Genomic DNA, 72,089 nt, shown 5'->3' with positions numbered 1-72,089 from the left:
CACCCAAACAAGGGTGCTCTCCCGGCCATTCCATCACCGGGGTCTCTGCGGGGTTCCCGGCTGCCTGAGGATGATGGGAGTAGTTTGTAGAGTCCGTCGCGGCTCCGCTTCCTGTTAATCGCTGGGGTTGTGGCTGGCTTCTGGGGAGGAAAGCCGGCTGTGCTCTCCCCCTGGAGCTGCTCGGGATACTGGGGAGGGAGAAAGTAATACTCCATCTTCCCCTGGTTTTACTCAGCTACTGGGGAGCGGGGCAGGCGGCACCCGCTCCCGGGGACCATCGCTCAGATAGGTAGATGCCGTTTGCCTGCTGCCCAGAGGCCTGCACCCCCACTACCATTATGTGTCGGCCCTATAAGGCTGCTAGGGTCCCTAAACAAGGGTGGGCAGAAGCTTCTGGGGCCCTGCAAGGCTGCCAGGGCCCAGCTTAGGTACCAGGAGTGGGCAGGGGCTACCTGCCCTCTGCCCGGAGGCTCTTTCACTTGCAGGTGCCCGTGGTGACCGAAGTCTAATCCACGACACCCTCCGTTTCAATGGTTATCTACCGATGGGGAGAGAGGTTTACCACCTCCTCTCTATGTAGCTCAAACAGCCGCTGGGTAGTGAGACCGGTTGTCTCCACTGCCTGTAACACACTCTTCCGCTGGGGAGTGAGACTGTCTCTTCTCCCTGGACCCCACAGTGCCGCTGGGGAGTGAGACTGGTTGTCTCCACTCCCAAGAACTCGCACTGCCACTGGGGAGGACGGACGACATGCTTCTCTCCCTGGATTGCACACTGCCGCTGGGGAGGAATGACGATACGCTTCTCTCCCTGGACCCCACACTGCCGCTGGGGAGTGGACTGGTTATCCAAGTGGGCACAAAAGGAATCTGATATTTTAACCTTATTATCAAAAAACATTGGGGCATGGTTGGAAAGTACAATGTGTGTGTCAGTCTAAAAGAGTGTGGGATGGGGCACACTTTTTGATTTGACCTCAGCTCTTCACATTCTCTCTCCTTTGAGTTTTACTATTCTTTCCTTTCTACACCCTCCTTGTCCCTGCTTCTCCTTCTCTTTGCAGTAGTATCTCTCCATCAGGCATCTTAGTACTGTCCCATGAAATGTTCGATGCCCTCTGTTTGTTTCACCCGTTTTACTCTGTGACTCTCTTCTGTCTACAAAATCCTGATTATGGATCTCCTCAGCAGAGCTCATCTAGAGGATAAAATAACACTACAAAGAGTCCAGTGTAAACCATCTTACTCGTTGATGATGGACAAGGATCTAGTGGATGAAAAGATATTACATCTAACCCTGGAGATTGTCTGCCTCCTAACTGGAGAGGTGAGGGTTTTGGGGAGAAGTGCTGCAGTATTGTTGACCTTCGTGTTGTCATAAAAGGCTATTTGGCTATATTTAGACCAATAATATTAAACCAATTAACATCAGCACCTATCCAAGGTTATGGTCTTATGAGGTTTTTTAAATTAATCTATAGTCACCTAACCAAACGATTTTACTGCTAACAAGCTCTATAGAACAATAACTAATTTATTACATACCAATGACCCAATCTGTGGATGGACTTTATCCCAAGAGTTTAACATGTTAAAACCTATGAATGTTTTCTTCACCCACTGATATTTATCACAGTCTTTGTCAATATTTAGGATTATATTGTTATAAGAAGGTCTGGTGACCATATCACGAAAAGCCGCAGTACGGTGCCTCCACCTCACTCCCTGATTCATAAGAGAAACAATGACCAGAAGATCCTGGAACTGACCAATAAGATCATTGAGTTGCTGACTGGGGAGGTGAGGTTCCTGGGATTGGGGCATAATACAGTGGGATACCAAGGGATGTGTCTAAATGTTGACTATCATTTTGTGTGTATCAGGTTCCTATAAGGTGTGAGGATGTTATGGTCTATTTCTCTGTGGAGGAGTGGGACTATATAGAAAGGCACAAGGATATCTACAAGGACATGATGATGGTGAACCTCCAGCCCCTCAGCTCAGTGGGTAAGAGGAGATATAACTACCTATACAGAACATGAAAAATGTCCACAGAATATAAATAAAAACGGTATCTTAATCTACACTTCATGACATGCCACCACCAACTCAGAACTCTAGCCGAGAACTTCAATCAATACACATAAAAAATTGCATGAATGAGTCAACAGATGATACAAATCCAAGTCATCTTGATTCAAAACTTAGTGTTTATTTTCAGGTAAAATAAAGAATCTTGTTCAATAACTCAATAAAGTCAATAACAAAAAGCAGCAGAATTAACATAGAGGCAACTTACCAACAGCAAATGTATACATTATGCTTGACGCATTTCGCAACACACAGTATAAGCACCAGGTTTCATTTATTAATATGCTGTCTTGGTTGGTATTTTTTTTGTGAACTCATCCCTGCGATGTGGATGTGTTGAGATACAGCATTGCCATGTTTGTGTATATAGCAGACAAGATCACACGTTTTCTAAGGGCACGTGATCTGTATAGTAAATGCACATGGGTAATCTGTGGGAAGAACATACAATGTAAATACCTGATACAAGTGTATCTTTCACACTGATTGGGATGTGGGAGCAGCATGACATATACTGTATATGTGAGTCAGTATACTCCGTAATGTAGGTCATATTAATTCTCAAGTTAAATAAAATAAATTGCCAGTGAAGTATCCACAACCCATTACACAAAAATATTCATGATTACTTGTTAAACACCAGTCAGTATGATAAAGAAATTAGGGTCACTCAGCAGGTACTTTAAGGAACATTCCAGGCACTATGATAACTTCATGTCAATGGGTGCCATCTTATCTTAGGGGGGGGGGGGGGGGTTAAACCGATAATGAACACTTTATCCACTCTGCCCACATTCTTCCATCAGGAAGCCTTGTATTGGGTGCTTCTGAAGCGTCAGCTTCTGCCCTCAGCCTTTTACTAGCTCATCATTCATAAAACTGTGCGAAGGAAGAACGTTCCTGTTTGCCAACACTATTCCTAACGCAGAGCGATTCTCTCGCTGATGTCACTGCTGACCTCTGCAGATGGTTACACAGTGTGATCTCTGTCTCATGCTTCAGATGTTGATGCTCTCCCGGATGGTTACACACTGGTAGGCTTTACTTTAGTACTTATCTTGGTATGTCAGGCAGCCAAGGTCCACTGCTTTGTCATATGACTGATACCAGATTCATACAGAATTTATTGGCTGTGAGCCATTACTGACACAGTCACACTTTGAAAACTGTTTAATCCTGGAGTTAGGTGGTATGGTTATTACGGTGTGTAGGAGGACATTCATTTTTTGGCTGAAGACTTCACAGACCTGTTTACCGAAGTGTCATGCAGTGGCGGATCCAGAGCCTGATCCATGCATAATAACCACTACAGCTCTGTGGAGTGGTTATGGTACTAGTACCCCCTCCCAGAGTAAGTAGTCAAAGCGACAACTTACCTGGAGTCTGCTGGGATATGGGGCTGTAGTAGGGCATTGAAGCAGTGTTGTGTGTGAGGGGTGCAGTGTGTGTGTGTGTGTGGGGGAGGTGTGTGTGAATGTGTAGGGTATGGGGGGCTGTGTGTGTGTGGAGGGGCTATGTGTGTGTGTGGGGCAATGTGTGTGTGTGGGGCATTGCATGGGGGGCCAGGGCCGCCATCAGGGGGTTGTCACAGGCCCGGCGGACCTGTGGGGCCAGGACTGCTTTGGCAGTCCTGGCCCCACATTCCCTCTCTGCACATATAGATAGCGAATATCGCTATCTATGTATGCAGCCGCGGGCCCCCAGCTCCCTGTACTTGCAGAGGGGGCCCAGCGGACTGCAAGTGTACTTACAAGCTCTTCCCTCTCTGTAACTCCCGCGAGACCCGCGGCCGTCAGAGCGTTACCATGGCAACGCTCCGCATGGCACGCAAGCCGCGGGAGTTACAGAGTACACTTGCAGTTCGCTGGGCCCCCTCTGCAAGTACAGGGGGCCCCCACAATGCCACCAGACCACCAGGGATCATGGAATCTCCCCTCTCCCTGGACCAGGTAAGAACCAGGGAGGGGGGAATAACATTTTTGGAATGCTCCATATACACTACATGCATTCACTACACTAACACACATACACTGCATTCACTACACTAACACACACACTGCATTCACTACACTAACACACACACACACACTGCATTCACTACACTAACACACACACACTCTGCATTCACTACACTAACACACACTCTGCATTCACTACACTAACACACACACTGCATTCACTACACTAACACACACACTGCATTCACTACACTAACACACACTCTGCATTCATTACACTGAAACACACTCTGCATTCATTACACTAACACACACACTGCATTCACTACACTAACACACACACTGCATTCACTACACTGACACACACTCTGCATTCACTACACTGACACACACTGCATTCACTACACTAACACACACTCTGCATTCACTACACTGAAACACACTCTGCATTCATTACACTAACACACACTCTGCATTCACTACACTAACACACACACTGCATTCACTACACTAACACACACACTGCATTCGCTACACTGACACACACTCTGCATTCACTACACTAACACACACTCTGCATTCACTACACTAACACACACTCTGCATTCACTACACTAACACACTCTGCATTCACTACACTGACACACACACTGCATTCACTACACTAACACACACACTGCATTCACTACACTAACACACACTCTGCATTCACTACACTGAAACACACTCTGCATTCATTACACTAACACACACTCTGCATTCACTACACTGACACACACACTGCATTCACTACACTGACACACTCTCTGCATTCACTACACTAACACACACTCTGCATTCACTACACTGACACACACTGCATTCACTACACTGACACACACACTGCATTCAATACACTGACACACACACTGCATTCAATACACTGACACACACTCTGCATTCACTACACTGACACACACACTGCATTCACTACACTAACACACACTCTGCATTCACTACACTGACATACTCTGCATTCACTACACTAACACACACACTGCATTCACTACACTGACACACATTCTGCATTCACTACGCTGACACAAACTCTGCATTCACTACACTGACACACACACTGCATTCACTACACTGACACACACTGCATTCACTACACTGACACACACACTGCATTCACTACACTGACACACACACTGCATTCACTACACTGACACACACACTGCATTCACTACACTGACACACACACTGCATTCACTACACTGACACACACACTGCATTCACTACACTGACACACACACTGCATTCACTACACTAACACACACTCTGCATTCACTACACTGACACACACACTGCATTCACTACACTAACACACTCTGCATTCACTACACTGACACACATTCTGCATTCACTACACTGACACACATTCTGCATTCACTACACTGACACACACTCTGCATTCACTACACTGACACACACTCTGCATTCACTACACTGACACACACTCTGCATTCATTACACTGACACACACTGCATTCACTACACTGACACACACTGCATTCACTACACTGACACACACTGCATTCACTACACTGACACACACTGCATTCACTACACTGACACACACTCTGCATTCACTACACTAACAAACACACTGCATTCATTATGCTAACACACTCTGCATTCACTACACTAACACACACACACTCTGCAAACACTACACTAACACACACACTGCATTCACTACATTAACACACACTCTGCATTCACTACACTAACACACACACTCTGCATACACTACACTAACACACACTCTGCATACACTACACTAACACACACTCTGCCTACACTACACTAACACACACTCTGCATACACTACACTAACACACTCTGCATTCACTACACTAACACACACACACTCTGCATATACTACACTAACACACACTCTGCGTTCACTACACTAACACACACTCTGCGTTCACTACACTAACACACACTCTGCATTCACTACACTAACACACACTCTGCATTCACTGCACAAACAGTATCTAATACACATATTCAGTATCTAATACACACATTGTGCTTTGCCAGTAGCTCCAGGGCTAGAGTTCACTCTCGCAAGATCCGGAGCATTGCCGTGGTAACTGCGGCAATGCTCCGTGCTCGCGAGAGAAGGACCCGGAGGAGCTGCAGGCTAAGCTCCCGGGTCCTCTCTCCCTCCCTTCCCTGCCGGCTGCCAGCATGGTGCCTGCGGACCAAGGAGGGAGATCTCTGATCTCCCCTCCGGTCCGTGAAGGCACATTGCAGGGCTGGCGCTTGGATCCTGAGTGCCATAAAAAACATTGTATTGTTCTGTATTTCGGGTCCTTAGGTGATAGCATTCATTGCTGACATTGTACCACTTCAAAGTGGTTGTTGTTTCCCAAGTACGTAAATCTATAGGTTTATGTTCTTAACACAATGTTTATATTTTTAATAATCAAAAAAGGTTATAATAACAAATTTTGATTGGGTGCTATCTTAAAGAAGCAACCCTGTCATGCCAAAACACCGTACATCTAGAAATATGTTTAAACGGCACATGTTGTCTCATTGGGCCAGGCGTTCAGCACATGGGGTTTAGTGCCCCACCATTTTAAACCTCACCAGCAGCCTCTGCTAATAACTTCAGCGTGTTCCAGTAATTATGGTGCCTATTGTGTCCCAGTAAGGGGTTAATAAGAAAACATCCAGATATATTCTAATCACTACTTATTCTATGTGACACAGCACATTTAAGATGTCTTTACCCATAGTTAGATGATCCATAGTTAGAGAGATACATTATTAAAAGGACACTATAGTCACCAGAACAACTACAGCTTATTGAATTTGTTCTGGTGAGTAGAATCATTACCTTCAGGCTTTTTGCTGTAAACACTGTCTTTTCAGAGAAAAAGCAGTGTTTACATTACAGCCTAGTGATAACTTCACTGGCCACCACTCCTTAGATGGCTGCTAGAGCTGCTTCCTATCTCAGTCTTGCCTAGTTTGAATCACAACATTCAGTATCTCCTCCCTCTGCATGCAGACACTGAACCTTCCTCATAGAGATTCATTTTTCAATTAATCTCTATGAGGAGATGATGATTGGCCAGGGCTGTGTTTGACTTGTGGTGGCTCTGCCCCTGATCTGACTCCTTGACAGTCTCAGCCAATCCTATGGGGAACCATTGTGATTGGCTCAGAACAACACTTCTGATGATGTCAGCAGGCAGCTTGCTGTTCTGAGGCAAACAGGGACAAAACCAGCAGCTTCAGGCTTGAATATAAGTACGGTTTTACTATATTTAGGGAAGCAAGAGGGGATATGGGGGGCTAGATGGTGGTTTTAACAATATAGGGTCAGAAATATATGTTTGTGTTCCTGACCTTATAGTACTCCTTTAATGTTCCCAGTTACTTTACATGTAAGCTTTTTGTATTTCTTTTCAGGTTTATTCAAGATTACACAGAAATCTATTTGTTCATCATATTATCAAAGAAAAGAAATGAATGAATTTGAGAATTATCCTGGAAAACAATTGGCAAACTGTGAACTAAACAATCAATTTTCAAATGAAGCGAACAAAGTGACTTCACATGTCGAAGGAGATTTAACAAACATTAAAATGCAGACTGAAAGCATGCCTGGCCATATTATACAGGACTTTATCACATGTCAAAAAAAAAATCTCACAGCCGTCAACACAGAACATCCACAGACCGAATACTCATCTATTCATATTAAGGAGAAACCAGCCTCATGTGAAGAAAGAAATCTCACCAACATTTATACACCATCAGACCATCTAGAGACCAAATATCCATCTATTCATATTAGGGAGGAACCAGCCTCATGTGAAGAAAGAAATCTCAACGACATGTATACACCATCAGAACATCTACAGACCGAATATCAATCCATTCATATTAAGGAGGAACCAGCCTCATGTGAAGAAAGAAATCTCACCAACATTTATACACCATCACAACATCTACAGACCGAATATCAATCCATTCATATTAAGGAGGAACCAGCCTCATGTGAAGAAAGAAATCTCACCAACATTTATACACCATCAGAACATCTACAGACCGAATATCAGTCTATTCATATTAAAGAGGAACCAGCCTCATGTGATGAAGGAAATCTTACAGACATTTATACACCCACAGACAATCCACAGGCAGAATATTCAGCTACTCATAGTAAGGAGGAGAGATATATAACAAAAGAATTGGAATTTTGTGGAGACTTAAAAATTCTAGAAATCTGTTCACCACCTGAATACTCACAGACAGACCATCCATCTACTGATTGTAAGGATGAATCTGCCTCATTTATAGGGCATCATTCCAGAATGAATGTGTCCACAAAACATACACCTAGAGAATGCATGTTTGCAGACACTGACAAATTATTGTTTGAGGAACGAAATATTACAACCACACACTTTTATACTCCGGAAGAACTTTTTAAACACACAATTCAGAGAAACCAGAAACATGTGTGCCCTGAGTGTGGCAAACAATTCTCCTCTAAATCGAAACTTACAACACATCAAAGGACTCACACTTTAGACAAACCCTTCTGCTGCTCTGAGTGCAAAAAGTGCTTCAAATATAAGTCAAATCTTGGAAAGCATGCTAAAACTCACACAGGTAAAAAACTGTGTGTATGTTCAGAATGTGGAAAAGGTTTCATTCACAATTCTGTTCTTGTTAGACATAAGCTAATCCACAAAGGAGAGAAACCCTATGCTTGTTCCCAGTGTGAGAGGTGCTTTATTTACAAATCTGATCTTGTTCGGCATCAGAAAATTCACACAGGAGAGAAACCATTTCTGTGTTCTGAATGTGGGAAATGTTTTACCCAAAAAACAGAGCTTGTTTCCCATCAGAGAATATACATGGATGAGAATCCATATTGTTGCTTGGACTGTGGGAAATGTTTTATCAACAATTCCCAGCTACTCGTACACCGGAGAACTCACACAGGAGAGAAGCCATATTCTTGTTCTGAATGTGGAAAATGTTTTGCCCATAAAAAAATCCTTCTTTCCCATAAAAGGTTTCACTTAGATTATAAACCACATTTATGTCCTGATTGTGGGAAATGTTTTACCCAGAAATCTGACCTCCTTCTTCATCAAAGAGAACACACAGGAGAGAGACCTTTCTCATGTTCTGAATGTGGGAAATGTTTCAGCAATAATGCACACCTTCTTAGGCATCAGAGAACTCACACAGGAGTGAAGCCATTCTCGTGTTCAGAATGTGGACAATGTTTTATTTGTAAAGCAGGGCTTTATAAACATCAGAAACACCATACAGAAGAGGAACTGTAATGTGGTGGCAAACAAACACATTGTACATGCATGGTTAAAAAATAGACATAATATGAAAATTCTACCTCATGTAGATATACATGTTTAGTCACAATGTGGTGTATTCCTATTTAGATGCCATTTCCTTTCCAGTCGGCAGTCATTCAGTATATAAGCAAGTGGCATTGTTTTAACATACTGTAAAGAAATGATAAAACATGTATTTACGGCTTGTGAAAAACACTAGATTACTTTGCATTACAGGAACTTTCTACGTCAGCAACAATGTTACCAAAAATGTTAATTTCCAGCTCTAGATACAACAATGTGGGTTGGTGGGGAAGAAAGAAACCAGTACATTGTTTTTACATCGATATCCTCCCTGAGAGATATTTTTGGTCCAAGCAAGCTTTAGTAGGTATAATTTACCTCTCGAAATGTTGACAGGTTTTCAGTACAGAGATGGCCAACGTGGAACTGCACCATAATTTTCAAACAATGAGAAGATGTTCACAGCCAATTTCCACCCATTATTGTCTTTTTTATATAGTGCCAGTATATTCTGCAGTGCTTTACCACTTTAATGTGGGGATGTAGCAGCAAATAGGATGCTATTCCAAATGTTCATAAGAGGCTAATAAGGACCATGCTCAAACAAGCTTACAATCTAGAGGAATTTCTGAGTTGAGCAGACTAAGCAACCAGTATTTTGCTGTATAGGGAAGATGAATCACACTGTGCTGAAATGACTTATAATGCAGAATGACCACTGGAAATCTGGGATTACTAAAGCAAAACCTAGAATGTTCACTATGTGTTTTTATATATTGTGTTTTTAAAGATAAGAGATGACAAACATAATATTACGTATGAAAAAAATTGTGAAAAATAAAAACACAAACAGGAATTTTCTTATAATTTAATACCAGGGAAACTAAAGAAAATTATTAAAAATTGTTTCACATACCAGTCCTTATTGTTAAATGCCTCAAATATATGGGATCTAAATTTGCTTTAGGCATTTAGCAATAACTCAAAACCAACCCCCCCCCCTCCCAACCCAATCCTTACACCAATTATAATCGTATACCTACCCAAATCCTGCAACAGTATTAACCTTAACCCAGCATTAAACTAGACCTAGCCATATCCTAAACCTAACCTGCCTTAAACCTAAGGAATACCCTCTGCTAATAAGTGTACTGATATAAACAGATGGATTTTCGAGTTAAAGCGAGCACAAGCACGCTTACTGATAAGCTGGTGTTTGCATCCCACAAAGAGCCTTCATCTTTGGAGAAGCTTGTATTATTTTTTATTTCATTGATTTATTCATAAAATATTTTACCAGGAAAGATACTTTGAGATTTCTCTTGTTTTCAAGTATGTCCTGGGTCCACAAAACATTGCATTGTTACATTAGGGTACAATAAAATACAAAAACAGTATTAATACACAATATTTACAAAAAACTTAACATAGAACAGGTAGGAAATATATAATCAACAATGACACGTGCATTCTGTTTTGAGGTATGTAGAGAGGGATCTCTTAAAGGATTTTAGGCTTAGGGAAGATTTTAAATTGTGCGAGAAGTCGTTCCACAATTGTGGCGCTCTGTAGGAGAAGGAGGATCAGGCTGCTTTCATTTTGTATTGAAGTAGACTAAATAAAGTGTTGGTACTAGATCGGAGGTTATAGGAGGTGGGAACAGCCGAGGAGAACATTTTGTTTAGGTAGGGTGGGAGTTTCCCAGAAAAGCTCTTAAAAACAAGGCTGGAAAGATGAAGGGTGCGTCTGGATTCCAGCGACAGCCAGTTTAGGTCCTGTAATTACATTGTATCACAAATCGGCAGAACGAGTTATACAATGTATTGAGTTTATTAATGTGGGATGCGATGCAGATGCATATACTACATCCCCATAATCAATGATTGGCATCAGCATTTGCTGTACAATCTTTTCCTTTACTGTAGTGCTTAGGCAGGATTTGTTTCTGTACAGGGCACCTAGTTTTGGATAAAGTTTAGATGGATAGAAGTGTTTCTATGTGGAGACCAAAAGATAGATTGGGGTCTAACAACATACCCGAGTATTTAAAAGAGTGGACTGCGGTCAGTGTGCTATTTGAATTTGTTTTGATGGATAGGTGGGAATTGTGTAATTTAGGTACTGTTCCAAAGATCATTGTGACAGTTTTGTTTAGGAAGAGTTTGTTTTTTGCGATCCACTTTTCTACCTCTGTAAACTGTGTCATCTGCGTACATGTGTACATTTGAGGATTTGCAGACATTAGGCAGATCATTTATAAATAATGTGAATAGTAGGGGGCCGAGAATGGAACCTTGGGGAACACCACACGTGACTGGGAGAGGGAGGGATTAGACTAACTAGATAGTTTTTCTCCCTCTAGCCTCTACGACCCATACTTGTATGAGGACGGCACAATCTGATCCATAAAGAGAGATATCTAAGCTCTCCTGGGGGCGATTAAAGTGTGTCAGTCACCCTCTGCCCCAGAAAAATTTGTATTTTATGAAGATATAATCTTTCTGAAATACTCATTTTGATTGTGTTGGGATTTTACTGAAAATCCCAATCAGTCAAGAGATATACTGAGCCAAAGTAAGGACTACTTTATCTGTATATTTCCTCCACCTGACTTTCTTAGATTCTGGGCGAAGTCTAAGTACCAATACCGACAGCCATCACCAGTGACAGCTACAGGGAATTGGCTCTGTCTATGGAGGATCTTGTGGGGTCTTCCGTAGACCTCAATGCTGTACTCTCGCGCATGCATCACAACCATTGAGGGGGATGTGAGTGACTTTACTCAATATCGGCCTACCACCCCGCCTATGTTGTCACCCCTTCAGCAAATCTGTGATATATTGCAAACCCAAATGATAGACTTAGAAGTTGGTAGCCACCGCAGGCATATTAAAATGTGAGGCATCCCTGATACAAAAGGAGGAACAGATCTTCCTACTTATATTAACCGCTTATTTGTCACATTGTTGTCTACTGCTCATGTGCCAACTGGTGGACTTTTCAAAATCTACAGTGCAAAAGAAGGGTTCCTGTGATGTCATAGCCCAAATGTTCCACATTTGTGACAAGCCTACCTCCATGCAGGTGGCTCGCAGCCCTCCTACACTTTTGAGGGCAGGACTTAACATGTTAAAATTATGGTGAGCTCTTAAGTCTTGTCACCAAACTACTCTAGGACAAAGCGATAGCCTACCGATGGGAGAATCCTAGGTCGTCAATAGTTGAACTCAAAGGTGTGGTGCTGAAGATGGTCCATGCAGAGGAGACTCCAGCATTCCTTCAAGAACTGCTATCTACATTTACTCAAGGCAAATCTGGTCATATGTCCTCGGACATTGCTGGGGTTATGCCCTTTGTTCCTGTGGGTAATACGCCTATACCTGATGGGCCAGTTGCTTGAATATGTATCTACAATTTTACTATGTATTATGGTAGGCTTTGATATTGAATGTATTGGGTCCCTCAACAAATTACTAACAACTCTGGAAGATATTTCTTTCTTTTCTGCAACACAGCTAAAATCTGCAGGAATGTTGGAGGCTGTCATATTGGTGCCAACATCTGTCTGCAATTAATAGCAACCGAACACCGTACTTGGCATGAGCTCCATCATTTATATATGTTTTCACACATACCGTCATCCTAATGTAAAAACCACAGCAAAAACATTTATATATCTTGCCCCCTGAAACACTGGACTACCGTGGAGATGGTCCATAGTTCTTATAGTAGTATATGCATAAACTTCACGGTGTAAAGCAATAGATGGTGAGGTTTATTAGATTAAATAAAGACAACAAAATACATTGTTTCATCCTCCAGCCTTAATCACGCATTGAGAGCGTATAACAAAACAAAGTAATAAATACATGAGGTCATTAGAGCAATTCCAGTCCAAACATCTGTCTCAATCTGGTAGTATCACGTCAGAGGGAGTCCAACAACCATCAGCAGCTGGTTGCTAAGGAAACCAGTAAACTCTAGCAATAAGCTATATCACGTAGAAGCGATTAAATAGACTCCTAGCCCCTAGTCAGGGAGAATATCAGCTATGGTCCCAGTGTATAGCTGGCACAGAAAATAGATCATATCCCGGTGTCTTTAAAGCTGTATTGAGTGCGCAAAGCAAAATTGGGTTTCTATTGCAACCAGGGACCACCCCGCCTTCTAAAACAGGTTAAAGGATCACTATAGTGTCAGGAAAACAAAGCGGTTTTCCTGACACTATAGTGCCCCCATCCTCTGTGTCCACCTCCCGTGGCGCTTAAAACCCCTTCAGCAGCTTACCTTTATCCAGCGCCGGGTTCCCTCGGCGCTGGTGACCTCGCAAGTTCCGCGAGCACATTCAAAGAGTCCATAGGAAGGTATTTCTCAATGCTTTCCTATAGGCGCGATGGATGCGAAATTCTCATCCAGCGTCACAGATGCACCTCTAGCGGCTGTCAGGAAGACAGCCACTAGAGGCTGGATTAACCCCAAATGTAAAGATAGCAGTTTCTCTGAAACTGCAATGTTTACATCTGAAGGGTTAAAACCTGAGGGACCTGGCACCCAGACCACTTCATTGAGCTGAAGTGGTCTGGATGACTATAGTGTCCCTTTAACCTAGATCCTAATACAAATAAAGTGAAAAATGGGTGAGAGAACAACAATATATCTACAGTATATAGTGCACATAGTAAGTAAGAACTGACATAGGACTGCAGTCATGTAGTATAGCAAAAACATGTAGTATAGATAAAACATATTATAGCTAAAACATGTATGTGACGAACTGAACCTCGTCATGGGTGCTTGGAGGGGCCTGCTGGCCAGCCTCTTGCCAAAAGACTAGGGGCCAAGTCAATGACGGTAAAAAAACCCATAATTTATTCCCCCTGGTTCGGCACTTTCCATAGAATCGAACGTTAGCTCCCTGGCTGCCGTTCGCATGGACCAAAGCCACGAATAGACTTCAAGGGGACAGCCACGAATGCCCTGGAACTATTTTCAGCATGAAGACTTCGCGATTCCCGGTCGGACCCCCAGCGGCACTTAGCCGCGATTCTATGGAACTATTTTTGGCATGAAGACTTCGCAGTTCCTGGTTGGTCACAAGCAGCACTTAGCCATGATTCTATGGAACCGTTTTGGGCATGGGACTGTCATTATATTTATATCAGCAGACATTTTGTGCTAAGACAGAAATTAATAGTGTATATTGCCAGAGTCCCTCAGAACAGAGCTGACTCCATTTTGGGTATTTTCAGGCAAGAAAGACAGATTTTGTTCTATCTGTAACTCTAGTCATTCAAGTCTGAGCTAAGTAATGCGTTACATAAACAAGGCAATGCGTCTAACAGAGAAGTGGGATGGATACTCTTCTTAGTGTTAATAAAATAGAATAATCTTACAGACAGCTTCACACAAGAACCAGATAACAGTTATAGATAAGACTTAGTAATTAATTTTACTTTCTAAATCTTACAAGGTCCCATTGTAAAAAATAGGGTAAAATTAAGGTTAGGAGGTGTCAATTTTAGAAATACAATAGGAATTGCAGACGCTCTGTCTGGTGTGAGCCGTTGAAATTGACAGCAAATTTGAGTTATACAGTCATAAAATAGATAAGTAAATTATGTCAAAGTCATCATCGTTTTTAATTAACTCTTTCCAGGACATGAAATTTTGGTGATGTAATTGCGCCATCTACTGACCAAAAACTAGATAAAACTAGACACACCTACAGTTTCCTATTCATCTGTTAAACTACTGACGTACAGAGAGTTTGGCCCTTTAAAAAGTAAGAACAAAGGGAAGAGAGGGAGATCCAGGACAGAAATTGAGGACAGATTCAGGGAATACACTCTGGGACTAACACTCAGCTCTCAAACTCTCTTTGACTGTCCTCAATAAACTATCAACTCTCTTAAACTCACCTAATTCTTAATATTTTCTACTGCATACAGTCATCAAGCATACTTGCATTCAAGTTCCTGGGACTATCTATTCATCTGATAAGAGCATCCACAACATAACTGGTAATTATGCTGGTTTTATTTAATTAAAGGGAAACTCCAGTGCCAGGAAAACAATCAGTTTTCCTGGCACTGCAGGTCCCCTCTCCCTCCCACCCCCCAATCTCCGGTTGATGAAGGGGTGAAAACCCCTTCAGTGACTTACCAGAGGCAGCGACATGTCCCACGTCGCTGCTTATCCCTCCGCCGCCGCTACTCCTCTGCATTATGTTGGCCGGTGGGCAAGGCTGATCCCGCCCACCGGCCGTGGAGACCTAATGCAATTGCCGTGCATGCGCATTAGAGCTCCCCATAGGAAAGCATTGAAAATGCTTTTCAATGCTTTCCTATGGGGAATTGAGTGACGCTGGAGGTCCTCACAAAGCGTGAGGACGTCCAGCGACGCTCTAGCACAGGTTTTCTGTGCTATGAAGGAGGAAGTGCTCTCTAGTGGCTGCCGCATGTGCCGCAGGTCTGTCCAAGTGGGCCGGTGAGGGAGATCTTTGATCTCCTCACCGGCCCCGGCCCTTCATTGAAAACAGCGGGGCCGACGCTCGGATAGTGCCGGCCCCGCATAGACCGGCAGGGGAGATCCTGGGACTTCCCCTGCCGGCCTCGGCCCATGGCCACCGCGGCCCACCGGGCATTTGCCCGGTGTGCCCGATGGCCAGTCCGGGCCTGTGTGTAATTCATGCAATATTAATCTTGATATAGAAAAGAGTTTTGTTTTGAGATTAAATCAGTGTATAGAAATATGGCCAGCGATCCATCTGTATCAGACAATGCTGAAGTAATTGAAGACCTAAGAAAAAATGCTCTATGTAGTGGAGAGCTGATTTCCCACAGCTTAACTCCACTGGTATATTAGAAGAATGCAGGAACAAGTAGTAAATCCAAGAGGGTAACCAGCACAATCAGCAATAAAATACAATAGTATCCCATCACCTTTCCCAATCACTGGAGGACACACAGTATCAGGAGTAGAACTGAAGTTTAATGACACAATTCCTGCTTTTATGGGATTCTCCTATGCAAGGGAGGGACTCACCATAATTACTACAGTAACCAATCACATAGACGTTACCTCCCACACATCTCCTCCCCTTAGCTTAACAGTTAACATAATTATAAAGTACATACTTTTCCCCAATTCCTGGATGTACCCCAAATATGGTAGGTACACCTTTAAATGATCTGGATGAAAAACATATTCAAGAATCACCCAGATCAGACCAGGGGTTCGGGAGTTATGAGGAAGCAAAGATTTGACCGACTGCATGGGTAAAGTAGCCGAAAATAGTTCCATGAGATCTGGCCCTGGTCAGTCTTTGTTCGTGCATCAAAAGTCCCGAAAGCCTATGCCATCCATGGTTAAGTTCGCATTCGGATGAATCCCCTAGTTCGTGGGATTCATCCTACCGAACGACGGGCCGTTCGTGCGTTTCAATCAGAACTTTCTGAAGTCCTGGAGGTCTTAGCGATGTTCGGTTAGTCGAGTGTCCGATTTGAGTTCCAGACACTCGACAACCAAACACCGCTGTTCGCGAGTTTAATATGGCCGCCGCCACGTGTTCAGCTGCCGAAATGGCGGCCACCCAGGGAATACAGCAGAGCGTTCGTGTGTTTAAACCAAGGGAATGGAACGAGCATACAGGGAGGTAAATTACAGCCACACTTCACACCAGGGTGGTCCGGTTGTTCGGTACTTTAGTTCGGATGGTGAATTTAGCCATTCCCATGCAGACTTGTACATCTTTTTACCGAACAAAGTATGGCCACATATGGTTGTATTTAATTCTGTATAATCCAGGCACAGGAAAAACACTAAGGTTCCAACAATAAAAGGGAATATATTGGACAGCCAAAGGGGTTCTGCTACACTCTAGTCCATATTCATAAACAAATGAAGATTGGTTGAAGGACATAGAACGGGAAGCTAGAATTTCCATTCTAAGTGATTTCACCCATAATAGAACATCTTAAAGTAATTGTTGGACAAACTAACATAGAGAAAAAAATGGAGTACATAATACACTCTTGGCCTTTCTTTATGACAGGACTTCTCAAGACGTTAAAAGAAAACAGGGAACTGAATACCAGATTGGACACATATAGTGAGAACCTGGGCATTCAAAATGGGAAATACCAAGATTTACTTACTGAGCACAAAACGCGTCAGGCTGATCATGATAAAGAGCTGATAGCTTTGACAGATAAATATACACAGCAAATAAATCAGCTTAAAGAGCAATTGGATAAGTACAAAAAAGGAGAGTCAGAAATCAGACAGTGAGATTAGTAGACATTGTCTGCCAAGAAGTTGCACAAAAATGCAAGAAAGGGCTACCTGTAAATCCCCTCCTTATTATGATTTTCCCACACCAAACCAGGTTTTCCTAAAACAGTCTGAAAGAAAAGATGTGAGTAATTCTGAGTGTGACGAAACCAATCTCGCCACATTGTATTGGAGGAGCCTGGTTGCCCGCCTGCTGCCTCTGGACTATGGACCGGCAGCTAAAGTGTTAATTTTACTGTGCAGAAAGGTTTATTTTTCCCTTTCTGCACAGCCGTTCCATCTACCGAACAATCAGCTTCTTTTCAGCCTCCCCAGAGCCGTGGGAAGCCGGCCGGCGTTATTAAGGGGCCACCCAGAAGCTGGCGTGTGCCTCCTATTGACCTCCCTGAAGCCGCGGTTAACCGCGGCTTAACAAGCGTGTGCCGGCAATTGACCACCCAGTAGCTGCGGTTAACCGCAGTTTAATTGATTGTTACTGGGTGTTCGCGGTTACACCTAGCCGCCACACGATGGCGGTGTTCTGGAGCTCCCCGGGCAGCCAGAGCTTGTCTGCCCGGCTTTCCTGCACTATAAGCGGACACTTTTGCGTGCAGGCACCGCTGAGCCTCCAGCCCCCTGGTTCTTATTCGGGACTTTGAATTTCTATCACAATCTATGTGAACTGTAGTAACCCAGATAGCCTGCCATGGAGCCTGTTCGTATAATTAAAGACTTTGGCTCCATGGCAATTAAAATGTATTTGTGTGATCTGGGTGCCATTCACCTAATAATGTGCACCCAGACCTGAGCTATCTGGGGATATGTAACATGTCTATGTTTTGTGTATAAAATGTGTCTGTATGTATTTTAAAGTGATAGTCTGTTTCTGTGTCACCATGTGCATAATGGAGTCTGGCCTTTGTCCTGGGAGATAATTGAATTACTTCATTAATTATCTCCAGGACAGAGAGGAGGAAACCAGGATGCATTATGGGAAAGTATTGTGGCTGTATGTACTAATCTGATACATGTCTGTCTGCTGTTTCAGTCTTCCATCTGGTCCCCTAGGGGAGTGTCCACCAGGTGGGAGACCTGCATAAATACAGGGGCAGGTAGCCCTGAATAAAGAGACCACTGCTTGACCCTCAACACGGAGCCTTGTCTCGTTCTTGGGGGGATTCACTGTATGCTGCTGGGGATTGATTGCTAGGAGTGTAAGCTGATGTCTGCTTTTCCTGTTCGTCTGCTAGCAGCTATTCGTGAGGTTCCAGTTTGGAGTGCTACCTTATTCCCTGGTATGCAGTTCGGGAGTTTTGGTGCTTTTACAGTAGCTGTGCCTTTTTGTGAAAAGGGGATTATCGCCTAAACGGATTTTTACCCTTTTCTGCTGAAACGGTCCGTTACACTGAGAAAACACCTTTGGAACAGGATTCCTCACCTCATGATATTGCCAAACAATCCTGGCAATCTTGGGCAGAACAGTTTGAAAAGACTGTCTTGGCCAAGCTTGAGAGAGGGAGTCCGGTTCAGGGTGATAGTTGTGAAAACAGACATGGTTCTGTACACTGGCAGAACTCTGATGCTGATCTGAATTGTGACAGTGAACAAGAAGCTCAGAGTGATGGGAGTGAAAGTGATTGCACTGTCCACTCTGAAGGCCATGTTACTGATATGCCATCTGCACTGTTATACGGATCTAATTCCTCTTCAGCAGACAGATCGCATAGACGTTTACCTAACAGGGAAAATAGAAACAGGGATCGTAAATCAACGATGCCTGTCTATGAAACGCCTAAGGTTATTAAATTCCTCAAAGAGACAGTCCCACAATTCTCTAGAAGCTCAGGAAACATATCTGAACATCTGGAAAATTATGAAAGAGCAATGAATTCATTGGGCATGTATGATGACATTCATAAGAAATGGTACATTATACGGACCTTTGATTCAATGTGCCGTGTTCATCTAGAGAGTCTTCAAGCTATACAGCTAATGTCCTGGTCCAAGATGAAATATGAAATAATCATGGAATATTGTAAGTAGAAAACCATTGCTTCTGCAAAGAAGGCGCTTTATAACTTAAAGTGCCGTCCAGATCAAAGCCCCAGAGAATTTTTAATAATTCTTAAAAATGCATACTCCGTGGCCCAAAGAAAACCCAGGTATGAAAGCACAGAATTCAAAGATCTGTATTTTCATGCCATGCCTGTAAACATACAGATGAATCTCGCAAGAGATTATGACTGTAAGTTACCATTAGAATGGCTAGTCAGTCAATGCATGAAATTGTATACCATACACCATGCACATGACGAAAATCAGCCAAAGGTTAAAAAACCTGGTGATAAAATGGTGTCAGAGACTAAAATTCAGTTAGGTTTAGAAACCCAACAGAAAAAGAGGACCTATTCTGAGGTTCTAAAATAACTCCAAAACCTCAGAAACAGGAAAATGCCAGAAGTAATTCTGTAAACTCCTATGTGTCAGGGCTTACCTGGGTGTGGGAGTCCGGCAGGCAGAGAAGTATGCTCACCCTTGCAAGAAAACACAGGCCAAGGTGATCAGGCAAGAATTCACCTGACCTGTGAGTCGGTGCACGGGGGCTGTGCAGGGTAAATCCAAAACGCGGTACAGGAACAATAAACCAGGAGAATAGTCGTGGGAAGCCAAGGGTCAAAGGAAGCCAGAAGTCAGGATAATCGGTGTACCAAGCCAGAGGTCAATAACAAACTGGAGAACAGGAAACAGCAGGATGATCACCAGAGTCAAGGAACTGACACTGCCTTCTGGGAGAGGCAGTGTTATATACCTGGCTAACGAGACATCAGGCTCAGGTGTAACATGAGTGACAGGAGATGTTCCAACAAATGTCCAGCTTCAGTACTAAATACTAGACAGGGCTAGATACAGGAAACAGAAGCGGAGAGATGGCTCAGAGGTAAGCCAAAGCACCAGAGCTGCCAAGGTCCCAGGTTCGAATCCTGACATTACCCCCTCCTCAAAGACGCCTCCAGGCGAGAAAAAAAAAACAAGAAAGGCAAAAACAAGTACGGCCCAGGAGGTCACTTCTTGTTTTTGGTTTTGCCAGCAGGATCGGAGGACATAGCTATAAGGGCCTTCTCAAATGTTTGCAAGTGCTCCTTCCGGACTAGAGTCCCATTAGAGGCATAGGTACAGCCAGGAGGAGGATCGTTCTTCCCCGAACAATTAGCATTTTCAGGTACTACTGGAGAGAGGTTAGGGTTGGCAATGGATATAATGCAAGTGGCAGGTAACTTGATCCCAGGAGTCTTCTTTTCCGAACCTTTTTCCTTCTGTACGTCACCATTACAGACGGTAAGTAACTCCTCTTTAGGTTGACAAGAAGGGATGATATTACCAGCTTTAACAAAAGTTTCTACCGGCGGAGGTTCAGATTTCTCAGGAGCACTGGGTAAGTTATACAGCATAGTTTGCGTACCCTTCTGTGTCACATAACGGGGACATGACTGGCAAAAACCTTGGCAGCGTCTAGACGAAGTTTCTGAGACGACTGGATGGGTACGTAGGGCACTCAATAGAAGGGGTCTTTGCTTGGGTGGACGAATTGGGCAGAAAGAAATGAAATGCCCTCTTTCTCCACAATATAGGCACAAGCCATGGGCTCTCCTACGATCTCTTTCCGTTAGGGTCAACCTAGTCCCGATATATCCAATCTCCATAGGTTCGTCTGGGTCGAGAGGAAGGCAGGATTGCTCTGGGGCCTTCATAGGATCAGGAGCATAATGAGGCAACACGGGGTTGTCGTATAGGTACAGGTTCCCTTTGTTTCTGGGAATCTGGGATCCTCTGGGACGTGGTGGTGGCTTAGGCACAGCGGTCTTGCTAGGAGTCTTGCAGTGTGCTTCCATGGCAGACATGAAAGCATCCCATCCCGCAAGGACAGGATTCTGAGACAGCAACATATCGTGTGCCCATTGTTTCATCTTTCCAGACAGCAGGTTTATAGCTGCTCGGACCTTTATGAAATCATTGGCATAAGTCCGAGGCTTCAGGGAAAACACCAATTCACAATCCACTTTAAAGCATAGGAAGGAAGCTTGGTTGCCATCAAATCTCTCCGGCATAACTGTGAATGGTTCAGGAAAAACAGGTTCCAGGGCTGGGCGTACTGTCCCTTTAAGAAAAAAAAATTCTCGCTGTAGCTCCAAAACAGTCTGGGCCAGGCTAGACACTTGCTGGAGCAGGGGTGAGCACATCTCTGCGGACTCCATAAAGGTCAGTTCCTTATGTCAGGGCTTACCTGGGTGTGGGAGTCCGGCAGGCAGAGAAGTATGCTCACCCTTGCAAGAAAACACAGGCCAAGGTGATCAGGCAAGAATTCACCTGACCTGTGAGTCGGTGCACGGGGGCTGTGCAGGGTAAATCCAAAACGCGGTACAGGAACAATAAACCAGGAGAATAGTCGTGGGAAGCCAAGGGTCAAAGGAAGCCAGAAGTCAGGATAATCGGTGTACCAAGCCAGAGGTCAATAACAAACTGGAGAACAGGAAACAGCAGGATGATCACCAGAGTCAAGGAACTGACACTGCCTTCTGGGAGAGGCAGTGTTATATACCTGGCTAACGAGACATCAGGCTCAGGTGTAACATGAGTGACAGGAGATGTTCCAACAAATGTCCAGCTTCAGTACTAAATACTAGACAGGGCTAGATACAGGAAACAGAAGCGGAGAGATGGCTCAGAGGTAAGCCAAAGCACCAGAGCTGCCAAGGTCCCAGGTTCGAATCCTGACACTATGATAATAACTCTGAAAAATCCAATTCCAATGGGAATAAACGCCCCTGGATTAATAAGAACCAAGGCAATTCCCAATGGAGAAGGAATCCTCAGGGAAATAGGAGATATGGGAACAGAAACAACCAATCTGCTTCCAATAACTCCTAACAGTCTCAGCCATCCCAGCCAAATTCTAATGGGCAAAGACAAAACGGCAATGGGGGAAATAATTTGCGTAATCAGGTTGGTCAATTGACAGACCAGATGGGCAAATTAATGGAAGAAATGACAAGTATTAACCAAGTCTTTGCCAGAAATCCTTTTTTAGGGACAGCTCCAATTGTAGATCCCCCTGTTCAACTGCAGCAGCAACAACAGGTGCCGCAGCAATAATAGCTACAGTGACTAAACAGGCTAGGTTGTCAGTAGATGTAATGCCTAACCCTGTTTCCTTTCCAGATCCTCACAGTCAAACAAACAATAGTTGTGTTAGGATACCTATTGCCAATCCCGTCACTTCACTTCCGGGTGAAGGAGGCGCAACGTGTTCCTCTGTTTTTTCATTTCAGCCAAAGGCTAAAATAGCCCCAACAACCACTAGTTTCCAGGATCCAGCCATGAAAGGGTTAACTGATGAGATGCCGACCACTAGTTCCCGCTTGACAGTTCAAGATATTCCTACAAAGGATGGGCCTGTGGGTAAGACTGAGCATTCCTCAGTACAGGTGGAAACTACTGCTGTGACCGGTAATGTATGGAAAACGAGTAATATGTTGACACATTCTAAATTCTTATGTGAATTAGAAGAACATGAAGGAAGGTACTACATGTCTGTAGAAATACAGGATTCGCTACCCCAGCCTTTCAAAGGGTTAATAGATACTGGTTCACAAGCCACGATCTTATCCAATACCTACTTCCAGCAGGTAATGGACTTAGCAACGGATAAGCCGAAGCTAAGAAATTTCCCCAATGCTCTGTTGAGTGTAGGAGGAAATGCCCTTCATGTTATTGGCAATACCTGGTTAAAGTTTAAAATAGGTAACAAAACCTTTAGACACCCGGTGATAGTGGTAGATCTCCCATATAACCGACTGATTCTGGGTATAGACATACTCAGAAGACTTAACACAATTATTGACTGTGTGAATGGAATTGTATGGTCACAAGCTAAGGTTCCTATAACCTATGAGAAATCACATGTATAATCTGATCGTAACTGCCATGTAATAGAAGAAAGACCTGACTCAATAGAGGTACATTTTAGGAATAGTCAGTCACCTGACGTGACTATCCTGCAGGTGAATGATGCAATCGCACCTGTAGATGAGCATTCCGTAAGAATTGCTCCAGAGAGAATCCAGAATGTCTCTCTGGAAGGTGATGTTTTAACCATTTCTCTCCACAGGGACTATGTTGAATCTGTAGATCTGGCAGGTCATGCTCAATTCCTTGCCAGAATTGAAAGGGTTAATAACAACTTATTCTTTCCTATTCAAATAAATGACTTAGGAAGAAGTAGGAATGCAAAGCTGGACTTAAAGAGTGAGAACAGCTATGAGAGGCCTGCTTGCATGCCTCCTCCCCTGCGACTATGGCCCTGGGGAGATTGTACCCTCTTAAATCAGCATTTGGGCATATTGTATTTTATGATGCTGTTGTGGGGATATTTATGGGATAATAATAGTAAACAGTTGAGAATTGCCCACTATTTCAATTCTCAGATCCCAAAGATCGTTATCGTGTAAGTGAAATGTATTCCATATAAATAAAATACAAATTGTTATAAAAATAGATAGAATTTATTGTGACAATTTAAATAATAATAATATGTAACATGCGTGACAATAATCAATGAATATTTAGTATAACATAGTATGCAATACAATGGAAATACATTACAATGGTTAATGCAGCATCAATTACCAAGACAAGATTTATGACTGTCTTTCACAGAGACAAAGAAAAACTTTCTTTCACGGAGCTTGCAGCATAAGACCATAAAACTTAGCTAACAGTTAGAATAACCCTTTCAATGCTGGCTAGACCTCCTAGGTTATTAAGACCTATTCTCATGTAATTTAAAATAAAATAATATTTAAACCAGCTCATTAGTCATTTCCTGGAACCATCCAATAAGAGTAATCTACCATGTTCTATAAGCAGAATTTTAACTTACCTAAACAGATATTTTATCTTATTTTAGAGCAAATCAATACACCTAGATAAATATCACGATATGCTAACATGTGATATGTCACATTAATACATAATTATTATTTTCCCATCTGCAGATTGGGATGATTATAACCATATACTCTTTAGTAACTAAGATTTCTAAATATTGAAATCTGATCGTGATTTATCCAGCCATATATCATGCTATTAGAAAATTTTAATTAATTTAGATTAATTAAATGAAACCAGTATAATTACCAGTTGAGTAGATATTTTCATCAGATTAGTAGGTAGTCTCAGAAACTTGTTTGGATGTCTCTCTGCATGGAGGTGTGTAATAATTTCTGAGTGCCCTGGAGTGGATATCTGTCATGGATTTCTCTGCATGCCAACTCTTTGACTGCTTAGCCTGCTTCCGACTTTTTGACTTTGCCCCCGACTGCTCACTCCTTTCTTTCTTCTTTGCTTCCTTTGCATCCCTCTCCCTTCCCTTTGTCTTAACTTTTTAAAGGGAAAATTCACTAGGTGAAAGAGCAATAGAAAACTGGAGGTGTGGTTACCTTCCAGATAGCAATTTAAGTATTTGGTCTATAGAGGGCAGTCTCGTCCCACTAAACATACCTATCCAGGAAAGAGTTAACTTTTCCTGGTGGCTATTTTGACTTCATTTAGCTTATCTTTATGGTTATTTATAATTTAAGTTTTCTGTCAGTTCAAAGCTTTTCTTTAGGCTTTCTTCAGACTATGTGTCTGGCAAATTCTGCTATAAATTCTAATATGACAGTTCGTAAACTAAGTTTCACCTTAAATTACAATGGGACCTTATACAATATCGAAAGTAAAATTAAATTATTTCATCTTCTCTGTCACAACTGTCTGGGTTTAGAATTCATTATATTCCATTAGCATTTAAACAGTATGTCTATCCCCCGTTCTCATTTCTTATCAACAGGTTTGTATATACTATGCATTCCTTTAGCTCTGGCAAAGTGGTTAGTTTTACAGAAGGGATAGAAATCTTGTGTCTTTTGTTAGCTTGAAAATAACAAAATGGAGTCTGCTCTGTTCAGAGTGACTGACAATATACATTTTAATTTCTATCATAGCACAAAATGTCTGCCGATATAAATACCCTGACACTGTGTATGGCCCTTTAAGAACCGTCGGTGGGCACATTGGGACTTTGGAGAACAATGCCCCTTTAAGACTATGGCCCCTTGAAGATATTGCCTGTTAAAGACTGTTTTAGCAGATTGGATTTTAAAAGACTCTTGCTGCCCCTTTAAATTGTATTGGAGCAGTTCTGCAGCTTTAAATTGGCACTTCGGATGCAGCTGGAGTGCCGAAGTAGCCATCTTTGTTCATTCAAACGAGGTCAGCGGTATGTGTAGCCAAATCCATGGAACTGAAATCGGCTACACATTTCAACAAACACCGCTGATCCTTACCTTCTCCTACACTCCGTTTTCAACCACAGAGACTAAGTCCCGTTCGTAGTGATGTACCGAACTGTTCGCTGGCGAATAGTTCCCGGCGAACATAGCGTGTTCGCTTTTGCCGCCGCGAGCGAACACATGCGCGGTTCGATCCGCCCCCTATTCGTCATCATTGAGCAAACTTTGACCCTGTGCCTCACGGTCAGCAGACACATTCCAGCCAATCAGCAGCACACCCTCCCTAGCAGACCCTCCCACCTCCCTCCCAGCATCCATTTTAGATTCATTCTGAAGCTGCATGCTTAGTGAGAGGAGGGAAAGGGTAGCTGCTGCTCATTAGATAGGGAAATTGATAGCTAGGCTAGGGTATTCAGTGTCCACTACAATCCTGAAGGACTCATCTGATCTCTGCTGTAAGGACAGCACCCCAAAAAGCCCTTTTTAGGGCTAGAACATCAGTCTGCTTTATTTTTTTTGGGTGTCAGGCCTCCTTCAGCGTGTGCTCTGCAGACCCCTACCTGTGTACTTTGACAGTTGCCACTCATATCTAGTGTCTCTATAGCGTGCTTTTACAAAGAAAAAAGTTTTCCAGTGTAAGCTAATAGCAGTCAGTGTCCTTAAAGCAGGTGTGTCAGGCCTTCAGCGTGTGCTCTGCAGACCCCTGCCTGTGTACTTTGACAGTTGCCACTCATATCTGATGTCTCTATAGCGTGCTTTTACAAAGAAAAAAAGTTTTCCAGTGTAAGCTGCTAATAGCAGTCAGTGTCCTTAAAGCGGGTGTGTCAGGCCTTCAGCGTGTGCTCTGCAGAACTGTGACAGTGCACATTGCCACTCATATCTGGTGTCACAATAGCGTGCATTTAAAACCCAAAAACTTTTTTCACTGTTATAGATTGAATAGCAGTTACTTGTCTTCAAGCGGGTGTGTCAGGCCTACAGCCTGTGCACTGCAGACCTGTGCCAGTGCACATTGCCACTCATATCTGGTGTCTCTATAGCGTGCTTTTACAAAGAAAAAAAGTTTTCCAGTTTAAGCTAATAGCAGTCAGTGTCCTTAAAGCGGGTGTGTCAGGCCTTCAGCGTGTGCTCTGCAGAACTGTGACAGTGCACATTGCCACTCATATCTGGTGTCACAATAGTGTGCATTTAAAACCAAAAAACTTTTTTCACTGTTATAGATTGAATAGCAGTTACTTGTCTTCAAGCGGGTGTGTCAGGCCTACAGCGTGTGCTCTGCAGAACTGTGCCAGTGCACATTGCCACTCATATCTGGTGTCACAATAGCGTGCATTTAAAACCCAAAAACTTTTTTCACTGTTATAGATTGAATAGCAGTTACTTGTCTTCAAGCGGGTGTGTCAGGCCTACAGCGTGTGCCCTGCAGACCTGTGCCAGTGCACATTGCCACTCATATCTGGTGTCACAATAGCGTGCATTTAAAACCCCAAAACTTTTTTCACTGTTATAGATTGAATAGCAGTTACTTGTCTTCAAGCGGGTGTGTCAGGCCTACAGCCTGTGCTCTGCAGACCTGTGCCAGTGCACATTGCCACTCATATCTGGTGTCTCTATAGCGTGCTTTTACAAAGAAAAAAAGTTTTCCAGTGTAAGCTAATAGCAGTCAGTGTCCTTAAAGTGGGTGTGTCAGGCCTTCAGCGTGTGCTCTGCAGAACTGTGACAGTGCACATAGCCACTCATATCTGGTGTCACAATAGCATGCATTTAAAACCCAAAAACTTTTTTCACTGTTATAGATTGAATAGCAGTTACTTGTCTTCAAGCGGGTGTGTCAGGCCTACAGCCTGTGCTCTGCTCTGTTATTATATACTCAGTTATTATATTCAGTTAATATATTCAGTTATTATATACAGTTATTATATACTCAGTTATTACATACTCAGTTATTATACTCAGTTATTATATATTCAGTTATTATATACAGTTATTATATACTCAGTTATTATATATTCAGTTATTATATTCAGTTATTATATTCAGTTATTATATACTCAGTTATTATATACAGTCATTATATACAGTTATTATATACAGTTATTATATATTCAGTTATTATATTCAGTTATTATGTACTCAGTTATTATATACAGTTATTATATACTCAGTTATTATACTCAGTTATTATATATACAGTTATTATATACAGTTATTATATATTCAGTTATTATATATTCAGTTATTATATTCAGTTATTATGTACTCAGTTATTATATACAGTTATTATATACTCAGTTATTATACTCAGTTATTATATATACAGTTATTATATTCAGTTATTATATATTCAGTTATTATACTCAGTTATTATATATTCAGTTATTATATATTCAGTTATTATATACAGTTATTATATACTCAGTTATTACATATTCAGTTATTATATTCAGTTATTATATACTCAGTTATTATATACAGTCATTATATACAGTTATTATATATTCAGTTATTATATTCAGTTATTATATACTCAGTTATTATATATTCAGTTATTATATTCAGTTATTATATATTCAGTTATTATATACAGTTATTATATACTCAGTTATTACATATTCAGTTATTATATTCAGTTATTATATTCAGTTATTATATATTCAGTTATTATATTCAGTTATTATCCTCAGTTATTATATATACAGTTATTATATTCAGTTATTATATTCAGTTATTATGTACTCAGTTATTATATTCAGTTATTATCCTCAGTTATTATATATACAGTTATTATATTCAGTTATTATATTCAGTTATTATATATACAGTTATTATATTCAGTTATTATATATACAGTTATTATATTCAGTTATTATATTCAGTTATTATGTACTCAGTTATTATATTCAGTTATTATCCTCAGTTATTATATATACAGTTATTATATTCAGTTATTATATTCAGTTATTATGTACTCAGTTATTATATTCAGTTATTATCCTCAGTTATTATATATACAGTTATTATATTCAGTTATTATCCTCAGTTATTATATATACAGTTATTATATTCAGTTATTATATTCAGTTATTATATATACAGTTATTATATTCAGTTATTATACTCAGTTATTATATATACAGTTATTATATTCAGTTATTATATATACAGTTATTATATTCAGTTATTATATTCAGTTATTATGTACTCAGTTATTATATTCAGTTATTATCCTCAGTTATTATATATACAGTTATTATATTCAGTTATTATATTCAGTTATTATGTACTCAGTTATTATATTCAGTTATTATCCTCAGTTATTATATATACAGTTATTATATTCAGTTATTATCCTCAGTTATTATATATACAGTTATTATATTCAGTTATTATATATACAGTTATTATATTCAGTTATTATCCTCAGTTATTATATATTCAGTTATTATATATACAGTTATTATATATACAGTTATTATATACAGTTATTATACTCAGTTATTATATTCAGTTATTATATATTCAGTTATTATATATTCAGTTATTATATACAGTTATTATATATTCAGTTATTATATTCAGTTATTATATTCAGTTATTATATTCAGTTATTATGTACTCAGTTATTATATTCAGTTATTATATATACAGTTATTATATATACAGTTATTATATACAGTTATTATACTCAGTTATTATATATACAGTTATTATATTCAGTTATTATATATTCAGTTATTATACTCAGTTATTATATATTCAGTTATTATATATTCAGTTATTATATACAGTTATTATATACTCAGTTATTACATATTCAGTTATTATATTCAGTTATTATATACTCAGTTATTATATACAGCCATTATATACAGTTATTATATATTCAGTTATTATATTCAGTTATTATATACTCAGTTATTATATATTCAGTTATTATATTCAGTTATTATATATTCAGTTATTATATACAGTTATTATATACTCAGTTATTACATATTCAGTTATTATATTCAGTTATTATATACTCAGTTATTATATACAGTCATTATTATGCAGTTATTATATATTCAGTTATTATATTCAGTTATTATATACTCAGTTATTATATATTCAGTTATTATATTCAGTTATTATATTCAGTTATTATATATTCAGTTATTATATTCAGTTATTATCCTCAGTTATTATATATACAGTTATTATATTCAGTTATTATATTCAGTTATTATGTACTCAGTTATTATATTCAGTTATTATCCTCAGTTATTATATATACAGTTATTATATTCAGTTATTATATTCAGTTATTATATATACAGTTATTATATTCAGTTATTATATATACAGTTATTATATTCAGTTATTATATTCAGTTATTATGTACTCAGTTATTATATTCAGTTATTATCCTCAGTTATTATATATACAGTTATTATATTCAGTTATTATATTCAGTTATTATGTACTCAGTTATTATATTCAGTTATTATCCTCAGTTATTATATATACAGTTATTATATTCAGTTATTATCCTCAGTTATTATATATACAGTTATTATATTCAGTTATTATCCTCAGTTATTATATATACAGTTATTATATTCAGTTATTATATTCAGTTATTATATATACAGTTATTATATTCAGTTATTATACTCAGTTATTATATATACAGTTATTATATTCAGTTATTATATATACAGTTATTATATTCAGTTATTATATTCAGTTATTATGTACTCAGTTATTATATTCAGTTATTATCCTCAGTTATTATATATACAGTTATTATATTCAGTTATTATATTCAGTTATTATGTACTCAGTTATTATATTCAGTTATTATCCTCAGTTATTATATATACAGTTATTATATTCAGTTATTATCCTCAGTTATTATATATACAGTTATTATATTCAGTTATTATATTCAGTTATTATATATACAGTTATTATATTCAGTTATTATCCTCAGTTATTATATATTCAGTTATTATATATACAGTTATTATATATACAGTTATTATATACAGTTATTATACTCAGTTATTATATTCAGTTATTATATATTCAGTTATTATATATTCAGTTATTATATACAGTTATTATATATTCAGTTATTATATTCAGTTATTATATTCAGTTATTATATTCAGTTATTATGTACTCAGTTATTATATTCAGTTATTATATATACAGTTATTATATATACAGTTATTATATACAGTTATTATACTCAGTTATTATATTCAGTTATTATATATACAGTTATTATATATACAGTTATTATATACAGTTATTATACTCAGTTATTATATTCAGTTATTATATTCAGTTATTATATATACAGTTATTATACTCAGTTATTATATTCAGTTATTATATATACAGTTATTATATATACAGTTATTATACTCAGTTATTATATTCAGTTATTATATATTCAGTTATTATATACAGTTATTATATATTCAGTTATTATATTCAGTTATTATATTCAGTTATTATATACAGTTATTATACTCAGTTATTATATACTCAGTTATTATATATACAGTTATTATATATTCAGTTATTATATTCAGTTATTATATACAGTTATTATCCTCAGTTATTATATATTCAGTTATTATATATACAGTTATTATATATACAGTTATTATACTCAGTTATTATATACAGTTATTATATATTCAGTTATTATATTCAGTTATTATATTCAGTTATTATCCTCAGTTATTATATATTCAGTTATTATATATACAGTTATTATATATACAGTTATTATATACAGTTATTATACTCAGTTATTATATTCAGTTATTATATATTCAGTTATTATATATTCAGTTATTATATTCAGTTATTATATTCAGTTATTATGTACTCAGTTATTATATTCAGTTATTATATATACAGTTATTATATATACAGTTATTATATTCAGTTATTATATACTCAGTTATTATATATACAGTTATTATATATTCAGTTATTATATATACAGTTATTATATTCAGTTATTATATACAGTTATTATATACAGTCATTATATACAGTCATTATATACAGTTATTATACTCAGTTATTATACTCAGTTATTATATTCAGTTATTATATTCAGTTATTATATACAGTTATTATATACAGTTATTATATACTCAGTTATTATATTCAGTTATTATACTCAGTTATTATATTCAGTTATTATACTCAGTTATTATATACTCAGTTATTATATTCAGTTATTATATACTCAGTTATTATATACAGTTATTATACTCAGTTATTATATTCAGTTATTATATATACAGTTATTATATTCAGTTATTATATACTCAGTTATTATATATACAGTTATTATATTCAGTTATTATATACAGTTATTATATACAGTCATTATATACAGTCATTATATACAGTTATTATACTCAGTTATTATACTCAGTTATTATATTCAGTTATTATATACTCAGTTATTATATTCAGTTATTATACTCAGTTATTATATTCAGTTATTATATTCAGTTATTATATACTCAGTTATTATATTCAGTTATTATATTCAGTTATTATATTCAGTTATTATATATACAGTTATTATATACAGTCATTATATACAGTCATTATATACAGTTATTATACTCAGTTATTATACTCAGTTATTATATTCAGTTATTATATTCAGTTATTATATACTCAGTTATTATATTCAGTTATTATATACTCAGTTATTATATTCAGTTATTATACTCAGTTATTATACTCAGTTATTATATTCAGTTATTATATACTCAGTTATTATATTCAGTTATTATATTCAGTTATTATATACTCAGTTATTATATTCAGTTATTATATTCAGTTATTATATATACAGTTATTATATTCAGTTATTATATACAGTTATTATATACAGTCATTATATACAGTCATTATATACAGTTATTATACTCAGTTATTATACTCAGTTATTATATTCAGTTATTATATACTCAGTTATTATATTCAGTTATTATACTCAGTTATTATATACAGTTATTATATACAGTCATTATATACAGTCATTATATACAGTTATTATACTCAGTTATTATACTCAGTTATTATATATCCAGTTATTATATATTCAGTTATTATATACTCAGTTATTATATTCAGTTATTATATATACAGTTATTATATTCAGTTATTATATATACAGTTATTATATTCAGTTATTATATACAGTTATTATATACAGTCATTATATACAGTCATTATATACAGTTATTATACTCAGTTATTATACTCAGTTATTATATTCAGTTATTATATTCAGTTATTATATACTCAGTTATTATATTCAGTTATTATATACTCAGTTATTATATTAAGTTATTATACTCAGTTATTATATACAGTCATTATATACAGTCATTATATACAGTCATTATATACAGTTATTATACTCAGTTATTATACTCAGTTATTATATATACAGTTATTATATACTCAGTTATTATATTCAGTTATTATATACTCAGTTATTATATTAAGTTATTATACTCAGTTATTATATTCAGTTATTATATACAGTCATTATATACAGTCATTATATACAGTTATTATACTCAGTTATTATACTCAGTTATTATATATACAGTTATTATATACTCAGTTATTATATTCAGTTATTATATACTCAGTTATTATATTAAGTTATTATACTCAGTTATTATATACAGTTATTATATACAGTCATTATATACAGTCATTATATACAGTTATTATACTCAGTTATTATACTCAGTTATTATATACTCAGTTATTATATTCAGTTATTATATACTCAGTTATTATATTCAGTTATTATATTCAGTTATTATATTCAGTTATTATATATTCAGTTATTATATTATTACACACTAAGAGGCCATATTGGATTTTTATTATTATTATTATTATTATTATTGTAGTGAAGGGCCAGTTTATGTATCATTCTGTATTAATATCTCACTCTCTCAGTCTGAGCTGTGTGAGCGGCTAATGGCGGCCTATTGCCCACACTGCTCAATGACATTAATAGGGAGTCTGCCCTCATCCAACATGGCGCCCGGCGGATCGAACGACGTCACTTCCTCCCTGCGATCGGCAATGTAAACGCCCCTCCGCCTTCCTAAATAAGCATGGCTCTCCGTGACGTCATTAATGTGCGCAGAGCATATCTGATCGAGCCATTGGAAGAGGAAGAGGAAGGTGAGAGAGAGAGAGAGAGAGAGAGAGAGAGAGAGAGAGAGAGAGAGAGAGAGAGAGAGAGACAGAGACATAGAGACATAGAGACATAGAGAGAGAGACAGAGAGAGAGAGACATAGAGAGAGAGAGACATAGAGAGAGAGACATAGAGAGAGAGAGACATAGAGAGAGAGAGACATAGAGAGAGAGAGACATAGAGAGAGAGAGAGAGACATAGAAAGAGAGAGAGAGAAACATGGGGATAGAGAGAGAGAGAGAAACATGGGGATAGAGAGAGAGAGAGAAACATGGGGATAGAGAGAGAGAGAGAGAGAGAAACATGGGGATAGAGAGAGAGAGAGAGAGAAAGAAACATGGGGATAGAGAGAGAGAGAAACATGGGGATAGAGAGAGAGAGAGAGAAACATGGGGAGAGAGAGAGAGAAACATGGGGAGAGAGAGAGAGAAACATGGGGAGAGAGAGAAACATGGGGAGAGAGAAACATGGGGAGAGAGAGAGAGAGAAACATGGGGATAGAGAGAGAGAGAGAGAAACATGGGGGATAGAGAGAGAGAGAGAGAAACATGGGGATAGAGAGAGAGAGAGAGAGAAACATGGGGATAGAGAGAGAGAGAGAGAGAGAAACATGGGGGATAGAGAGAGAGAGAGAGAGAGAAACATGGGGGATAGAGAGAGAGAGAGAGAGAAACATGGGGATAGAGAGAGAGAGAGAGAGAAACATGGGGATAGAGAGAGAGAGAGAGAGAAACATGGGGGATAGAGAGAGAGAGAGAGAGAGAGAAACATGGGGGATAGAGAGAGAGAGAGAGAGAGAGAGAGAGAAACATGGGGATAGAGAGAGAGAGAGAGAGAAACATGGGGATAGAGAGAGAGAGAGAGAAACATGGGGAGAGAGAGAGAAACATGGGGAGAGAGAGAGAAACATGGGGAGAGAGAGAGAGAGAAACATGGGGAGAGAGAGAGAGAGAAACATGGGGAGAGAGAGAGAGAGAAACATGGGGAGAGAGAGAGAGAGAGAAACATGGGGAGAGAGAGAGAGAGAGAAACATGGGGAGAGAGAGAGAGAGAAACATGGGGAGAGAGAGAGAGAGAAACATGGGGAGAGAGAGAGAGAGAAACATGGGGAGAGAGAGAGAGAGAAACATGGGGAGAGAGAGAGAGAGAAACATGGGGAGAGAGAGAGAGAGAAACATGGGGAGAGAGAGAGAGAGAAACATGGGGAGAGAGAGAGAGAGAAACATGGGGAGAGAGAGAGAGAGAAACATGGGGAGAGAGAGAGAGAGAAACATGGGGAGAGAGAGAGAGAGAAACATGGGGAGAGAGAGAGAGAGAAACATGGGGAGAGAGAGAGAGAGAAACATGGGGAGAGAGAGAGAGAGAAACATGGGGAGAGAGAGAGAGAGAAACATGGGGAGAGAGAGAGAGAGAAACATGGGGAGAGAGAGAGAGAGAAACATGGGGAGAGAGAGAGAGAGAAACATGGGGAGAGAGAGAGAGAGAGAAACATGGGGAGAGAGAGAGAGAGAGAAACATGGGGAGAGAGAGAGAGAAACATGGGGAGAGAGAGAGAGAGAAACATGGGGAGAGAGAGAGAGTGTAACATGGAGAGAGAGAGAGAGAGAAACATGGAGAGAGAGAGAGAGTGTAACATGGAGAGAGAGAGAGAGTGTAACATGGAGAGAGAGAGAGAGTGTAACATGGAGAGAGAGAGAGAGAGTGTAACATGGAGAGAGAGAGAGAGAGTGTAACATGGAGAGAGAGAGAGAGTGTAACATGGAGAGAGAGAGAGTGTAACATGGAGAGAGAGAGAGTGTAACATGGAGAGAGAGAGAGTGTAACATGGAGGGAGTGAGTGTAACATGGAGGGAGTGAGTGTAACATGGAGGGAGTGAGTGTAACATGGAGGGAGTGAGTGTAACATGGAGGGAGTGAGTGTAACATGGAGGGAGTGAGTGTAACATGGAGGGAGTGAGTGTAACATGGAGGGAGTGAGTGTAACATGGAGAGAGAGAGAAGGAGAGGAGAACATGGGGGGACATGGAAAGAGGAGAGGGGGCATCGTGCAGGGAGAGGGCTCACTTTAAAAAATTTACAGAGCGTGAACAATATCATCTTGTCCATATATTTCATTGCTTTTGTTTAGTTTTTTTGTAATTGTATTTCATATTTCTCCCTATTTTATATAATAGAGATTGTTTAAAGAACTGTGACACACCTAGCAGGTCTGATTCTCCATAGGGACCAAAATCTGTTGTTTGGAGAAAGCAAGTCATCGAGTGACTCCAGGATAATAAATTAGAAGAAGGTGGAGGAGATCGAGAGGTTCTTGTATCAGAGATGGACTACCAACTTACTGGACAGGTACTGGAGATATACAAAGCATAACAAAGTGGTTAATTCTCTAGCCTTCATCATGGTTTGGCCATTGGTAGTCAAGGAATGATAAACACTAACTTTAAGGGGTCATTCACCCACTATTCTCCGGCTCTGTCACCACACCACCAACCCACCCCACTGCAGATGGAGCAGCACCATCTGGGATCTTTACAAAAAATGCAATGATCTCAGAAGATGACATTGCCATAGATGGTGACCATGCAGCTAAAGTGGAAGTTCACACGTCTGCATGATTACTAGCTCATACCATGTTTGAATTAGCTGCTCAGTTTATTCAGAGTGGTTCCATTAATCCTTGGCTCAGAGTGTCAGTCGATAACTCTCGGCCTATGAATGATGTGTAAGACATGTTGTGAAGGTGGATGCTCAACATTGTAAGGTAAGTATCAAACCATTCCTAAACATTTTGGCATATTACTGGTAGACGTTGCCTTGGGACTCCTAGCATCATAGCCGTTAAACTGCTCCAGTGGTTATGGTGCCAGGAGTGTCCCTTTAAAGGGTTAATCTTGGCATCAATACTATTTTGCAAGTTAAATGGTTATTGAGTACCCTGCACTTTATCTCTCATTTCATCTACAGCAATATCCAAATATTAGATCCCAGTGGTAGTCAAATGGCCAAAACAATTTGTTCTTTGCCGGTGTGAGTGCTGTCAGTGCAGTCCACATTTACAGGTTGACTTCTCTTGTTTTTCTCCCTGTAGTGTCTCCGTTTATGTGATTAGCTTGAGTGGAACTGCCCTGAGTGGACAAAATAGTGATCCCATAAACCCCTGGCGGACTTTCAATGACCACTATGAAATACCCTGAGATTGGAGTCTTATTTATGGTTAGGGAGTTGTCTTGTTAATGTCAAAACCACAAGAGTGTATCTGCAGAATCATTGATCGGGAATATGTATATGTGATGGATGGCCTGGCTTGTTTTTGTTACTGTTTTCCATCTACATTGGCATTCAGTGTCTGTATCGTACACGGAGCAGTGTCTCTGTGTGTGTGGCGGGAACTACACCCTGTTCCAAATTATTATGCAAATGATATTTTTCTCATTTACCTATATAATTGATGTAAATAACAGTCAGCATAATTCTCATGTTATCAACTATTAAGAGTACAATTCAAATTTTATTGAACAAACCTCCTAATGATAACAGTATTTTTTTTAAACATAAAAAACGTACAATGCACTGTTCCAAATTATTACGCACAGTAAGTTTCAAAACACTTTATAGGTTGTAAAGAACTGAAAATTGTCATTTGTTGTGTTTGCAGCATATTTACTGAAAGCTATTTCAATCAAACGTATAACATTTTAACTTTTTAAACATTTCAACAGGTCACGTTACATTTTAACATAGGACCCCTTATTTGATAGCAGCTTCACAAGTCTTGCATCCATTGAACTTGTGAGTTTTTGGACAGTTTCTGCTTGAATTTGTTTGCAAGATGTCAGAATAGCCTCCCAGAGCTGCTGTTTGGATGTAAACAGTCTCTCACCCTCATAGATCTTTTGCTTGAGGATGCTCCAAAGGTTCTCAATAGGATTGAGGTCAGGGGAGGATGGAGGCTACACCATGACTTTGTCTCTCCTTTTATCACTATAGCAGCCATTGATTCAGAGGTATTCTTTGCAGCATGAGATGTTGCATTGTCATGCATGAAGATGATTTTATTACGGAAAGCATAGTTTTTCCTTCTGTACCAGGGAAGAAAGTGGTCAGTCAGAAACTCTACATACTTTGCAGAGGTCCTCTTTACCTCTTCGGGGACCCTAAAGGGGCTGACCAGCTCTCTTCCCATGATTCTGGCCCAAAACATGACTCCACCTCGCCTTGCTGACGTCGCAGCCTTGTTGGAACAAGGTGGCCGTCCACCGACCATCCACTACTCCATCCATCTGGACCATCCAGGGTTGCACGGCACTCATCAGTGAACAGGACTGTTTGAAAATGAGTCTTCATGTATTTTTCTGCCCAAAGCAGCCGTTTCTGCTTGTGAGCATTGGTTAGTGGTGGCCGAATAGAAGGTTTATGTGCTCTGAATCAGCCACAAATCTCTTAATAGTGCGATGATCACGAGTTTTCGTGAAATATCTAATGTTTTCATACCTCGTCCAAGGCATTGAACTATTTCACTCTTTTCGGCAGCAGAGAGATCCTTTTTCTTCCCCATATTGCATGAAAATGGTTTGGCGAAAGTGACCACGCCACTGGTTTTTGGAGGGGCCTGTTTGACAGCCTCCTGCCCTGCGACTATGGCCCTGGGATGTATTGCCCTTCTAGGAACTAATTTAGGCATAATGGATTTCTAAAATGCTTTCTGGCCCTTTAATTCCCAGAGAAAGGATTTGTACTTTTAAACTGGCACTTTAGATGCAGTCGAAGTGCCGAAGTTGTCGAAGCCATTATTTTTCAAAAACCGAACACGTGGCGGCGGCCATTTTAACTCATTTGAACGCGGTCAGCGGTGTGTGCAGCCAAATCTATGGAACTGTTTCCGGCTACCCAGTTGCACGAACACCACTGACCTGTACCTTCTACTCCACTTCGACACTGCGGCTGGAGATTCGAACGCTTGTTCAAATGGGACTTAGTCATTTTCTCAGTGTAAAATAGACCGACCGCATAGCCCAAATCCATGGAACTGTTTTGGGCATGAAAATGTGCTTGCGGGGGGGGCGGAGCCTGGCTGTGGAGCTGAACAGACGCGTGCAGCACGAGCTCTCGCCTGAAACTCTACTTACCTCGAAATAATCGCTGCTCCCCAGATACAAAATCGACTAAAAACACAATATTCACGAAGGGGATGCAAGGGAGAACAAAAAGAGACCACTTTTGAAACGCTGAGCCACCGTGAACGCTGACTGCAAAGCTGGGGCCTACCGCAAAAACGACTGGCCTGAACGGAGCTATGGGAAAGGGTGAGGCGGCCGATCACCCAACCCTGGATACCGACATGAACGCTGAGGGGCACCATCCACTAGCCTTCCTCCCTCCCCCCCCGCCGGTGGGGGTTATCCCGGCAACAACAGCATACTCACCGTGGACACTCTCGTCCCAGAGGCTGCACACATCAGGAGTCCCTGACTCCAAAATGGCGGATGCCACGCGCCAGTCGGCAGGCACAGATGCAGGTGGCGACCTAACAAGCAACACGTTGACTAAACTGGACGAAATCCTTGATGCTTTTTGGGCTCGGATTTCGGAGAGGGCGCAGGACACGGATAACGCTGTATGGCCTAACCCTGCGGGCACACCCCTGACAACTGCGGGCTCCGAACACAAGGGTAAAACAAGCTCGGATAGGGCGGCATCCCTACCCTGGACCGGGCAACGAAACCCGGTTCACAAGCACCTAGCCAGATCCAGAGGCCTACCTAAGGGCCCAAAGCTGCACGCACAGCGGCAGAGATGCGGTACTAAACTGCCAAGACGGATCACCCAACGCTTCCAACATTTACTGGAGGCCACTACCGTGGGCCGCCCACAATGCCATCCCAGGTTGAAGGCCGCAGGGAGTCAAACTCCGAAGCACCATCCACACCGCCGGAGGCCTGCCCGCCGCTGGCGGCGGCTGAACACCCAGGCCTCGCATGGCGCCCGACGACGGGTCGACCCGGCCTCTATGAGCAACCGAGTCGGTGGTGCAGGTGCAGGCCGTTGTGAAGACCTGGGGCCGGAAGGCGGCCGTCATCAACCTGCACCACGCTGCAGCCTTGAGAAATTTCCAAGACGAGGGGTCTGTATACCTCACCCTACTGGCCCTACCCAGCAGCGGCATAGGCTAAACCAACCTCTGGGACTGGCAGCACGGTTTATACCGCGCACTACCATTGACTCTCGGGGACCTGACCCTAATGGCAGGCACGAACTCCCCTTACTGTACTTCCACCCGCAGACACACATACCACACGGCTTCATGGTATTGCCCAGAGATCGCATTTAGTCAATATATATGCCATACTTATGTTTAATGCTCTGCATTTAGCGATTACCCTTACAATGTTGTAAACATACTGTGTCTTTATGCCTTACCATTTATATTACGACCTAGAGATGCACACATGGGACCTGACCACCTACCATTTCGTACTGAGTTAACTATGTTCACGGTCACTATATGGTAGCCTGCCCATAACGCCACTTATGCATCCAGGCCCTAAGGTCAGAATCGCACTTAAAACATGACTGTCTAATCGACTACACCCGTAGCCTCGCTACATAAGCACACGCCACAACATACTTATCGACACTATACTGTGCCCTAACCCGCATGCCACGCTAGCCTTACTGACACAAGATATACTTCTCTTCCAGCCTAGATGTGTGCTATTAGCTAGCTCCCACTCGTTATTACCTTGGGTTTACTTTACCCACATAGAGTGGCACACTTATAAACCTCTGTATATGTAGCGTTACTTACCTTATCCGGGGGCCGGCCGCGGTCCTCTCTTCAAGCCGCGAGCGGCTCATCCGACTCGCCCAACAGGAAGACGGGCAGTGACCGCGAGATGCGGTCACGTGTCCCGCCTGCAGCTAAGAGCGCGCCGCGAGTCTCGGGCGCGCTCTTAAAGAGACAGTGGGAGCCTAAATTGCAAAAAGGCTCCCATTGGCTCCTGTCATGCCAATCACCCCATACACTTACCTGTTGGGGGTGTGGAAGTGACAGGAGCCAATCACATTAGTTTGAAGGCTACTTATACTCACCCTTTTCCCTTGGTTCCTTGCCCTATCGTGGTTTCTGCTACAGTTCCCTTTAGTGCTTGTTGTGTTCAGTTGTGTTTCTCCGTATTTGACCTTGGCTTTGTATTCTGACTTCGTTTTCGCTTTATCCTTGTCTGTACTGTTTGCCGGCTTACTGATTCCTGTGTACCAGACCCCGGCTAGTTCTCGTTTACGCTGTCTCTTTGTGCCCTTGACCTCGGATCGTTCCTGACTCTGTACTTCTCCTATTACGTCGAGTCCGGCCACTCTAAGGTCCGGTAGACGTATCTCTCCTCTGTGCTGTCTTCTGTTTGGCTGGATCCTGCGTGTAGGGGTATATACTCGTTACAGTATACAACCCATGACTTCAAATCCCTATGTTTGCTGGACGACAGTCGCAAGCTAGCTCATCGCTTCATTAATATTGTTAAGCATCATTTATTCTTTTTATTCACTACAGTTACCAAGCTTGTATCTTTATGACGTTTTAAAACACAAAAAATATGGCAATCCTTCTTCGGAGGGCACTGCATACCTTCTTGTTATCATTAATCTGTGCTACCCCACAATGCCTCCTTTCTCTATTCTGTACCCCATAACTCATGTGCCATAATAAAAGAGAGATTTACAACAAAAAAAAAAGAAAATGTGCTTGCGGTCGGTCGATAAAGTGACTTATACCTCTCTCCCGAACGGCTGAACTGATTCGAATGATTTTTGGTTATGTTTGTATTTGAAATGTGCTGATTAATAATATGTGACTATATTTAATAATATTGGATGTATAGTTTTAGAGTTATGGAATTTGGGTAAAAAGTATGTTTTAAACTGTACGGCTAATTGTGTTACCTCTCAGGCTGAGGGGAAGGAATCTGTGGGTTGTAACCATTGTTTGATTGGCTAATGTATAATTGGCTATGGGCGTCTCCCTTGCAGGGGAGAATTTCATAAAAGCAGAGTGTGTGTCATTAAACCAGAGTTCTTCTTCGCCCCTCAATCTAGAGTCCTGTCTCTTATTGGGGGAATTGCTATATCACCACAAGGGATTGCTATGCTCTGCATGCTTCCTTGGATAATCACTGCTAAGCTCTTTTAAGAGCTTGTTCCTGTCTTGCTGTCTGAAGGAGTTTATGGTGGTTATGGTGTCGGCTGGAGTGCTTGGAGCCCTCTGTAAGCGCTAGGAGCATCCTTCAACGGAGGTACCCAGTCGGGGTGCCAGGTGACCCGTTACAAATGGTGCTCTGCTTAACCCTTTAAGTCCGGAGGGCGTACATTTACGTCCTTTTTAAAGCGGCTCTAAACGCCGCAGGACGTAAATGTACGCCCTCCGTTTTTTTTTTTTCACTTACCGATCGGCGATCGCGGTTGGGGGGACTCCCAGGGAGCCCCCCGCGGCACCTCCGTCCTCTTCAGCCCCCCCGGGCCATGTGAGAGTGAGGTCCTTGCGAGGACCTCACAATCACATGGCCGGTTTAGCTGGCTCAGGCATTGCCAGCAGGGGGACTAACTGTAATGACAGTCCCCCTGCTGGCTGGAAATAAAATAAAAATAAGTTAAATCAGTGTGTAAAAAAAAAAAAAAAATATATATATATATATATATATATATATATATATATATATATATATGATCTAAGTATACACACACACACATACACTGTCTAGGTGTATTTTAATAATATATATATATATAATTTTTGGCGTTTTTTGCATTTTTCACACACAAACAAATACTAACGCTAACTTTGGCCAGTGTTTGTGACCAAATGGCTACTAAAAAAGACTGGACATACCCCATTTGCAATACCTTGGGTCGTCTACTATTGCAAATGGTATGCCATTATGGTTGTAAATGTATTTCCTGGGCAACTATACAGTCTCAAAGACAACGTAACCAATCTGGCGATTTTCAATTTCAAATGTAACGTGCTATATTTGACCCTGTAACTTCCCAAAACACCATAAAACCTGTACATAGGGGGTACTGTTTTACACGTGAGACTTTGCTGAATACAAATGTGTATTTTATTGCAGTAAAAGCAAACAGTATTATGACATTGACAAAAAAAAATCTTATTTTCTCCCATTTTTTTCATATTAAATTATGTTTCATAGCTAAATATTTGATATTAAATGAAAGCCCTGTTTCCCCTGAATAAAATGATATATAATAAGGGGGGTGCATTTAATATGAAAGAGGTGAATTACGGTTGGACAGACATATAGCGCAAATGCCAGGTTTTGTTTACATTTTGTTTCGTTCACAACTTGTACATTTGGCTGCGGTGTTAAGGGGTTAATAATGTGGAACACCTTCCTTTAGTAGTTTTTCCTTAAATTGGGCTCACCTGGCAATCTGATTTTCAGTGAGCAAAAGAGCCCTGAGACACAATGCCATCCATGAATTAAACTGAAAAACTAAATATTTAATCTTTGTGACACTTAAATAGAATTTGCATAATAATTTGGAACAGGGTGTACTGTAAGAATAATTTTTTAGCTTTGTAGTTATTCTCCTGTGCCGTGTTCTGTATTGCTATTGGTGAAAGTTTTGTGTAATGCTTATTTTACCACATGCTGTGGTCTATGTAAGCTGGGTCTGGATACAATAAACTGAGTCGGAGTCTGAGTTTGTCTCTTCCTTGAGGTCTCCCAAGATATTCATTGTCCTCTATAGAGTAATTACAATAAGAGTATTGCCAGAACACTGGATGGATAGAATATCATAACCAGATAAGTAACCAGATATTTGCTCAGTATATCCTGCATACGCTACCAAAGAGTCCCAGCATTTAGTGGTGCGAGTTATGTAAAAAGAATACCCACGGACGATCTACTAGGCCGTATCGTCACAGTGTATGTATAACACATATTTTTTTTAATAATTTTTTTTAGGAACAGTGCCGGATTAAGGAGGAAGCCAAAGTCTCTAAGGAAGAGGAGTTGGACAGTTTAAAAGAGGAAGTGAGTGAGCTTTACATGGATGTGGTGATGGAGAATTGCCAGATTCTGGGTAAGGAATGATCGTTGTTCTTATAGGAAATGTTAAAGGGACACTATAGTCACCAAAAAGTTTGTCACATCTTACTGGAAAAGCAAATAGAAATCACCAGTACATATTTTTCTGAATTTCCTATTTGAGATAAAATTGAGATCTTCATGCTCCCCATCACACTTGACCATGCAAAATGAGCTTCTCAAAAATTTCACAAAATGGTCTGATGGGGCGAACGTCCAACAGATCCAACTAATGTTAGCTAGAATGAAGACAGAGAAGATTACAGCTACGAACGCCCTGAGCTCTGTGAGCTGAAGCCTAGTGCCCCCTGCCTATTTATTATTAACCTAGGCTGGTATTTACAGGGCATTGTCTATCTTTAGTCTACCAGCGACTCTTTACACACGGCTCTTTTTCTTACTCCATTACTGATATAACATCACATTGATCTCTCCTCAATGTGATTTATGTGAAATGTTATTCCCAATTAGATATTCAATGAGTTATAGCAACATATCTGATAAAAGGTCTCTTTAACCCAGATATAAAAGATGTTCTCAGTTAGCATTAACCCCTTCATGCCACTGGATGTTCTATGCTGTCCTGAAAGAGCCAGGCTTTAACGTCGCAGGCAGTCCACCTGCAGCACCTCTGGCTCTCTCAGGCCCCCCGGGGGCCACATGGCTGCAATAGCGGATAATGGAGATGCCTGCAGGGGGAATACCTGAAAATGGTAAAATAAATAAATTACTGCCATAATATATATTTAAATGGTTATAATATATTTTGTGTTCGGTGCATAATGCCGTAACGAGTCACATTGTACGAATTAGTATACGCGTGACAATCATTAGTGAAAAGTCCGTTGTGGTGTACCAGAACAGATAAAAGATGATGTGATTAGAGAGTGGAGGGAGGGGCATGCGAATCGAGAGACCACTAACAGTATGGGAGACAGGATGGCAGTCCCTTAAAAGGGGACCCAAGCTCTCACACAACTCCAGCCTTTTAATTTGTGTTCGGGGCAGAATGCTGTAACGAGTCACATAATATGAATTGGTATATGCGTGACACATGCATATATCTGAAAGTCAGTGTTGGTGTGTCGGAACCAACGATGCAGTAGGTCTGTAATAGAAGGGGGCAAAAAGGAAGGACACCATACATATAATTTATTCAATCTACAATAATCCTATCATCCGTTACATAGTTATATCGAGAAATGCTTGACATATTTCTTGTACAGGTTGAGGTATGTATCGTGAATAAGCAGAGGACTTCGAACATCCTAGTGTTTTAATAATGTGTACCGGAACATTTTTACTGGAGGCGGTGGATGCTGTCCCTATTCTGAATGAGTGGCCAGTGTATTTGGGGGGTTAAAACTAAGTCTCGTAAGCACAATTTGTGCGTTTAACATGAGCTTGGCTGTGGTAAGTATTGTTCCGTGCAATAATTATAAAGGTTGGGTGGAGTGATCGTTATGGGAGCGTAGATACGTGTCTAATTCTATTACTGGGCACAATTTGTTGCTTGTAGGTTAGTAAGCGATATCGACAGAGTGGCCCATTTTACTTTTTATTTTATTTTTATTTTTTTTTAGTTTTAAAAGGTTTTATTGCAGTTTCCACATGCATTACATGTTGTAAGATGCATAAAACTAAAATTTGACAAGTCATAACATGCGTAAAACAAAGATCTGAAAACTCTGCTAACTTTAGCATCGCGGTACAGAAGTGTATATGATTGGACGATACATAAACAATGTACAAATACAATTGTGGTGTGTTCCATACCGAATAGGTGAGTCATATGAAAAGGCATTAGTTATTACATATTTTACTAAAGTTTATTCCCGCATTGATCCCAAATATTTTTAAGACCCTCCCCCAGTCACTGTCACCCCCTCCCGCCCTCCTTCACGATCATTAGAGATATAATTGTACAGATCACAAGTAGGCTATGATTACATATGTTTTGAAAAAACTTTGTTGGTGGGAATCCCTTGGTGACTATGGGCTGCTATTAAACACCGCAGGATGGTCCTTCGGACCTGAGGGGGGAGGAAATGAGAATACTGTGTGGCACAGTCTCGTGAGTGTACTTGGCAAATTATGGCAGTACATAGACTGCGCCACACAGTCATCCCATGTAAACAGAGAAAGAAGGTTGTAAATAGGCTAATCGAGGAGTAACTGGAACCAAGTTGAAAAATGGGACTGTTTTTTTTGCTTGGGCAACACAGTATCTCACAAAAGTGAGTACACCCCTCAACTTTTTAAAAATATTAATATTTTAGCTTTTCATGTTACAACACTGAAGAAATAACACTCTGCTACAATGTAAAATTGTGATTGTACAGCCGGTATAAAACTGTAAATTTGCTGTCCCCTCAAAATAACTCCACACACAGCCATTCATGTCTAAACCGTTGGCAACAAAAGTGAGAAATATTTAGAAATATCCAAATTGGGTGTCAAGTGTCAATATTTTGTGTGGCCACAATTATTTTCCAGCACTACCTTAACCCTCATGGGCATGGAGTTCAACAGAGCTTCACAGATTGCCACTGGTGTCCTCTTTCACTCCTCCATGATGGCATCACAGAGCTGATGGATGTTTGAGACCTTGCGCTCCCCCACCTTCTGTTTGAGGATTCTCAATAAGCTTTAGGTCTGGAGACATGCATGGCCAGTCCATCACCTTTACCTTCAGCTTCTTAAGCAAGGCAGTGGTCATCTTGGAGGTGTTTGGGGTCGTTATCATGTTGGCCTACTGCCCTGTGGCCCGGTCTCTGAAGGGAGGGGATCAGTACCTGTTGACATTCATGGTTCCCTCAATGAACTGTAACTCCCCAGTGCTGGCAGCACTCATGCAAGCCCAGACCATGACACTCCCACCACCATGTTTGACTGTAGGCAAGGCACACCTGTCTTTCTACTCCTCACCTGGTTGCCGTCACACACGCTTGACACCATCTGAACCAAATAAGTTTATCTTGGTCTCATCGGACCACAGGACATGGTTCCAGTAATCCATGTCCTTCAGCAAAGGCTATGGGCTGGATTGTTCCGAATCGAAACTAAAGCAAGTGACCCCGTTGTAAATGAGGCCTAGCACCTAACAACAAAGAAGATGTGTGCTTGTATCAGAATACGTATGGATTACATATGAACATAATTGTGATAACGTGACTTATCTATTTAACCAACAAGGTACGAGATATGAAAAGTAAATGCTGCTCTGAATGATGAGCACCCCGTAACCTGAAATTGAAATATATATATATATATATATATATATATATTCATTCAGAAAGGGTGATGATCAATGGATCAACATACATCCTACTAAACCAGGACCCACCTCAGTTATGGATTAATCCAATGCACCTCAGAATTCCTGATTATTGAACCTTATGCACAGAAAGTGCATTAATATCTACAGTGATCCTGAAGAAATCAAGTCCAACAGGATTATTACAATACATGTTCTGGAATTAAAATGTGACTCCCCTACATTGACCAGACAAATTAAATTCAGGTCAAAAGACAGAAGGTACATAATCATTCCCACAATGCTTACACATACCAGACCTAAGAAACAAGTAACAGTAATATGAGTGTAATTTAGGACAAATGAGAGAAAATACAATCAATTGTAACCCAGCGTAACGAACTTGTGAAGCATCATGTAACGGCACCCCCAGGCATATAAGGGTTACACCGCCGTTTAGTATATCTTCCCCTTCCAGAGATACAGGCACAGCTACTGCAGAACACCAAACTCCCAAACTGGATACCAAATAGCACTCCAACTCCCGAACTGGAACCTCCCAAATAGCTGCTAGCAGACGAACAGGAAAAGCAGACAATCAGCTTACAATCCTGGCAATCAGTCTCTAACAGCATACAGTAAATCCCCCCACGAACGAGACAAGGCTCCGTGTTGAGGGTCAAGCAGTGGTCTGAGGTGCTCGCACACCAGGCTGTTTTTATTACAGTCTTGCAAATACAGGACCGCCCACAGGGAGGTATAACATATCCGTTACAACCCACAGATCCCCCTCCCCTTATGCTGAGAGGTAACACAATTATAAATACTTTTTAGCACAATGCATCCTGGCTTTCTCTCCTCTGCCCTGGAGATAATTGAGAAGGAATTCAATTATCTCCCAGGACAGAGACAAGACTCAATTATGCACATGGTGAGCACAAAGCATTAAAATACTGTAAAATACAGTTACATTTTATACATAAAACACAGACATGTCACATATCCTCAGATAGCTGGGATCTGAGCGCACAAAACTACCGAATAGCGCTCAGATCCTATTCACACAGTTAAATTGCCATGGAGCCGAAGTCTTTAACTACACGAATGGGCTCCATGGCATAGCTATCTGGATTAACACATTCACATAAAGTCTGGTCCATAGTCCAAAGGCAGCAGGCGGGCAGCCAGGCTTCTCCAATGCAATGTGGCGAGATTGCTCTCGTCACACATCATGCCAGCAATAATTATTGAAACGTGAGCAAATAACCGTGTGAGTGTCACATAATCTATAATTTTAATACAGCCAACTTTATCTGCAAGACGTAATATAAATATTGACCACTATAGAGCCATCTCTGTGTCCAGAATAACTTGTATATGAATTTCATATTCGTTCGTGTAACTTGGCCGTTCATATGAATAGCAGAGAACTGTTACTGAAGACCTAAAGAGAGCATTAGTGTGAAACGCCCCATACTCCATAGAGTGTTCGTGTATATAAAAACTGAAATGATACAATCTACTGAGCATTCGACTGAAAGGTGACAAAAGCTCTGCCACTTTCAATCGGTATTGGCTACACGAATAGGCATTTGTATGTTTAAAAGCCCGATGGGATGAGTATGCATGCGTGCACATAGTCCCGAATGCCCCCATTCGTATGACAATTTTAGGAAATGATGGTTATAGCTGACCATGTGTAACCCGACTGGTTACCTCTGCAAATTCCTTCCTTCAGCCAAGCTGGAACCATTAAAACAAGCAGACATCCATTCCCCAAGTAACCAGATAAAACACAGTTCTGGGAGTCAACTGATTTTATTCAGGCCACACATGGTTTTTATGCACTGACCACTACATGGGGTTTTTAGCACACAAAAACAGGGTTTTCAATCCCAGGATCTTCTGTGCCTGAGAGATAACTGTGTGGGGAAATCAAACAATCTAATTATATCTCGGGTACAGAAAATCCAACAAAATATACAGTACCCCAAAAGTTCCCCCCCCCCATAATCCGGAACCACAAAAAAAGTACATCCCGGATAGCCCAGATCTGAGTGTATAACATATCCAAGAATTACTCAGATCGGTTTGGTGGAACGGGAATGCCATCGAGGTAAAGTTTTGACTGGCCAGACATGAGGGGCTAGCCCAAATCCGTTCCAGGGATATAGGTGTCCTGGCCGGTGGGATTCCTGTGTGAACACCATGCAAGGGAATCTCTGCATTTCGGTATACGAATGCTCCTCCTGTTCGGTAGTTCATATCTCCCAAACGGCATTCTTATAGGAGGTCGGGAAATAGAACAGACAGTGGTTTGTTTTACCGGTGTTTGTGTGATTGCCTAGCCGAAAAGAGTTCCAGGGGCTCAATTACCAAGTACTGCTGCCCCAAGTGTAGCATTCATTAATTACTTCCCTTGTGGTTCCGCACTTAAGTTGCTTGTGTGAACGTTTGTTACGGTTGCCCCAGGCTAGCTGAGGGTTGGACCGTAGAAAGGATGCTCCTAGCTCTCACCAAGGACCATCAGCACCACACCAAACAGTCGCTGCTTGGTTGGGGTCTCGCCGTCTCCTACCCACCCTGGGCCTACGACCAGGCTCCAGTGGGTGAACCTCTCTTCCTTCCAGAGAGCGAAGCAGGAACAGGAAGAAGCTCTTACAAGAGCTCAGTGAAGCTAAGGGAGTATGAAGAGCATAGCAATCCCTGTAGTGATTATAGCTGTCCCCTCCAAACACGAGTCAGGGCTGCGAGTTGAGGGTCAAGTAGACACATGAGCACACATGACTTTCTTTTATACAGATTTTCCCACAAGGTTACCACCCACGTGGACCTTGTGGAACACAGGACACAAAGTTACAACAGCCAATCAACACAATACAGTACAGTCAGACACTCCCAGCTAAGGCACACAAACCCTCTCCTCTGCCTGTGATACAATTACTGAACACAATGGGCTAACTTAATTATCACAGGCAGAAAATATACAGTTTTTACCCAAAACACAAACACCCCAAAACAGCAACATCTCCCCATAAATACATCCCTGGATAGCCCCGATCTTGGTGAACAGCATATCCAAAAATCACCTAGTTCAGAGCAGAGGTTCAAAAGCTTTATGGAAGTCATATTTGACCGACCGCAAGCATGGCTTTCATGCCCAAAACAGTTCCACAGATTTAGGCAGTGCAGCAGATCTTCTTCTCTATCCTGGAGATAATTGGCTTAAAGGGACACTGTACTCACTTTAATCATTTCATCTCTTTGAATTGGTTATGATGCCTGGAGACCACTGGCACTGTCTCTCCATAAAATGTTAAATCATTTTAGAGCAGTTTAACACTAAATAAGGGATCCAGGCCACCCACAGTCTGGCCTCTTCTGGAGATGTGGCCAAGGCAGAGATTATACACTTTCTTGTAGTCCTACCCTTCTTCATACCGTCAGTTGGAGCTCTGAAAGGCTAAAAACAGACAGCTGACACTCTCATCCAATCATAGCTGCCCATTTCTGCTCATGCTAATACTTCCTCATTTGCCAAAGCAAATGAGGGGCAAAATGGTCAAGGGAAAGAGAGCATGTGCCTACCTGCGCCTCAGAGTGCACGCGATCTTGGGTGGTGCGGGCCTGTTGTCTGGTCATTTGCCAAAGGACTCTCATTTAGCATTGAAACATAAAAATATGAAAAACTGTTTAATGCTGAATGAAATTATGGAACTTGGGAACTCCGGACACCATAATCAGTTTACTGCAATGAAGCAGATACAGTGCCTACAGTGTCCCTTTAAGTGGCTGTGGTAAGCCAATTATCTCCAGGTACAGGAAATATCTCTAAGTCCAAAAACTGTTACAAAACGACATAAAAATACATAACTCGTATAATACAATGTTTAACCTATATGTCCAACATATCCCCAGACAGCCTGGATCTGAGCACTCAGTATGTCCGAAAAGCGCTCAAATCTCACAAATACAGTTGGATCGCCATGGGGTTAAACAATAACAAGGGCTGATGAGAGATTGAGGAGGGACAAAGCAGCCAGTTTCAACTGGTCTGGCAGTGTCCCTGGGACAACGCCCTGCTGGAGAACAATAGGACAGGAAAAAGGGAAAGGGGAAGAGGCACATTTTCCCATGAAATTAAAGGGGCAGAAAAAGTGCCTTAAAATCCAATAAGCCCAAATAGACTTTTTAAATGTCAATACACCCCAGGGGCCATAGTCATAAGGCAGGAGGCTGGCAATAGCGCTCCTCCAAAGGGCAGTTTGTCACAACGTTCTAAAGGGGTACAGGGGTGGTCCTCATTCGGCAGAATAATGCACTTTGTTCGTATGAGTGCTGCCGAATGGAAAAAGGTTGAAACAGACGAACTAAGTGGAAAAAATAAAAGGAAAGGTGGCACACAGGTCCTGCCACACAGCTCCCCCTTCACCACACGCTGGCATACACAGTCTGATCATCACTGATCGGCTTGGGGATGTCCAGGGGAGTACTCACAGATAACTTTTCCAGTTCTGTCTGTCGTGATAAGCCTTCGGCATTCCCATTTTTCTTCCTGGTTCAATAATAAATTGTCATAATATATTGTAATGCCAGGTTCCAGCTTAATAGCCTGGCGTTGTCTCCAGCGACCCAATTAAGCCATACCAACCTGTTGTGATCTGTGAGTAGCGTAAACGATTGCCCATAGATCTATGGCTGTAGCTTTTTGAGTGCCTACACCACCGCTAGGCACTCCTTTTCAATGGTGACGTAGCTCACCTGTCTGGGTAGTATTCTGGATCCTACTGCGGGGGAGGGGCCAATTAGCAACTGCCTAAATCTTGGCTGCCCTGGGTCTCAGGTACTGTATTTCTGCCATCCCTATGTGGCATTTGCTGGGTTTTAACGTTAACCCTGCCTCCCTGATCTTATCTAGTACAGCGCCTACATGTACCAGGTGCTCTTCCCAAGTGTCACTGTTTACGGCGATGTCGTCCAGGTATGCGCAAGCATATTCCTGGAGGCCATCTAACACCCGGTCAACCATCCGTTGGAAGGTGGCTGGGGCATTCTTTATTCCAAATGGCATTACCTTAAATTGGTATAAGCCAAATGCAGTGACAAATGCTGACATGGGGGATAGCATCTGCCGCTAACAGAATTTGCCAGTACCCCTTACTCAAATCTATGGTGGTGAGGTACTGACCCTGAGCCATCCTGTCTAGGAGCTTGTCTATACGAGGCATGGGGTAAGCATTCACGACAGTTTTGTCATTGAGCCTCCTGTAGGCCACGCAGAACCGGTGGTTCCGTCGTGCTTCTTGACCAGTACTACTGGGTAAGCCCAAGGACTTGTCGACTGTTTGATTACCCTTAGTTGGAGCATCTTATGGATCTCCTGCCTCGTATTCTCCCGCACTGCCTCTGGTATCCTATATGGGGTTTGCCACAGAGGTTGTTGGTCGGGAGTTTCTATTCTATGGGTAGTTAATGGGGTAAACCCTGGTAAATTATAAAACGTGTCCCTCTTGGCAGACCGCATCTGCTGTGCTTGCCGGTGTTTTTCCCCGGTTAAGCGGTCCCCCTACTTGACCTAATCAATGGATCCTGCCTGGCCTCCACCTTTTAGGACATCAGGCAGGGGAAGATGATCAAAATCTTCTGAGGTTAGAGCACATATAGCGGCTACCTCCTCTGTCTGCTCGTGGTAGGGCTTTAGCATGTAACATGGGTCTAACTCCTTCCCCCGAGCAGGGACCGATAATGTAGGTAGTATCACATTTTTGTTCCACTTCCCGATATTGGCCCTGCCAGGTGGCCTGTAGCCTATCACGTTGGACAGGTATTAAAACTAAAACCTTCTGACCAACGTGAAAGCTACGGCTCCTGGCTCCTCGATCATACCACATGAGCCGGTGTTCCTGAGCTGCCAGGAGGTGGGACAATGGGAGTTCCTTCCTGATTTACGTCCCCTAACCCACTGCCCGAATAATTTGAACGGGGAAAAGCCTGTAGATTCCTGCGGCACCTCCAAATATGCGAACAGGAGGTGAGGCAGGAATTTCTCCTAGTCCTTGCAAGTTGCTGCAAACATACGGAGCATCTGCTTTAACGTACCGTTGAAGCGCTCGCACATGGCCTTTAGTCTGGGGATAGTAGGGGGAGCTTAAGATGGGTTTAATGCTACATAACCTCCACAATTGGTGTGTCATTTCAGCAGTAAACTGGGTGCCCTGATCCGTGACAATTTCCCATGGAAAACCCATCCGGGAAAAAAATGCATTCGTGCCTCTGCTACATTCTCAGCCTAATGCTCAGCATCACTGCCTCAGGGTACCTGGTAGCGTAGACCACAATGGTCAGAATATATTTCTTCGCAGAGGGACTAGGCTTAGCCAGGGGCGGGAAGGGGGTGGAGTTTGACCTTGTGCATATCACCCATCTTTTACACTTTCTGACATACATCACAAGACCGGCAGTATTGCTGTAGGTCTTTGGAGATGCCTGGCCAGAAGAAACTTTGGGTGAGTCGATGTTTGGTACAACTCAGTCCCAAATGTCCAGCTGGGAGGATATCATGGGCTATTCTCAACAGCTCATTGTTATATTTCTTGGGTACGACCAGCTATTTAGTAGTCGGGGCAGTCCCTGAACCTATCCTCTCTTCTACTCTATATAGCAAGTGCTTTTCCCACTTTTTGCCCTCCAACCCTGCCAGACTAGTGGTTACTTTATTCCTATACTTCTGTAGGGAGGGGTCAGAGGCTACCTCCCTTTCAAACTCTAGGGGTATCCCAGGGAAGGGGCAAAATGGTCAAGGGAAAGAGAGCATGTGCCTACCTGCGCCTGAGAGTGCGCGCGATCTTGGGTGGTGCGGGCCTGTAGTCTGGTCGTAACTAGCAACAACTCTACAGGATTCGCTGGTGGCCCAAAAGTGGAGGTTAGCAGGCCCAGATCATTGCCCAGTACCACTTCTGCTGGTAGATGTGCATGAGCCCCACCTCGACCATTCCATTCCTAGAAAATAAATAGCAGATAATTTAGCAATGAGACTGCAGGCACATGATCTATACACCAAAACTGCTTCATTAAACTAAAGTTGTTTTTGTGCCTATAGTGTCCCTTTCAAACCTCACAAAGCCTCCATCGTGTGGAAATCTCATTCACGTGTCTCAATCATTCCTTTTTTTCGTTTTTCTTACCACTATATGGTCGCATGTTACCATCTTCAGACTGTATTATTTGAGAATATTTAAACCTTAATTTTCTGCTCTGCTGGATAGTAATTATAATTAGGACTGTCTTTTTTTTACACAGACCATAAATAGATACGGTTGGACTTACATTTTAATTAAATAGATTAAAATCTGTATCACTATTTTTAATTTATAGAATTGACACATTCACAGTAACATTTAAGTTCATTCACACATTTCCTTTCACTCTTCCTTAGTTTATCTCTTGTAAGAGTGGATCATTGGTTGATATGATTTGCTTGTTTTTTATCTGCCTTTCTGATTTCCAATCTAATATACAGGTAGTTCCTGACTTTACAAACTAATTGGTTCCGAAGCCTAGTTCATAAAGTGAGAACTAATTTCATAGGTTCCGTTCTTGACAAAGAAATTTTACTATAGAAAACCTAAATTATTAAGTACAAATACAAAATATAGGCATAAAAAATACATATATGTTGTAGGAACATTAAAGAAATACATACCATATTGAATTCTTCATCAAATCATAATCATCCTCAATGAAGAGACATGTTGCACTTGATGAATGGGGCACCGCACAGTCCTCCCTCAGTTGTTTGGTACTTGTTGAAGGCTGCACCTCACTTGTTTCTGGTTCGTTTGAGACAGAGCTAGTCACAGCAGCTTTCTGTAGACAAGCTGTGATAGTGGTTTGCTTCCAACACATTCTTTTCGTTGTAAATTTCCTTATAGCAGGCATAGGCATTTCTTAGATCTCTAACGACTTTGGTACTTCTCTCCAAGTTAGAATCTCGCGACTCAAAAATATTAATTGCCTTTTCCATGTGTTGAAATGCTTCAAGGCCTTTCAAAGTGAAAGAATGAACAGGAGTTTCAGGTGCTGTAACATCTTCTACCCCTTCAACTTCCTCTTGTTCTTCCATATCTAAGTGGTCTTCATTTGTAAGTTCTTCCTTGTGCGCTTCAAGAAGGTCATTTATGTCAGTTGCAGAGACGTCCAGGTCCAATCTGTTGGCAAGAGTAACTATTGCTTCTGTGTTCTGCTGTACAATTTCTGCTGGTTCTTCAAACCCTTCAACATTAGTACCAAACAACTGAGGGCAGAGCTTTTTCCAAACACCTTTCATGGTTGTCTCTGAAATTTTGTTCCAGCCATATGCTGTATTTTTATTGCATCTAAAATATTAAATGATTTTCTCCAAAAAGCTTTAAGACTTGGACCTGTCTCGTTATCTGTTGCTTTAATCAACATTTGAAATGTCTGCCGAAGGTACAGTGCTTTAAATGTGGCGATAACTCCTTGGTCCATTGGTTGCAAAATAGAAGTTGTATTTGGTGGCAAGAATATGATTTTGACGTTAGGGTGGTGATGTTGAAGAGAGGGTGGATGACCGGGTGCATTATCTACAAGCAGAATTACTTGAAAAGGTATTGATTTATCTTCACAATATTTTTTTCACTTCAGGTACAAAATAATGTGAGAACCAGTCTTCAAACAGCGAAGCAGTAACCCAACCTTTTTTATTGGCTTTCCATATGACTGGCAGTGTGCTTTTCACAATTCCTTTAAGTGCCCTAGGAGTTTCTGCACGATGCACCATCATGGGTTTTAACTTACAGTCGGTATCCAGCTGCGTTCCCACCAAGCAGTAAAGTTAGTCGATCTTTCGCTGGTTTAAAACCGGGCATTGATGATTCTTCTTTTGCAATGTAGCTTCTTGATGGCATGCGCTTCCAAAAGAGACCGGTTTCATCCGCATTGAAAACCTGTGATGGCGAGTAATTTCCCTCTTCCAATATTTCTGCCAACTTAGCAGGAAATAATTTAGCCGCTTCTGTATCGGCACTTGCTGATTCTGCAAGGATTTTTATGTTATGCCAACCAGCTCTTTTTTTATTTTTTATTTTTTTTGTACCGGTCAAACCACCCACTGCTTGCAGAAAATGTTTCTTCAACGTGGACTCCTTTTCTTTGTTTCAGCATCTCAAAAAGTGATCAAGCTTTAGCACAAATGGTAGCGAAGGTAACAGGCATATGGAGCTGTAGCGGAGAGCTGATATTACACAGCTAATCTCCACTTAAGATCCCAGTGAGGCTCAGGAACAAGTATTATAAATCCATAAGGCAATAATTCCAGTGGGCAAAATAATCCAACAATATCCCAACATCAATCCCAATGACTGGACGACACACAGCATCAGGAGCAGAACTGAAGTTTTAATCCCACAACTGTCTTTTAAAGCATTCTCCCATGCAAGGGATGGATTGACAGTAATTACACAATACACCAATCATACACGAGTTGCCACCCACACATTCCCTCCCCTTAGTGTGACACATAATCCCATTATATAGGACACAAATTCCCTGGGTTTTTGGATGTACCCCTAAACATAGGAGTACCCCTTTAAATCTTACATCCCCTGGTAGCCCTGATCTGGGTGAGACACATATCCAAAAATCACCCAGATCGGACCAGGGGTTCGGGAAATTCATGGAAGTACTAAAAAGACCGACCGCGCTGGGTTTAACAGCTGAAAAGGGTTCCATGTATTTTGGCCCTGCGGTCGGTCACAGAAAATGGAATGAAACACACGAATGGCTTAGGTTATGAGAGCTGGGGAGGATTTGGGTAAATCCCCTTGTTCGTGGGGTTCTTTCTACCGAACGGGGGGCCGTTCGGTAGTTTTTACACGAATTGGCGGCAGTGTGGAGGTCTCAGCTGTTCGGGAGTTTAAAATGGCCGCCGCCATGTGTTCGTCTCCCGAATGGCGGCCACCCAGAGAACAAAGAACACACTACACGAATTGCCAATTAACCGTTTGCAACATTGTTGCGAACGGTAATTGGAAGCACACTTACTCCTGGGGTGGTCTGATTGTTTGGTAGTTTCACTCACATAACTGGAGTGATTTTACCGAACAATCAGTCGAATGCTGCATACACTTCACATACACATTGTTGGGGATAAAATCAGCCCGGGCCCTTTGTGGATGATGGATATACGCAAGTTATATTTATACCCCATTTTAATAGCAGGATGGGAGGGGGGAAAATTGAGCATACGGGCGTGACAATGACATTGTTTTTCACAAGTTATAAACAGCTGTTTCTAGTTATAATCTTTCGTTATTTAACGCATTACATATTTGATTAAAAACAGATATTTACAAATACCGATATCTTGGACAATTAACAAGAACATTTCGAAATCCGTACTTTTCCCGTAACTAGGATTTTAGATCTTATTTCCGAGAATCGGAGATAAAATGCCAAATTTATTCTTGGTTCAAATTAACCCTTATATGAACAGCTAGGATAGATAGTGAAATGGATATTCGAATCTACAATTCCCCTCTTAGATCATATCATGATCTACCTTACGGAAAATATCCATGGGAGGCCTGCAGCAGAGAAATGAAAGGAGGTATATTCAGATGTGCTAATCACGTCTGCGGGACTTTCATTATTTCTTCACCTCGATTTCCCCCATTTGCTCTGTGCCGTAGGTTTTCCCTTCAAGAGGAGTTTGAGTTGTCAATTTTCAGCTTTTTTCAATTATCTGTTGAATACATCTTTTAAGTGTACAAGTTAAATATTTCAAACAGCTGACATGTTAACCATTTTTAAACACACTGACCATGTTATCTTTAGCTTGAGCCTTGGGTCAATACAGTCAAAGTGTATTATTCCCAACAAGAGAATATTATTATTATTATTATAATTCATAATGTAAGCTCATATAGTCACAACGGGAATAATATCTATCCCCCTCTTTGGACCAGGGTCTTGGATTACCAGTCCACCCGGTGATCTGGGGCCGGGTCAAAAAAAACAGTGGCAAAAACTCATATTTGAGGAAAAAAGCACATGTGGGGATACTCTGAGTGAGGGCCATGACTGTGTAGACATGTCATCCCCTCACGTTAACAGCATTAGTGACTTATAAAAACCCACACTTGTAAGTAAATAGCTCGGTTATCGGGATTGGGAAACACTTCTTGATTAGTTTCAAAAGGCCCACTTACATATTAAATCATGAGATAATTTCTAATCAGTTTGCAATTCTAACAATAATCCCAATCATGACCTTGCATCCTATGTCTCCTAATCACATCCCTATTTCGATGGTCCAGTCATATCCACACTTAATAAATGGGAATCCATCCTTGATACACTCAACATACATCAATGACACACATAGTACATCCATGCCTGAGTAAGCTAACACTTCCTCTCTCTCCGGCTAACTCTACAAAAATAAAAATAACAATAAAAAAATAGTTCAATAGTCCAGAACAATAGAATAAGTCTTTCAAGGAGTATAAAGAATCTTAGACACCATAAACTTTGTTCCATAATCTTAGACACCATAAAATAGCTAAGGGTAGCAATATGGCTGACAACAAGACAATGTCAGCTTCCACATAGTTCTTAATTCTTCTGTTTGCTGGATGTTCACCACAATGCTCTGTGCAATACCCCAATTGTTGAAAGGGTTAATACAGAAATAGCGGCATTAGACAGCACTGCACCTTCAGGACTTTCCAAGTTAGTTTATGTCCTCATAAGTAAGCATCTAAGTTTCTTCGGCCTGCATGGATTTTGACCAAACAGATTTACCGTATATACTCGAGTATAAGCAGAGTTTTTCAGCACATTTTTTGTGCTGAAAAACCCCAACTCGGCTTATACTCGAGTCAATAGTCTGTATTATGGCAATTTGCATTGCCATAATACAGACTGGGGGGGAGAGGGGGGCTGGCAGAGCTGTACTTACCTTTCCTGCAGCTCCTGTCAGCTCCCTTCTCCTCTGCGCCGTCCGTTCAGCACCTCGGTCAGCTCCCAGTGTAAATCTCGGCTCTCGCGAGATTTACACTGGGAGCTGACAGAAGAGCTGCACGGACGGCGCAGAGGAGGAGAAGAGAGCTGACAAGAGCTGCAGGAAAGGTAAGTACAGCTCTGACAGCCCCCTTCTCCCCCCACTGAACTGCCAATGCTGGACCACCAGGGAAGGAGCCCCCCTCCCTGCCATGAATCAAGCAGGGAGGGGGGACGAAAAAAAAAATAATAATAATAAAATAAAAAAGTTAATTAAATTAAATAATAAGAAATAATAAATAAAAAAAATTAAAATATATTTTTTTTAAAAATAATAAAATTGCCCACCCCCCACCAAGGCTCTTTAACACACACTGCATTCATACACACACTGCACTCATACACACACTGCACTCATACACACACTGCACTCATACACACACTGCACTCATACACACACACACTGTAAATAAATATTCAATTAATATATTTTTTTAGGATCTAATTTTATTTAGAAATTTACCAGTAGCCGCTGCATTTCCCACCCTAGTCTTATACTCGAGTCAATAAGTTTTCCCAGTTTTTTGGGGTAAAATTAGGGGCCTCGGCTTATATTCGGGTCGGCTTATACTCGAGTATATACGGTAATTGCACAAAAGGTAGGTAGGCAGGTAGGTCAGCCAGAGAGATTGGTGTGTAGTCCCAAATATCAGGCGGCACAAATACTCCAGTATGGTCTCTATAATCATACAAACACAAGGATCAGTACGACATCAATACATTAATTATCTAGGCTAAACTCAAATTAAAGACTAAAGTTAAACCCTTAACTTGTGTAACATGTACTTCTCTCAGTGTTGCTTATAATTCATTGAATTTGTCCTTTATAAAATTTTACATAATTCCCTTTGGAATACCTTTGTACGGATGAGAGAAGTACTTACACTATATAAATGCTAGAATTAAATGAGTATTAAAACACTAACCTATAAATATGGGAATAATTCCCAATAAAATACTGTTCTTAAACTTAAACCTTAATTTGATAATCCCAATTAATTACTTTAATAGAATTGGAATGCTGAATTCTGTCAAATTGTGTGGACCCTGATACATTTTTTTTTGAAACCGAACCCCTTTATAGATCCCGATGTCCAAAAAGCCACCAGTTCTGTATGTGTGTGATCATGTTTAATACTGTACAGTTATCCCACTTAAACAATCTTTTTTTTTTCCAGAACAACTAGGAATGAAATAGGAGAAACAAAATGAATTACTATTGTTCCAAAGTGCTTTGTTTAACCCCTTAAGGACACATGACATGTGTGACATGTCATGATCCCCTTTTATTCCAGAAGTTTGGTCCTTGAGGGGTTAATACAGGTTTCGGAAGAGTTGTCTTGCTGTGTTAAGGTTGCAAGTGGCCTCTGATAAGGAAGGGGCAGCAAACTGTAGACATATGTTATATTACTTTTGTTTTAAGGATTACAACTCATATTGCTCTTGGACTAGTATTCAATAATAAATCCATTATTTAATAGATTATTACGCTGAAATTTCCATCTGTATCAATACTGAGACAAACTTATTCAAATATAATTTAAAATAACACAGCAAAATACCCATTAACATACCTGACAATCTAACTGCATACTTCAAAATGAGTACCCAAAACACACATTTATCGCAATCACCATTTACACAGAATAAACTTTTAACAGCTGTATTCAGAGCATATTATTGTAAGGTATACCAATTTTAGTTTGTATCAGATTTATTTAAGAGTTCTGGTACCAGAGTTTTTTTTTTTCTTTTTAAAGAAGGGATCCCGTACGGCCATTTAACGCGTTTGACTTAAACATTTGTGTAACACTTGCATTAACCAGTTGCAACATATGTAGCCTGTCAATAGAATTTCTCCCTTATACGCTTATAGAACATTTGGACCAGATTACACAGACTTGGTATCGCCTGCATTTATCAGAACTCTCAAAGACTCAAAATATTTATACTACTCCATGTTAAAGGCATGGCAAAATTTTGACCGGTCAGTTTGAGTTCCCAAAAGTCATAACAACACAGGTAAAAACCTTTGTCCATGGTTTTCTGATCCTACATTCCATGACCAAAAATTCAAACCCACTTCTGCACAGTTTGGGTCACAATCAATAACCTCTCCGCATCCCCATACAACAATTTACAGATTTTCACAATGCTACAGCATACAATGTAAAGCACATACAACATGTGATGTACTGGATTACTACAAGTTAGCTTACAGCACAAAATGAAGCATGTGTTGGACCACTGAAAATATAAATTTATAATCATCTACATTTACAACATGAATTCTCTGCATCAAACACACAGGGCAGAAAGAATCTGGTGTTTGACATTTTGAATGAAGTGACTTTTTGTCCCAATATGAAAATAAAGGGCTCATCATATACAGTATTATAAAACATATCACAGGGACCCCAAAACATGCAATAACCAAAAGTATATCATCGGAACCGGGAGATCTGGGTGAACCACATATCCAAAATTCACCCAGATTCGTTCAGTAGTTTGGAAGATACAGTTTAATGCAGATTCCGCAGAACATATACAGGCTAAATGAAACATAATTACTGTATAATGTGTCCCCTGTTTTATAGTTTAAAACTACTGCACGATGTCTTTGTGCACCAAATACCGTCGAGATGACACCGTGTAGAAAAGTCCAAACAGTGTCTGAGTTAAAATGGCCGCCATTCATTGTTCTCACCATGTGCTTCATCCATTGTTCTCACCATGTGCTTCATCCATTGTTCTCACCATGTGCTTCATCCATTGTTCTCACCATGTGCCTCTGATACATGAAATGGTGGCCACCCAGTAACTCCACAGTATGTGCCCAGATAGTTCTTAAAGGACCAGCAGCAGCATAATAAAATACAATATGCCCAAATACTGTATTTAAAGGGCCAAACCTCCCAAGGGCCATAGGCAGGAGGCAGGCAAACAGGCATCTCCAATGCCCAGTGGCGAGGTTGGTTTCGCCACAATGCCTACTTACACTAGCATGTTATGTTCTAAAAACAATGTTTAACAGCCAGTAATTTTCATGATTTATACAAAAATGTGCCGACCAAACTGCCACACTTTGAAATGTCTTGAAAATGCTTGTAGACGCTGTTGTGGCTCTACACGCCTGTTATCGTATGCACAAGAAAAAATAAAGAATTATAATTTCACACCTCTCCTAAGCCTTCCTCCTTCTTTCTCAACGTCCCTCTCTCCTTTATCACTATCCTTTTCCTTCTTTAATTTCACACCTCCTCTCTAACTTTCAGGCTTGTACCTCTCCTTTATCACTTTTTATCCTCCTTTCATTTTTAGAGCTTTCAATCTCTACTCCTTTTATTTTTTAGCGCTCTTTTATTTTTTACAGTATTTTTAGAGCCTTCAAGCTCTACTCCTCCCCTTTCTTCAGGCTCTTCAGCCCTCCTCCTGCTCCTTGCTATGCTACCTGCCAAAATATGGCACAATGTCACACACACACTTACATAGGATAAACAGCTAAAAAACACCTGACTTACATTTCACAACTTTTATTGTCTGTCTACAGGAAGGGGGGGGCGGGGGGCGGGATTAGGGAAAATGCAAGATGTCCCAAGTACACTCACATCAATCTCAGGCGCACACACACACACAAACATGTTGTTTTTTACCTTGCCTTTCACTCCTGTTCACTGTCCTAAGCACACTCACATCAATCTCAGGCACACACACAAAAACCATACAATTAGAAAAAGCATACAGGTACATTAAAATGAAATAAAGTAGATATATTATGTATTTGTCATTGCACAAACAAAAACAAAAAACATAAATGTTTGTTTTCAAAGCAGCATTATTCCAGATCTGTACCTTTACATAGTTGTAGCGGATTGTATTCATCCTGTCCTGTAATATTCATATAAGACTGCATTTGTTTTATTGTATCTGTGTGTATATGCAAAAGATGTGTAATTTCGTATGTGGGTTCGGTAGTCTCATACGAATGAAACTACCGAACCATCAGACCACCCCAGTGAGAAGTGTGCGTCTCGTCAAGCGTTCACACTTCTCACAAACCGCAGCTTAATTGGTAACTGTTAAGTGCCTGGGTGGCCGCCGTTCGGTATACGAACCACGCGCGGCGGCCATCTTACGCATAAAAATCTCAGCGGTGTTTGGTCGTCGGGTGTCTGGAACTCAAATCGGACACTCAAACAACCGAACACCGTTGAGACCTCCAGAGTTCCATAACTCCCGTACGGAGGGACCAGGCAGCCCCCCGTTCGCTAGAAACAATGTACCGAATAAGGGAATACAGAGGAAGGTAACATTAGCTGTGGATGGCAAGAATTACCGTTTGTTTTAACTGCCGAACGGAGACCGACCGCAGGGCCAAAACACATGGAACCTTTCCCGGATACCACCTCGTGTGCAGTCGGTCAAACTTCACCCTCCACCTAACTCCCGAACCCCTGGTCCGATCTGGGTGAATTTTGGATATATTAGTCACCCAGATCAGGGCTACCTGGCTGTACCCTGAGTATTAAGCTATCTACTTGTTTTAGGGTACATCCAGGTTTTGGGGAAAAGTGCAGTACAACTAATGGGATTATGAGTCACACTGAGGGGAGGAGAGGTGTGTCGTCCAGTCATTGGGATTGCTGTTGGGATATTGTTGGACTATTTTGCCTGCTGGAATTACTACTCTATGGATTTATAATACTTGTTCCTGAGCCTCACTGGGATCTTAAGTGGAGCTTAGCTGTGGAATATCAGCTCTCCGCTACAATAGTGTTTCATAAACTCTATCAAAATTCTATGCAGGTGTTAATTAATACAATTATAGTACAGTACCTCACATACTATCACTCATCTACTGTACACTGCGCCATCCATTGAGTAAATGTTCCAGATTCTGTTACATCCTGTTCTAAACAGAAAAATACTTAAATTGGATATAAAGACAAAGCTAATTATACAGATTTTAAACTTACCTTTCACTCCTGTTCACTCTCTTGGCCTCAAATTCCTTTTCCAGTTCCTCCAAACACGCTCCATGTTCCGCATCCACGGATCGCCGAAACAAAATTGCAGCGGAAATAAAATGGCGCGCGCATCCGAAAAACGTTCGTAAAGGCGGGAAAACGTAAAGTGGGAGTTCGTAAACCGGGAAATTACTGTATTAATAAGATATGGTTTACAACTTAAAGATGCTTAACCCCTTAAGGACACATGACATGTGTGACATGTCATGATTCCCTTTTATTGCAGAAGTTTGGTCCTTAAGGGGTTAAACACAATGCCACACTTTGGGGGAGTGCTAACCATTGGTTTGGAGAATTTTGTATTAAAGGTGTTCAACGCCCAAATACTTATTTACTTATTTTTTGTTCCCCCAGATGATTATTTGAACAGAAGTTGTCCTATGCGTCACAAGAAGAAAAATCCACTCCAGCATAACCACAAATCCACCAGCATAAAAGCTATAGATTCTACTGAACTAGAAGAAGGAAGTCCCTCAGAATCGTGTATGTCTGATCATGAGAGACTACATGGAGAAGAAAAGCTATTTGATTGTTCTGAATGTGGGAAGTGTTTTACCCAGAACTTATACCTTGTTAGGCATCAGAGAACTCACACAGGAGAGCTGCCCTTCTCATGTTATGAGTGTAGGAAACGTTTTAGATCTAGTTATTTACTTATTAAACATCAAAGGACTCACACTGGCGATAAACCATTTGCATGTTCTGAGTGTGGGAAATGTTTTGGCAGTAATCCAGATCTCATTAGGCACCAGACAACTCATACTGGTGTGAAAGCTTTTTCCTGTTCTGAATGTGGGAAATGTTTTAATGCTAAATATCTGCTACTTGGGCACCACAGAACACACACAGGAGAAAAACCTTTTTCATGTTCAGATTGTGGGAAATACTTTAGATTTAAATCTAATTATGATAGACATCAGAGAACTCACACTGGAGAGAAACCATTTGCATGTACGGAGTGTGGGAAATGTTTCAGCTCTAAGTTTCTGCTTTGTAAACACCAGATAACTCACACAGAAGATAAAACATTTTCATGTTCTGAATGTGGGAAATGTTTTAGCAGTAATCCAGCTCTCATTAGGCACCAGACAACTCATACAGGTGTGAAAGCTTTTTCTTGTTCTGAATGTGGGAAATGTTTTAATACTAAAGATCTGCTACTTGGGCACCACAGAATACACACGGGAGAGAAACCTTTCTCATGTTCAGAATGTGGGAAATACTTTAACTGTAAATCTAATCTTAATAGACATCAGAAAACTCACACAGGAGAGAAGCCGTATTCATGTTCAGAATGTGGGAAATGTTTTGTTGAAAAAGCAAAACTAGCAATACATCAGAGAACTCACACAGGAGAGAAACCTTTTTCATGTTCTGAGTGTGATCAGAGCTTCAGACACCACACACAACTTGTTGCACATCAGAAAACTCACATAGGAGATATTTCCCTGTGTTGCTCTGAGTGTGGGAAATATTTAAATTGTAACTCTGCTCTTGTCACACACCAGAGAATACATACAGGAGAGAAACCATTCTTGTGTTCTGAATGTGGAAAATCATTTATCTGTAATGCAGATCTTGTCAGACATCAGAGAATACATACAGGAGAGAAACCATTCTCGTGTTCTGAATGTGGAAAATCATTTATCTGTAATGCATATCTTGTCAGACATCAGAGAATACATACAGGAGAGAAACCATTCTCGTGTTCTGAATGTGGAAAATCATTTAGCTGTAATACATATCTTGTCAGACATCAGAGAATTCACATGTGAAACAAGCAATTCTTTTCATCTGAATATGGGAACCTATTCGCCAGAGGGTTCTATAATGGTGTATTCCTAACACTCTAATTTTCCTTGAAGGTGTGTTCTCTGACAAATGTTAACATTGGTATTTTCCAGAAATATTTTACAAGAAAAGGGACATGGTCTGTGCTCTGAAATCAATATATTGTAATGTGGTGATTTTGGTGCTTAGTGTTTCCTTGAATACAATTACAAACTTCTGTTTAACAAATAATTTTAATAATTGCTTTTTTTAAAGTATATTATATACAGCTGCAATGTTTTTTCTTTTTTTTCTTTTATTGTTTCAGTTAATTCCTCTGTGATACTTGTCTGTGTCCATTAGAATTTCTATTTCTGCCGTAGTTTACTTTAAGGATCTCAGACCACGTTTTATACACTGAATGATTAATAAACATTGTTAATACAAATTAAATTACCGTCCTGACTGATTACTGAGAGCTTGCTGGATTGCTTTTGGGATCAACAGTGTCCCCGCTTTCGTATTTTCTAAAATAAAGGGACATCCTGAAGGAGCTCTTCCAAAGAGACGTTGAACCCTCAATCAGAGCAGATTTGAGTCTCCTCATAGAGCGTTGTTTCAGTGCATCCCTGTGAGAAGCGTTGCCAGTCATTTCAGTCCTTTTTAAAACCACTCTGCCAACAATTGGTATCAGACGAGAAACTTCCTGGAAATGAAACTGTTATTGATTCTGATTAAAATACCACAAACAGGGGGCGGAGCCTGGCATCCAAACGGAGCGGTTGTGCTGCACCTCAGCTCCTGCTCAAAACGACACAAATTGGGGATTTTACCCCTAAAAAACGACACAAGGGCATGCAGGAGAGGTGCCATTAAGTAGGGAACACCCGGGTGACACTTGGGTGCACAAACGAATCGTGTGACTCATCGAGACCCTGCATCACCACCCGAGGCCTACCAGAGATCGGGCAGTGGAGAGACGGCCGCTCACCACGCTGCAGACCTGAGTATGGACTCCCAGGGGTTCCTAACGCCTACCCCCCCCCCCCCTTTGGACCGATGGGGGTTATCTCGGTCCAGCATGGGCAACCGGAGAGACAGACGGAGCCTGGAACCGCAGCTCATAGGAAAGAAACTAAAGAGCTACCAAGCACATGGCCTGCTCAAGATGGCGCCGACAAGCGAGACAAAACACACACAAGGAACAGTCACAGCTTTACTCCTGCAGCCCTGGGAGAACACAGCGAGATCCACCGATTGCCTTACCGAGCGAACAGAATATTCTACACGGCTGGATGAGATATTCGACAGCTTCTGGAGAAACCTGGCCCTGCGCCAGCGGCAGCAAGCAAAGCCTCGGCAGGCTGACAGCCCACCTCACGGCACCCGCAAAATGGCCGCTGCGCCTAATGACCGTCCCATACGCCTTCCTGGGCCGAAGACCACCCGGAGCAAACCTCCGAAGCACCGACCACAACGCCGCAGGCTTGGCCGCTGCAGGCGGCGGCAGAACACCCAAGCTGATAGTGGCGCCCAAAAAAGGGAAGACCCGGCCTCATTGAGACACCGAGTCAGTGGAGTGCAGGTGCAGGCCTTCACAACGACCTGGGGCTGGCTGATGGCCATCGGGCAACGGCGCCCCGCTGCCTCCCCGCGGACTCACCTGGATGGGGGTGTCACCTTGCCAAGCAAGGGCATCGGCTGATAATGGACTCTCGACCCCAAGGACATTATATGGTTAAACCAGCCGTGATCAAACCGTGCAACTGACCATGTAACGTACTGCAAGAACCTATCTGTACTAGCATAACTAATTTAACCTTACTGAGCCCTACTCGTTTTAGTTTGTTCCCGTCCACTAGTACTCTGATGCTTTATATAGCTAAGACACTAAAGTTACACAAGTCCACACACGCTCGACATATTGATAGATCTAATTGCAACAGCATGTGTTTACAGCTAATATGTCTTCCTATCACATACAACACTCGAGGGCATTGCTCATCACAGATATGCCACCGGGATATTGTTAGACCCGCACTGACAACTGTTACTTCATTTTATTCATAGCGCAAAATGTTTCTTTACCCCGAGAGCGGCATGTGTTGCCTACCACCGAAATGCTTAGCGATGATAGGCTTGTGTTTATACTGCTATTGTTTGGTTAAGCCTTCTTATCCGAAACTGAATACATACATTACGTGTTAGGGAACTTAAGCCTGTGTATAATATGCTCTCATATGCACATGTATGTTTAGAATCAACCTGTTCGCAGCTCACTTTGTTTGTTTTTGTTGCTGGCTAGAGACAGCTGAAACTGTTCATGTATAAATGCATAATATAGAACCTACCTAACGTGTACTTCACACAGCACTGTTAACTTAACATGCTCCATACTAGTTTAGATAATCCTGAGATATTCTTGTTATTAAGTCTGATGTAAATTCTTAGCTCGGTTTAAACCTATGCCTCATTATAACAATCACTCGCCTGTTACTGCTAAGAACCTACGTTGTTAAGCCATGTATAACATACTGACTGCCCATCACCTTGACCGTTTAACTTTATTTTGTACTCTCTCAGTTAAGCTTGTTTATATAATATAAAACGAGGCCGTTAACCCTAAGAGATATTGCAATTTGCCATGATGTGTACAACCTGTATAACCCCCGCATGTCTCCCTCTCTTTATTCTGTATCACCATAACCACATGCCTCAATAAAATAAAGATTGACAAAAAAAAAAAATACCACAAACAAACTACAATGTATGTACAAATTAAAAACATAGAAACAGAATGTGATGGCAGATAAGAACCATTCGGCCCATCTAGTCTGCCCAATAAATACATTGTGAGATAAAAATGGTTTTCTGTGGGGATAGGAGCTCTAGCTAATTGTACCGCAGTTATGTTCTGTGATATAACCCATATTATTGGGGAATAATTAAAAACCTTGTGGGTGTATACTCTGCTTCTACAATAGAGGAAGCTAGCAGGGTGGAACAATTGGTTTAGTACCCCTTTAGCAGACATGTATTTTTTTTTATAATTTAAACAATTTGCATTTATTATTCAGCCTTTATAAATAATATTTGAGAAATGAAACGCTTTAGATCAGGGGTGCCGAAAAGGTAGGTCAGCAGATGTTTTAAAACTACAGCTTTCATGATGCTTTGTCATTCTAAAAGCATGAAAAGCATCATGGGAGTTGTAGTTCTACAACATCTGGGGTTCTCCCTTTTAGGTACCGCTTCTTTAGACAGTATGCAGTGTCCTTAATTTTGCAATGTCTTACACGGGAGCTAAAATGTTCGTATAAAAAACAAAATGCAATTCTTCTCACTTACAGTAAATGTTACAAAAATGTATAAATATAAATGGTTGAATATCTTTTTATGTATTTGTGAGGACCCTGAAGGCTTTCCTAGCAATACAGGCAATTACAACTGTTCTCTATCGCATAAGTGACTGGATTAGCAGCATGTACCCACATATGTAAACCGGTACTAATGACAATCCTACAGGGAGGTGGACAAACCACAAATAGAATGAAACTGCCAGAGAGACAAAAAGGTCACTGAAGGGGCCTTGATGTTGGCATGTGAGCTGACTGTGGCTGCTGCATTGATATCTGGATATAAGAATTTGGGATAGTTTGCAGATACATATTTTGGAGTTAAGCTAATAAATATTTTAACGGAATCCTATTCTTCTAATATTTATTATTTAACTTAATGACAACCCGTGAACAGAGTGCTATTCGACTACACTTGACACAATTAATATGGTGCACAATATGAGGTCTCTAGCGCTTGTCTATAGTGTAAGTAGGCAGCTTGAACAACCCAAACCCAAAGTCTCTTCTTTCTGGTCGCAGATGGATGATGTAGGAAAGGAGCAAAGGGAAAGCAGCACCTTGGGGGTATCATCAGGGAAAGTCAATATGTAGAATACAAGAGGACAAAGTACAAAATATCTTGTTGTATTTTGGAATGATTGGAATAAATACAAGGAAACACACTTACAATTTTTTGGAGCCGATATGTTATCACAGTTTTGGAAACCAAATTGGAGTTTTCCCCCTCTTAAACCTATGAGGTGTATAATTTCAGTTGCCAGACAAGCATTTACTTTTTCATTCCTTTCAAAGTTGTTAGTCCAAGGTCCAGTTTATCACGTTTAGTCTAATTCTTACCCTTCTCTTTTGACAATCTTTATTAAACGATTTAAAGCTTTAGGAACGGATACAAGTAGATGAAAATATATAATGCATATAATGCATGGAAATCCACAAGGAATAGAAAGCCGTGACATGCAAGACAAACTTCATTGAATGTCAATCAAAATGGTTCATATTCAACGATGCATAAAACTCAAAAAGGAGACAGCGTGAACCAGTTGGTTCTCCACCATGTACTTGGCTCTGAAGAGCAAAAAAGGCACAGCCACTATGACATTGCCCGGGTACGGACGGCTCCTGGCGGGCAGACCACTGGGACCCTGACAAGCGACACTGTCAAACCACCAGACAAGTAGCTCCCTGGCCCCTACGTGGAAAACTAAGTATGCACATTGGACCCTCACCCGGGGGCACATCAATGACCCCCCAACCACCCATTATCACAGGTATTCCCAGATCAACCAACACAGAGCACACACAAGGCGCTCCTAGAAGTGAAAGATGAGACAATAGACCGGACAAGCTACCACACCCAAACACGACCTCGGACGGAACAGACACACACACCCCACTATAACTGTGTGCAACTGAACACTGAGGGAATTGACGCTGAGGCTGCACCAGACAACTCCTGGGAGTAGCTCAGTGCCAATCAACCAGACCTCAACCCTTCCCCTCTGACTTTGATTTCCCTCCCCCCCATTTTGCCACACTCTCGCCGGCTACCCAACGCTCATCCGGCCACCCCCTGCTCATCCTCGCAGGCGGGGCGTGGTTGGGCGACCAGACAGGGGGTGCACACCCCCAACCTAATACCGACCCAAGCCCCACTGGGCATAACATTTTCTCATAATTAGCCTAGCCTCGCTTTCCCGGTCAACCCCCACTGTGACGCATGGCGGGGCGCGGTTGGGGGACTGGTCTGTCTACCTCATCTAATTCCTACCCTACTCCACATGGCCAGCGCGCAGGGGAACGACCCGACAAGCCTTGCAGAGACCACGTAAAGATTTGTACACTCCTTCACGCGTTGGGAGACATACAAGTGATGGAGAACAACCATCGTGAAATGGCATGCACCCTGTCCCCACTTCGGATCCTATCTCAGAACTGCAGAGGCTTAAACATCCTGGAACAACGCTCTTATCGCCTACGGGAACTCAAAACCAGGGGCGGGCTGGGCAGGGGGGCAGGGAGGCAATTGCCCCCCAGGCCGCCCGAAATTCTTTTAGGACCGGCCGCGGCAGGCCGGCCCTTTAAATGCTGCAGCCGCCTGAGCTGCGGCTGCAGCTGCTTCTACCCTCCCTCCCCTCCCCTGTAGCGTGGCCGAGCTGCTCTCCGGTCTGCGGTTCCTGGCCGGAGTGATGGGAAGGT

General features: G+C 41.0%; 2 protein-coding genes across 3 annotated transcripts in view; both read left to right on the top strand.

Annotated features, from left to right (window-relative positions):
* Nucleotides 1-10,253, top strand: part of LOC134575169 (oocyte zinc finger protein XlCOF6-like) — an 18,058-nt gene extending 7,805 nt beyond the window's left edge. Inside the window, exons 3-7 of one of the 2 annotated variants that reach the window (XM_063434397.1) lie at nt 1,188-1,326; nt 1,653-1,799; nt 1,883-2,006; nt 7,520-9,680; nt 9,711-10,253. In XM_063434397.1, the coding sequence (XP_063290467.1) occupies nt 1,252-1,326; nt 1,653-1,799; nt 1,883-2,006; nt 7,520-9,414 (2,241 nt within the window). In that variant the 5' untranslated portion in view covers nt 1,188-1,251 and the 3' untranslated portion in view covers nt 9,415-9,680; nt 9,711-10,253. The remainder of the gene's footprint in view (nt 1-1,187; nt 1,327-1,652; nt 1,800-1,882; nt 2,007-7,519; nt 9,681-9,710) is intronic. The other variant, XM_063434398.1, reaches the window with a different exon arrangement.
* Nucleotides 10,254-36,586: 26,333 nt separating this feature from the next.
* LOC134575250 (zinc finger protein OZF-like) lies at nt 36,587-66,546 on the top strand. Its single transcript, XM_063434508.1, has 3 exons — nt 36,587-36,643; nt 44,278-44,395; nt 65,119-66,546. Exons 1-3 carry the CDS (start codon nt 36,620-36,622, stop codon nt 66,537-66,539), a joined length of 1,563 nt encoding a protein of 520 aa, XP_063290578.1. The 5' UTR covers nt 36,587-36,619; the 3' UTR covers nt 66,540-66,546.
* Nucleotides 66,547-72,089: the final 5,543 nt, after the last annotated feature.

The sequence above is a fragment of the Pelobates fuscus genome, chromosome 10, assembly GCF_036172605.1.
Source record: "Pelobates fuscus isolate aPelFus1 chromosome 10, aPelFus1.pri, whole genome shotgun sequence".
In the NCBI taxonomy this organism is placed as follows: domain Eukaryota; kingdom Metazoa; phylum Chordata; class Amphibia; order Anura; family Pelobatidae; genus Pelobates; species Pelobates fuscus.
The sequence above is the reverse complement of the archived record's forward strand: the minus strand, read 5'-3'. Positions and strand labels throughout refer to the sequence as shown.

Coding starts and splice junctions, on each gene's coding strand:
- LOC134575250 (XM_063434508.1), top strand. CDS start 36,620: ATGGACTACCAACTTACTGGACAG. Junction 36,644..44,277: donor ACTACCAACTTACTGGACAG/GTACTGGAGATA, acceptor AATTTTTTTTAG/GAACAGTGCCGGATTAAGGA. Junction 44,396..65,118: donor GGAGAATTGCCAGATTCTGG/GTAAGGAATGAT, acceptor TTGTTCCCCCAG/ATGATTATTTGAACAGAAGT.